Source organism: Ictidomys tridecemlineatus, chromosome 5 (genome assembly GCF_052094955.1).
Source record: "Ictidomys tridecemlineatus isolate mIctTri1 chromosome 5, mIctTri1.hap1, whole genome shotgun sequence".
Taxonomy (NCBI): Eukaryota; Metazoa; Chordata; class Mammalia; order Rodentia; family Sciuridae; genus Ictidomys; species Ictidomys tridecemlineatus.
The window spans coordinates 199,797,704-199,865,312 of record NC_135481.1 but is presented as its reverse complement, the minus strand read 5'-3'; the positions used below and the strand labels follow the sequence as shown (position 1 = coordinate 199,865,312).

General features: G+C 61.3%; 2 protein-coding genes across 19 annotated transcripts in view; both read left to right on the top strand.

The window, feature by feature from the left end:
• The window catches only part of Eef1a2 (eukaryotic translation elongation factor 1 alpha 2), an 8,956-nt gene extending 5,990 nt beyond the window's left edge, over nt 1-2,966 (top strand). For both annotated transcript variants that reach the window (XM_078052186.1, XM_078052188.1), the window contains exons 6-8: nt 1,086-1,342; nt 1,958-2,192; nt 2,582-2,966. In XM_078052186.1, the coding sequence (XP_077908312.1) occupies nt 1,086-1,342; nt 1,958-2,192; nt 2,582-2,709 (620 nt within the window). In that variant the 3' untranslated portion in view covers nt 2,710-2,966. The remainder of the gene's footprint in view (nt 1-1,085; nt 1,343-1,957; nt 2,193-2,581) is intronic.
• Nucleotides 2,967-13,559: 10,593 nt separating this feature from the next.
• Nucleotides 13,560-66,189, top strand: Kcnq2 (potassium voltage-gated channel subfamily Q member 2). Of its 17 annotated transcripts, none has more exons than XM_040275134.2 (18): nt 13,560-14,038; nt 28,536-28,626; nt 31,137-31,263; nt 31,748-31,923; nt 32,897-33,022; nt 34,961-35,071; nt 35,651-35,746; nt 38,655-38,749; nt 39,790-39,819; nt 42,472-42,540; nt 45,722-45,751; nt 50,245-50,298; nt 53,930-54,153; nt 54,704-54,809; nt 55,143-55,274; nt 56,915-57,022; nt 59,916-60,039; nt 60,615-66,189. In XM_040275134.2, exons 1-18 carry the CDS (start codon nt 13,743-13,745, stop codon nt 61,326-61,328), a joined length of 2,709 nt encoding a protein of 902 aa, XP_040131068.1. In that variant the 5' UTR covers nt 13,560-13,742; the 3' UTR covers nt 61,329-66,189. The 17 variants fall into 17 exon arrangements, with proteins under 17 accessions (XP_040131068.1, XP_021582074.1, XP_040131076.1 ...); XM_078052182.1 differs by having other exon boundaries at nt 13,561-14,038; nt 53,966-54,153; nt 54,701-54,809; XM_040275133.2 differs by having other exon boundaries at nt 13,561-14,038; nt 54,701-54,809.
• Nucleotides 66,190-67,609: the final 1,420 nt, after the last annotated feature.

Below are 67,609 nucleotides of genomic sequence, written 5' to 3'. Positions count from 1 at the left end.
TCTCCTCCCACACACCCCACCCAGACACCCATCTGCCCAGCGCTTGCCAGGGTCTCCCTCCCTCCAGGGAAGTGCTCAGCACTGTGCCAGGAGCTGGTAGCATAAGTAGGAACACAGAGGTGACCCCCTCTTCACCCAGGATGACTGTCTCATGGGACACAGTCCTCCTCTAGGATTGAGAAACACAGGCCACGGAGTGCAATGGAAAACAGGGTGCACACCTGCAGTCCTGCCTCTCGGGAGGTCGAGGCAAGAGGATCGAGGGCTCCAGGCCAGCCTGGGCAACTCAGCCTAACCTTGAGACCCTGTCTCAAAACTAAAACCAAAAAGCCTGGGATGTGGCTCTTGCCCAGCATCCATGAGGCTCTGGGTTCCATCCCAGCCCTGCAAAAGCAAACCAGCAAACAAAAAGACGAGAGCCCCAGAAGGGAGAATGGCGGGTCCTCCTGGCTAGGGCCTGTGGCCGAGGTGGTGTGGGTGCCACCTCTTCACACAGAGGGAAGCCACCAGCCTCAGGCCCCACCATATGGAGGCCACAGAGCCTCTGTCCATCACAGCCCAGGGAGGGTGGAGAGTCTCCAGCCCTGGAGAAGACAAGAAAGTCTCAGCAGCCATGCAGGTGTTAGCGGCCTGTGAGAAATGCTGGGGTACAGATGCCCCTTAGTGACAGAGACCAGCAGCAGCACAGTGGAGCCCACGCAGGGCCATGGGTCGATGGTTAGAGCAGTCCCAGAGCTGGTCCATGCCTTGCTCTGGTGCTGTAATCTGGGGCCACAAGGAGGGGTCCTCAGAAAGAGGAGGCTCCTGTGTTGCCGCCGAAGGAATCCCTTCCTTTCCTCCTCTTTGCCCCTCCCTGTCTTTGAGTCCTTGGGACCTTTTTCTCCAGTCTCGCGTTTCCCTAATGGGCTCAGGCAGCCGCTGCTTCTGCTGAACATCAGTGTTAGCCTTGCCTTGGGTCTGCTCCCCAGATCCCTCCACATGGCCCGAGCACGCAGCCCAAGCTGTGACTCCAGGGTCTCTGCCCACAAGTCTCACCTTCCCAACTCCTCCCTGCTGCCCCTCACAGCCCCCTCCTCTTGGCCCAGGCATTGGCACTGTGCCCGTGGGCCGAGTGGAGACGGGCATCCTTCGGCCGGGCATGGTGGTGACCTTCGCACCAGTGAACATCACCACGGAGGTGAAGTCGGTGGAGATGCACCATGAGGCGCTTAGCGAGGCCCTGCCTGGTGACAATGTCGGCTTCAATGTGAAGAATGTGTCTGTCAAGGACATCCGCCGTGGCAATGTGTGCGGGGACAGCAAGTCTGACCCCCCTCAGGAGGCTGCACAGTTCACCTCTCAGGTCAGCAGCTTTGCTGGGGTCTGGGGCCAGCAGCAGGGCTGACCTGGGGGAGGTGGCTGGCAGCACTCAACCTGAGGCCTGGGAGAAGACAGCCCCTCCTTCAGCTGCAGGCCACCCAGGCCGGACTCCTGTCACTCAGTGCAGTCCTCATCTGCTGGCCACAGCAGCTGGGAGGTCCAGCCAGTGAGACACTTTTATCAACTCACTGCCGCCAATGTCCCCATAACGCTCCGTTCTCCACAGTGTCCTGGCATTCTTTGACGGCCTCTTCATGTGGGTCACCTTTACTAGGAGTAGTGGAAACACAGTAGTCAGGGCCAATTTTGCCACGACGTCCAGGCTGTGGCTGGGGTTCGCAGCATTGGTGTTGGCTGGCCCCTCCAAAAATCTAGTCATCAGTTCACTTCAGGGTTTGCCCCTGTTCAGTGAGGATGCTGGTGTCCAGGTCTGGAAGTGGGAGTCCTGTGCCATGGGCTTCCTTCACGGTTAGCAACCCTGGCCTAGAACCTGGGACATGGGCTCTGTGATGGAGCCCCCACCCAGCGCTGCCCTCCCCAGTGGTCCCTGGGAGCCAGGCTCCAGACATGCTTCATGCTGGTTGCAACTTTGCCTCAGGTCATCATCCTGAACCATCCAGGGCAGATCAGCGCCGGCTACTCGCCGGTCATTGACTGCCACACAGCGCATATCGCCTGCAAGTTTGCCGAGCTGAAGGAAAAGATTGACCGTCGTTCTGGCAAAAAGCTGGAGGACAATCCCAAGTCCCTCAAGTCCGGCGATGCAGCCATTGTGGAGATGGTGCCTGGGAAGCCCATGTGTGTGGAGAGCTTCTCGCAGTACCCACCTCTAGGTGAGAAGGATGTTTGAGGAAGGTGCAGCCATCAGGTGACCCCTATCCCCACTGAGGGCAGAGGACGGCTGGGGTGGGGTACAGTGGGCCTACTTCTTTACCAGAGTCCTTTGCTGAGGTTAAGCGGGTCTCTGTGTCACCAGGCAGGCCTGATGGTAATTCTGATGAAGGCAGCTTGCCCGAGGCCCACAGTCCGACTTAGTGACCGCAAAACAGTGTGACCTGGCCGTCCCCAGGGCCAGCGGCCCTAGGCAGGGATGCCAGGCTGAGGCCGCTCGTTTACTAAGAGGCTGCGGTCCTCGCTCCGACGGGGCCTCGCGCGCCCAGTGCGCCTGCGCGCTGCATCCCAGCCTGGGGCGGAGCCGCCGCTCACGCGCTCCTTTCCGCAGGCCGCTTCGCGGTGCGCGACATGCGGCAGACGGTGGCCGTGGGCGTCATCAAGAACGTGGAGAAGAAGAGCGGCGGCGCCGGCAAGGTCACCAAGTCGGCGCAGAAGGCGCAGAAGGCGGGCAAGTGAAGCGCGGGCGCCCGCGGCGCGGCCCTCCCCGGCGGCGCCGCGCCCCGCCCCCGGCCCCGGCCCCGCCCCCGGCGCGGGCCCGCCGCCCCGCCCCCCCGCCAGGCGCACGTCTGCACCTCCGCTTGTCAGAGGCTCTGCGTCAGCGACTGGATGCTCGCCATCAAGGTCCAGTGGAAGTTCTTCAAGAGGAAAGGCCCCCGGCTTCCTCCAGCGTCGCCGCGCTCAGTGCCCGTTCCCCAATAAACGGAGCGACCCGAGCCGTGTGCGCCTGCTGCTGGGGCCCTGCGCTCGCCGTCGCGCCCGGTCGTCCTGCCGGCCCCCTCCCCCGCCGCCAGGTGACCTGGCCAGCTGTCCTGAGCTATGCAGGGTGGCTGGTGGGGCCTGGCCGCGGCGGGCAGCTGGCCTGGGTAGTCCAGGGTTTGGAGGTTGCTCACCATACAGGGCCTCAGTGCTTGGGGTCTGAGGATGGATGAGAGCGAGACTCCGTCACTCTAGTCCAGGGCTCCCCTTCCTCCTGGCACCCACGGCTGGAGCCAGCGCCATGTCCATGCTGTCTCTGGGACTGGGAGTGCAGGAACTGCCCTGGCAGCCAGGAAGACAGTGACCTGTCAGTGGGATTAGGGGCTTTGAGTCCTCACCAGTGTCCCTGCTCCATCTGAGCAAAATGTGCCCTGACTTTGGTCAGCAAGGACAGGGAAGTGGCAGGACAGCTTTGTCCATCCATCCCTGATCCAGGACCTGTTTTGACAGTGTGGATGGACACCAGATGGGGAGTGAGCAGATTCCTTTAGCTGGGCTCATAGTGCCCAGGGCTGGAGTCTCCCCAGGGTCCCAGGCTGTCCTGCTCACGGTAGTCCTGAACTGTGCGGGTTTCCTGAGGGTGAGTGGGCAGGCCACCCCTAAGGACCCAGAGTTTTAGTCTCCCAGGGCCACTGTGCAAATGACTGGTCACATGGTGTGCCTCCTGGAGGTCAGCCAGAGGCAGCACTGGGGAGCAGAGGTGTGGCCCGTGGCTGTGCCCCTTGCCCCTCGCCTCTCCCAGCTTCCATGGCTGCAGTCACACCTGGTTATGGCTGAGTCACTGTCTCTGGGGTCATGTGAATTCCTCTGTTGGTGTCAAGTCTCCTCATAAGGGACCTATGACTGCACTTGGGGCACCCCTGGACAACCCAGGCTGACCTCCCATCCCCAGATCCTCACCTGAATCACATTTGCAAAGTTCTTTTTTGCACAGTTGTGATCACCAGGTCCCAGAGTCAGGTCCATGGTACCTTGGGCAGGGGTGGAAACGGCTCAAGAGAGGAACAGCCCAGTGGACGGTGAGGAGCCCAGTCCAGGGGCACCCTCCATGGGTGAGCCCCTCAACACCTGATGGAGGAAGAGCAAGAGGATGACCCAGAAGCTAGGCAGCAGTGTGATTTGGGAGCCAGGTCCCCAGGACTGTGCTGGCCACCTCCGAGGGAAAGGGCCAGGCTAGTGGGTACAGGATGCTCAGTCAAAGCTGAACTGCAGATGAGCCCCAAATCATTTTTTAGTAGAGTCTTTGGGGCCTATTTAAACTAAAAGGTTTTTGTTGTGTATCAGAAATTCTTATTTGGCCGAGTGTCCTGTATTTTTTCTGGGGACCCTACTCAAGGACCCCAGGGGTTTTCCAAGGAACCCCAACCTATCTTGGGGCTTTCCTGGACCACCACTGTTGGTGGGTGGGACTGAGTGTGACCCCGCAGAGCCTGTTGGCCCCAGAAGTTGTCCTTACACACTTTACACACTTGGCCCTGTGAGAACTGGGGTGCCCCTGGGGAAACTTGTCGGCCTGATGACAGCCAGAATGAGGGTGAGAAAGAGCCCCTGCCTGGAGGTGAAGGAAGCCCCTAGGTAGAGACCCTGAGGGGCTGTGAGGTCCCCTCATCCTCCTGTTCCTGGTTGTTGTTGCAAATTCATGTCCTCTGGGAACCCTTCTCACTCAGATGCTATAGGTCAGCCAGGGTTATGTCCTCTGCCCTGTTATGTCCATTCTGCTGGCCAGCAGGCTGGGCTGGGGCTGCATTGTCCCCCACCAGGAATGCTGGGCATATTCTTTGGGTGGGGAAGGGCATACCCTGATGGTCCAGAAGGCCTGAGGACAGAGGTGGGGACACATCTCATTATTCCCATCAGAGTTCTTGAGAGGGATCATCTTGGCTGGGGTGGGGTCTCTGGGGGGGGGTCTCTAAGCCCTGGGCCCCCTTTTGGGGTGGGTGATGGAGGCAGACCCAGGAAGGGCCTAGAAGGCTCTGGGCCTTTCTGCAGTCCTGGTGCCAGGTCAGAAGGGACCTCCGAGGTGGGGGTGGGCAGAGCTGAAGGAAACAGAAGTCTGGGCTGAGCTCCTGGCATCTCTCAGGTGCCAAGCCCATTATCAACTCTGTGGAGGGCAGGGACTTGGCCTGCACTGGGCAGGAGCCCTGGCCTCTGGGGAGTTGCTGGAACTGCCACACTTCAGCAGAAGTACTTCTGAGAGGGCAGGGGACACTGGCCACATATCAGGTCTGAGAGGCAAGATGGCTGAGATGTGCTTGCTGGTTACAGGGAAGGCATGGTGCTGGCATGAAGTGACCACACAGTGACCAGCATCCTTCTGATGCCTCTGCTGCTGCCTAAGCTGGGGATGAGATGGAGGCAAATTGGGGTGGGACCTAGGAGACAGGCACCTCATTGAGCCAGTGGGGGGGAGCAGGGAGAGGAGAGAGCCCACAGGGGCTCAGACGGCCCCCTAGACATCATTTTGGGGAGCCCAATGGGCAGCCAGGTAGGTGGTGGTGAGGTGAGGCAGGTCACCAGAGCTCAGTGCCCTGGGTTGAGTTTGGCTGAGGGACCCCCAAGCCAGAGGAGGCCCAGCTGGCAGCCACTGGGGTCCTGCCTCAAATCTAAGGCAGCTGACCTCAGAGTAGCACCTAAGGTCAGGGATTGGGGTGGAACAGAGGCCAGAGGGGCTCCACCTTGTGCTAGGTTAGTGGAGACAAGGACTTACTCCGGCCACCTGCACTTTGGACACTTCTGAAAACCCGCACAGTGGTGGCCAGCAGTCCTGCAGGATCTGTCTCCTGGCCTGTCCCCTGGGGGCTTCCAGCTGCCTTCTGGAATCTGGGCAGGAGAGGCCTCCCTGTCCTCCCCAGGCTCCTGGGGTACCCCTGGCAGTGACAGTGCTGTGCCCAAACACAGCTTCTGGGCCCCCTCCAGGGGGCTGAGCCTCATGGCCGCTGTGACCCAGCCTTGGGACCTGGGCTTCTCATGTGCTGAGACTATGGGAATGACTGTCCTCCCGACGGTTGTGTCCCTGGCCTTGTAGTGGCTCTCGGAGAGGGACTATAGGCATGTAGGATTAGCGCCTGACCCACGTGTGTTGTGTGGACCTGGGTGTCTGTGTGAGAGTGGCCAGGTGAAGAGCAGTGCACACCTGTGAGGACTGGGGGGCTAGGGGAGTACTGGGGGGGTGTCTCAGAGCCCTTGGAAGCCAGGACAGGGCCTCTGTGCACATGTGTATATGCATGCGTGTGTGTCCCTGTGCACATGTGTCTCTGTGTGCTCTAGCTCTGCTGAAGTCAGACTGAGTCGCTGGGTGGCTGGACCTGGGCAGCACTGGGCAGTTCCTATCCTGTAGCCATGCAGGGAGAACTAGCAGGGTAGTGGGTGGGACTGGTAGGCACACGAGCCTCAAAGCTGCTCCCAACTCTGGTGGTTGGGTGTCCTCTTGTGAGATGGTCAGTGAGGGACCAGGACTGGTTCCTGAGAGCTGTGAGGTGTTGCTCACTTCTGGCTTCATTTGCCAGTCCTGCCCTCTGGCTCTGGGGGTCAGGTGGGGAGGAGAAAGGAGAGGGCCATGGTATCAGTGAGGCCAGATGTGGCATGTGACTGACAGCCACTGGTGTGGAGTCAGCCAGTGTGGCAGCTCAGCATCCCTGCTTGGGCCAGGGTTGGCCCATGGGGACCCTAAGGCATGGAAAGCAGAAGGAAATGAGAGAGGGTCACTTTCTCCTTGTCCCCTGTGCACTGCCCCCCAAGTCGAGCAGCAGGAGGAAGGAGAAAGAAGGAACCCTTGGCTCCTGGCTGCAGTTATGGAGAAGCTGACATGGTGCCAGGAGTCGGGCTCCTCTCCCCGCTCTGGGCCCTGGACTCAGCTCACTGGTACTGAGGACTGAGGAGGGCAGCAGCTCCCAAGGTCTGCATCTCCGACAGGGTACGGGCTGCAGCCAGAACTGGGGTGCAGTGGGGCAGAGCTCTGGGGATGGAGGTAGAGGGGCCGGTGGGTCAGGGAGCAGCCTTGGGCTGGGCTTGTGCCAACTTTGAATCCTTGTCCAAGGATTCCTGTCCCAGATGCCCCCCGCCCCCGGCTCTGGTTGAGGTTCACCGCCACCTGCTTTTGGAAGTTGGGCCAAGCCAGTCAGCTGGGTTCAGGGTTCAGTGTCTAGAAGGTGGGGGTGCTGCATGTAGCACAGGAGGGAGTCTAGAAGGTGGGGGTGGTGTGCATGGCCCTGGGTGGGGCTGTGAAGTTTCTCTTCCATCTCCTGGTCCTGAGTACACCTTTTACTCTTGGGGCTGAGGAAAGGCCGAATGGGGTTCCACAGGCCTTCAGGGCTGGGCCCTGGGTTTGGTGGCTCTCTCCTGTGGCCCTGCCACTAGGGTGCCTCCACCTGACACCATGGCTGCCCTGGGACCTCTTGCCTCTCCTCTTTGCCCCGTGTGTCCCCCAAAGCCCAGGGTCTGCATTTCGAGGAGGAGGCAGGTGGAGCACGGTGGCGGTGGCAGTGGGTTCGTTCATTTTTACTTCCAGGCTTATGTGATGCCTCTTCCTGCAAGGCCCGCTCTAGTGCTGCATGAGCCCTGCCCCACGCCTCCGTCACAGGGATTCATTTCTCAGGTAGAGGAACTGAGGTACAGAGAAATCCGCCTCAGCCAAGGTCACGTGTGGATTAAACTCAACATTATGAAACACAGGAACAGCTCCACTGCCCTGAGGTGGCCTGAGGCAGCACCCCCACGAGGCCAACAACTCGGGAGCCACACTCTCTAGGTTGACCTCTCACTCAGCCCTCTTCACACTGGTGGCAGATGCCTGCCTGCCCTGCGCCCCTCCTGGGCACCTTACCCGTCTGCCTCCAGCTTCTTTCCCATGAAGACTCCTACCCCTTGGCTTGGGTGTTCTCAGGAGTTATGGGAGGAAATCTGTTTACTTATGCCATTTACTTCTAAGCTGTGAATGCTACGACAGGTGTGTGCATCTTAAGAAAGGGCATGGTTAGCTTACACATCTTGACATCTCAGCTGGATAACTCTGTAGGTGGGGAGGGCGTCCTGTCACGCAGGATGTTGAGCAGCACCCCGTCCGCTACCCACTGGATGCCCACAGGACCTACCCCCCAAGTCTTGACAACCAAGTATATTTCTAGCCATTGCCAGATGTCCCCTGGAGTAGAACTGGCCTGGTAGGGACGACTAGCCTACATGGACATCATCTCCAGGGGGTCGGCAGCAGGAGTGATCAGGTGGAGACTAGTAGGGGTCGAGGCAGGCCATCGGGCATAGGGATAGGCACAGTTCTCTCTTCGAGTGGGACCTTGGGAAGGCCTAAGAGGAGGAGGGTGTGTGGCTGCAGGGAGGGAGGTCTGCTGTGTCCTGCTTCCTGCTGCTGAGAGCTGGGTGTGGCTGGGCTACTTCCCCAGCTGGTCCAGGAGGCATAGGTGAATCTGCTGCTCAGAGGGGTACCGTGAGGTTCCCTCAGAGGTGCCGAGGAGGAACACTGGGATGCATCCCCCCAGTTCTGGAGGCACAAGTCTGAGGGCGAGGTCCCGAGGCTGGATGGGGTGAGGTTGGCCTCCAGGCTTGCCAACCCTTCTTGTGGCCTTGAGTGGCAGACAGCAGAGAGAGAGGGCGCAGACCCCTTCCTGGGGCTCTACCTCATGAGCCACTCCCCCACAGGGGCCCACCTCCTGCCATCACTTGGGTCAGGACTTCAACAGATGACACATGGAGTCCAGTGCAGGATCTGGACAGTGACCCAGACCAGCCCGTGGCATCTGCCCCCAGGCTGTACTTTGTGACTTGGAAGACAAGCTGCTGGAGGCTGGAACGGAATCCTGGAGTTGGCTGGGGAAGCTGCCAGCAAGGCCCTGGGCTCCTGACGTGTCCCTGTCTTGCTGGTCAGCCTATCTGAATTATTTGCCTGTTGTAGCATGTGGTGACCTTGTCCAGGGTGAGGGCCTGGGTGGGGCAGGAACTCTGACAGCCCCTGGGCCCTGCCTCAGGCTGGCTGGCTTTCTGCCCAAGGCCTGCAGGACGTTTGGCCAAGCAAGGAGCTCCAGTGAGCTGGGCGGGCAGCCAGGGCATAGGTGCCCACAGCCTGTGCGTGGGCAGGCAGCTGACCACTCTTCCAGCAGGAGACTGTCTCCACGGCCCTGAGTTCTAGCTGCCCACATCCTCCCAGGGTCTACCCAGCAGCCCCTGAGCCACACCAGTGCTGGGCCTCTCATCATCCGTGGTGACAGAGGCTCTGGGTGACATCGGCCCAGGTCAAAGTGGCAGTTCATGTGAGTTGCCTGCTGAGCCCCTCTTGTGGGCTGGGCTGCACTTCAAGGGCTCCTCTGTGGCGGAGGCTAGCTCTACACAACCACATACCCGGAACATGGAGCTGGGTGGGGGGTGCCCACACTGTCCACCCCAGACCAGGAGAGGCAGCAGCATTCTGGGCAGAGGGATGCGTCCATGAAAGCTTGCCCCCTGGCGAGAGGGGCACCAGGTGAGTGGGAGCCAGGGCCAGAGGTCGGAAGGCTCCAGAGCCGTGCGGGTTGCATCTTGCAGGCAAGTGGCTGGGGTCTGGAAAGCGATCAGGTAGTGTCAGAGTGCCAGGGAACTGCACAAGGGTCTGGGTCACACCTGCAGAGCCACAGGCCTCTGTGTCCTCACATTTTATCTGCAGCAAAACGGGGACAGTTTTACAGCTGCTTCTGTCTGGAGGTGAGGGAAAGGCAGGCACATGGGTGCCAGGTGCGAAACTCTGGATCACCACCAACAAGATGGGTTTCAGGATGAGGGCCACTGTGGGGAGACACAGGACACTCCCAGGACACTCCCAGGGCCATCCTAACCCTATGCCGTCTCCAGCTGCCACCGACAATAGGTCTCTGACAGTCAGGTATTGGCAGGTCCATTCCCTTGCTCTACCACATTAGCTGGTTTGCCGGGGGCTGCGGAGCTTGTTTAGAGCTCTAGTCCTTTTAAAAAAACTATAAATTAAATTTCTATTGATTTTAGTCAATAAGCATTAGTGTGAGATGTTTACCCCCCCCCCCCCGCCCGTCCCCAGACACACAGCCCTTCCTCCTCCTGGGAGGAAAACTCTTGTCCGGATGGGGAGCTGGCCCTCTCTGCCCAGGAGGGCACTTCCTGTGGTCCAAGCTGTAGGACTGCAACAATAGCAGCCCTGGCCAGGCTCAGCCGTGAGAACCTGTCCCTTCAGAGTGAGTCTTGTTTCTGGGCTGGTGAGTCTGCTCCAGCTGCTCCTCTGACACGCAGGGCCGTGGCTCTCCTTTTCTTCTGGGAGGAGACGGAGTGGGGACTGAAGTGAAGAGGGAAACTACTTCTCAGTGTTGAGTGTGCTGTTGTCTGTGCAGGTCACTGGCCCACAGGATCAGGTGGCCGGACACCTGGTGTGGCTGCCATCCCTGTGACAGTGAGGGCTTCCTGGTGGGGTGGTGCTCAGGCACTTTCTCCTGCACACAGTCTATGGAAACTCCCTGGGTTCTCTCCCTTGCTGTGCTGCAGCTAGGCTACTGGGAGAGCTGACCCACCGACTTCCTCTGTGCTCCGTGTCTGCCAGGCCAGAGTCCTGACTTCCAGGGTTGCATATCAGCCTGAGCAGCAGCAGAGCAGTGGGTTTGGGGGAGGTAGCAGGCCTGCCCCTACCTGCACCATGAGGAGAGGGAGGCTCACCACGCAGCCTCTCCAAGGAGGAATGATCCAGATGCGCTTCAGTTTGACTTCCACCATAAGCAGCCACAGTATCAACCCATCACAGGTCCCTGTCTGTGCCAGGCTGTGGGGGACACTGGGCAAGACAGGCACAAGCCAGGGATAGCTCGGCTGGGTGGCAGGTGGTCATAGCCTCTACTGGTACATTTTATGATGGGGAAAGAATGTACAGGAAGGATCCATGGCAGCAGCCACGTCCATGGTCCACCTTCTCTGGCTGCTGAGGGCAGTTCAGTGAGGTGAGGACAGGAGGAGGCCCACCGCTGCCTGCCCAGAGGCATGGGCTGGGCTGGAAGGTTCTGGGAGACTGGGCAGCATCCGAGGTGCTGAAAGGACAGCGCCTGGCCTGTCTGCAGGGCCTCCGCCTGCTGCTGGCAAGCGCTCTCCCCCAGCGGGAGTGGGGCGTCCTGAATTGGAATCTCTGAACTCTTCTGCTCTGGAATTCTGTCGATGCAGTCTTGGCAAAGATGGCTTCAGCCTGAAAGCTTTTCCCATCTTTTTTTTTTTTAATTTAAGTTTCATCATAAGACAAAACATCTTATTATTATTATTTTAAAAAATCTGTGTTTTATTTTTATGTGGTGCTGAGGATAAAATCCAGTGCCTCACACGTGCCAGGCATAACCCAGCCCCCCATCTATTTTTGAATGAAGTGGAATTCCTGTTGCATGCATGAAATTTTCCCTAACTGGGAGCTTCTGTGACCCTGTTCGCTGGGTACAGGTTGGGGGGCATGGTGGTGGGCACTGTCAAGAATGTAAGGCACAGCATTGAAGACATAAATGATCAATGAGCCAGTGTGTTGAAGGACACCCTAAATGGAGGAGACAAAGGATTCCAAGTCTTGCTACAGGGTTCACTTTCTGGAACCTTCTGAGATGCAGCAAAGCTGTTGGAGCAGACACCATTGGTGGAGAAGACCACAGACAGCCGTGGAGGCAAAGATATGTTGCACGCCGAGAAGGTCCCTCCAGCCTCCCTGTGAGAGGAACCCCACTTTCAGCCCCCCATAAGACAGGGGGGGCAGTTGATGTCTCCTTAACTTCAAGGTTGTGTTCTCCCTTTCTGCTAAAGCTGAGATGAGCAGGTGTCCCTTCCAATGTCCCGGGACCCCAGAGAGCCTTTAGGTTTGCTCTCATCTAAGGGCTATGCATCTGCTAAAATGACACCTGAGACGCCTCTCTCCTCTGTGAAGCAGCCCCAACTGTGGGTCCCACTTTGGTCTGACTTCAAGCCTGAGAGTTGCTCCCAGGAGAATCAAGCATGGGGCTTCCCCCAGAAGGAGGGGGCAGCCCAGGCCTCCCTTGGTTTTCACATTTGTTTGGTCTTTTGCAGAGGGAGAATGAGGGTGACCCAAGGGCAAATGGCAAGGCCAGCTAGCATGTGCAGGGGGATGGGGTGGCACCTGCTTCATCTGGGACTCGAAGTCCCCTCCTTACCCTGAGCCAACTGGGCTGGGCCTCTTCCCTTAACCTTTCCTGGGTGGCTTTGTAGGCTTGGAGGGGGGCAAGCCACTTACTGATCATGGCTGATGCTTGGGCCTGGAGGCAGGGAGGCAGGGCTTGTGCCCTGGCTTGTCCTATGCATGGTATGCACACCTGCCTGCAGAAGCTCCAATCCACCCCAACATTCTAGATAATTGACAAGTTAGCACTGTGCCCACCATGTATTTTCAACCTAATTGAAAACAAACAAACAACAACAACAATAACAACAACAACAACAAAAAAAAAAAAACCAGGCTCTATAGCCATGAGCTCTGGAAACTAAAGGACTGACTCAGTATGGGGTCTACTGCCATTTTATAAGCAAGGTACTTAAGTACTGCTACTCAAGAGGAGCTTTCTCTGGCCCCACACGTGGTGCTGGGGTGGGATGGAGATGGGAAGAGGCTTGGTGGAGCCAGACCCCCAGGTGCAGAGGAAGGCTCCAATGGGCACTTGGTGAGGAGCTGGCACGATGTGCAGGAGCTTCAGGGTCTGAGAAATGGGTCCCTTGGCATCCCTGCTGCAGGTTCCAGAGGGCCCTCTCCTGGGACACCCCCTGACCCGTGGAAAGGGAAGTACTTCTGCCCACTCCTCCCTGAAAGGGGGCATCCTCCTGCCTCTGACCAGAGCCTACCCTCTTTTATCCTGCACTAGACACTAGTGTCCCCCTCTGGCCTGTGTTGGCTTGGGCCTCAAGGCACCAGCTCCCTACCCTGTGGCAGGACCCTCTGAGTCTGCAAAGTCCAGGTCCCCTGGGGACTTCCAGGCCCTCCAGGGGTGATTCTCTAAGGCCTGGATACTCTGACTGCTCCTCTCACTCCTTTTCCTAGAGGGCCTCCCTTCCTGGACCCTTCTCCAGGTCCCACCCAGGGGACCTCTCAGGAAGAGTCCCCCGATTCTCCTTGCACATCCCAGTGAGGGGTTGGCTTCCAAGTGCCCCATCCACCCTGAAGCTGGCTGAGATCGATTCAGCCCAGGGAGCAGATCAAATCAGAATTTGGCAAGAGCCAGTACCCGCCTCCACCGGAGGTGTCCACCCTGGAACCCAGCTGGCGGGAGTCCAACCAGGGTCAGGCGCTTGGCACCACTTTGGGATCCCAGGGAGAGCTCAGGCCTGGTCAGATGGCCAGCTTACATGGCCCCGTTTGCCTCAAGAGTGACCGCAGGGGCTGGAATCCCTATCAATGCGCACATGGCGGGTTGATAGGGAGAGAAGAGTCCTTGAGACCCAGAGTGGCCCTTCCCTTCCTTTCCTCCCTTCCGGGGCGCTGCCGCGCGGTGTCGCAGGAGTTAACGGGGGCGGGGCGAGGCAGCAGGCGGAGCCGGCGCGGCCGCGGGCCGGGCACCAAGGCGCGCGCGGAGCGAGGTGGCCGCAGCGTCCCCGCGCGCGGCCGGGACCGGCAGGAGCGCGGAGCCGCTGCCGCCGCTTCTGCCGCCTCGGCCATGCGGCTCCAAGGCCGAGGGCCTGGCCTGGGGCCTGCGCCTCCCCCAGCACGCCGCCCCCGCTGAGCCCACGCCCGGCCGGCCGGGGCGCCACCCGGCACCATGGTGCAGAAGTCGCGCAACGGTGGCGTGTACCCCGGCCCTAGCGGGGAGAAAAAGCTCAAAGTGGGCTTCGTGGGGCTGGACCCCGGCGCGCCCGACTCCACTAGGGACGGCGCTCTGCTCATCGCCGGCTCTGAGGCCCCCAAGCGCGGCAGCATTCTTAGTAAGCCGCGCGCGGGCGGCGCAGGTGCCGGGAAGCCCCCCAAGCGCAACGCCTTCTACCGCAAGCTGCAGAATTTCCTCTACAACGTGCTGGAGCGGCCCCGTGGCTGGGCATTCATCTACCACGCCTACGTGTGAGTGTCCGGCGGGGCGCTGCGCACAGCAGGCTGGGGGCGACCCAGGCTCGGCCGCGGGTGGACTGCGGGCGTGGAGCTGCCGTGGATGGAGAGTCCCCTGTGTGTGTGTCCGCATGCCCGCGCGAGTCTCGCGTGTGCCAGGGGTCTGGGTCTGGGCACTGCGTCCCTTGGTTAAGCGAAGGGCAGAGATCAGAGAGTGGTTTTGGAAAGCAGTCTGGAAGAAATTCGGGGTCAGGGCGGTTCAGGTGGGGCGGAGGCGCCCAGCTGAATTGCACCAGCCCCTCCCCCGCAGGACGAGCTGCGCTGGCGCCCCAGCCCCCCTTAGCGGGAGGCCCCTCCCCACAGCCCCGCTCGCTCGCGGAACAAAGGGCCGGCGGGGAAGGAGGGCTGCGTGGTCCTGGGTCCAGAAGACTCTGGGGGGGCTCTGCAGCGGGGCCCCCACGCAACCAAGCGGTGCGGCGGGGCTGGCCTCTCCTTGGCCATCCTTCCAACTTCTCACTCTCCATGGGAGCTTCTGGGTTGCTGAAATGGGGAGGGGTCTAACTTCACCAGCCCAAGTCCTGGGCCAGTGCCCCACTGGTGCCAGCCCTCATCCCTGATCCTCAACTGAGCACAGTCTTTACACAGCAGCCGGTGCCCCCCTGCACATCCAGAGCCTGGGAGGAGGCCCGCCCAGGACCTGGCTATGCCCCTCTTGTGGGGCCTGGCGCAGGCTGGCGGGGGGCTGCCTGTTCTGAGTGTGGTTTTGTGGGAGTTGCTGGGTGTGCAAGTGCGTGTGGGAGTGTGTGTAGGTAGTGAGCAGAGCCTCCAGTGTGAGGGCGCTTGCTCTCCCCTTCCAGCCAAGCCAGGGACAGGAAAGAGCCCCGAGACTCGGCCATTTTGTGTGGAAGAGGCATTTTGGGTCTGGAGTGAGGAGCGGATTCTGGGAAGTCTTGGGCCAGCTGCCTGCTTGGGCTGCGAAGGGTGTGTGTGCCTGTGTGGGTGCTAGAATGTGGTTCTGGGACGGAGGAAGGCCCCTCGAGGGAACCCCGCTGCCTTCAGGCCCCCAGTAGGCAGGGCTGGTGCTGCCAGTGTGGCCTCCACTTCCCTCAGTGAGAGGGATCTGCTTCTTCAGCCTAGAGTCCAGGCAGGGTCCAGGCCGGGTCCAGCGCCTGTCCTTATTAGTCCAGCAGCACCCTGCTCCCTGCCTGTCTGGGGTTCAAAGGCTTCTGTGGGACCGTCTCTGGCCATCCAGGTCGTGGCCAGAGAAGACTTCTGGGGTGTGGACGGGACAGAGTCCCCCATGCAGTATCAGCATTTCCTCAGGGTCCCCTTTGGGTCAGGAGCCCTGTGTGGGTCCCACCCCTGGGTCCTTCCTTAGAGCTGCAGCATCCTGGGTGAGTGGCAGGCTGTGAGGTCTGTGGGTCGTCTCCTCTGGAAAGCCCCGAGTCAGGACCATCCCCTTCAGAGAGCAGCCTCTGCCATGCAGCTGGGGGCGCTGGGGGTGAGACCTTCCCCAGGCAGCGGCTCTAGCCTGCTTCAGGCCTCTGCTGGGCTCCTTCACTGAGGCATGGGGCTTCCGGGGCTCCCTGGCAGGGGAGGCTGATGGGAAGCGGTGCCTTTCTGGCAGGGAGATCTCCTCTGGCAGGGGGTAGGCAGGAGGGAGAGTGTCTGAGAACAGGGCCTCTGGGAGGTGCCAGGCCACACACTAGGGTCTGCTTTCAACCTCTGCAGGCTTCCATCTTCTTGTTGGTAAAGGGGGTGCCGCCTCTCCCTGTCTCTTGGGCCTTGTGAAGACCCACTGAGAGGGGTTGTCCACCCTCTGCAGGTGCCTTCGGACCCATTGTGCCAGGTGGGACATCTTGTATGGCTGTTGTGGCTCATCACCCATGCCCAGGTCTCCAGGGTGGGACCCTCCATGCCCAGCATGCCCCTTCCCGACTCAGGAGGACTGGTGGTCTGAGCTTCCTGACCAGGTGGCCAGTCCTCATGTCCCCTGCTGGCCTTGCACAACTGGCCCGTGTTCTGTATCAGACGCCATTCGGTTTGTCCATTAACTCATAATGAAGATCGAGTCCTTCCTTGGCCCTGGATGGCCCGTGGAGGACAGGGCTGTGGCTCACAGTGGAAGCTAGTCCCACATCTGGCAGTGTCGGGCCCCCTTGGGCCAACTTCCTTCTGTCTTCGGCCACCAAAGCCTGGTTTCTAAGGGGTGGAGCTCTGTCAGTCTCTTGGCCATCCTTGCTGGGCCCCTGAAGGACAGCTGCTGTCCAGGGTGGGCAGAGGCGGCTGCTCTCTGGCCCCAGGGCTTGGTGGGTCAGGTCAGCCAGACTCACCAGCCACAGGACTCTGACAGGCCCCTGGAAGAGGCATCGCACGCCACCTGTGTGTCTCCAGAGCCACTTCCAAGCTGGTGGACACCAGCCCCCAGCCCTTTCCCGAAGGGCTCCCGTCTGCGCAGCACTGTAGGGCCCCTTGGAGCCTGAGTGCAAAGGGTGGTCCTTCCTGGGCTGCCTGCCAGGCATGCTGCTCCTGAGGGGCAGTCACTGGTCCCCCAGCCCGCCCCCCAGAGGGGTGTGTGGGAAACAGGCTGAGAGAGCCTGTCCTGCCCAAGGCTGGGGCCTCCACCTCAGAGACGAGGACACCTGTGCCATGGGTGGCCTGGGAGAGTGGCACTCAGAACAGGCCAGATGGAGCATCTGGAGTGGGGAGGTACTGTGCCTGGGGGCTGGACCCAATGCACCAGCTCAGCGCTTGGGCTGGTCACGAATTCCTCCATCCACAGTGTCCCGATTCCCTGTGGAGGCCTCTGGGGTCCCAGGCCTGTGGCTGTGGACGCCCCACCAGCTTCATCTCCCATTCACAACAGCAAGAGCAGATCCCAGGGTCAGGGCTTTGCTTGACGCTCCTAGGGCACCCAGCTGGGGCTCCTTCCTCTGCCTGGCCCAGGATAACAGTGGGGCTGAGTCCAGGCTGCCCTTGGGCCGCCTCCCTCAGCCCTGCTTGCCTTTAGCTCTGAGGCCTGTGGCGGTGGGCAAGCCCCGCACAGCAGGAGGTACAGCCTCAGCCCCACATGCAGGCCCTCATGTCTGCATGTCCTCCATCTGGCTGCCTGCGAGGGGCAACTGCAGGCCAGGCCGCACGCAGCACACGCAGGAGAGGTGGCCGCTTACAGGAGCAGGCTCTCTGGTCTCTGCTGACCCAGCACCCCATGTGCTGGGAAGAGACCGAGTCACTGAGTGGCGTGTTGTCAACTTCTCCAGGCCCCAGGCCTTGCTTGCTGCGGCTCTCCTGGGAGGAAGTGTCTATCGACTGAGGAGTTGAGAATCTTATGGAAATTTCCCCAAAGGCAAAAATGCCTCAGAGTTGTGGTTTCCAGGGAACCTGCATTTCTGGGGGGCCTGAGCTTGTCCGACTGCGTGGCCTCGTCACAGGATTTCCAGTCCTCGCCAGTGCTTTGAAGTGGAATTACTCCGGAACGGTGGGATATGGTTAACCTCTCTGCTCACTTGTGGAGGGAGCCTGTGAACGTTCTTGAGTTTGCACAGGATTGGAACACACAGCTGACCGCAGGTAGGAAGCTCTCTGGCAGGTTCACAAGTCAGAGTGGGGACAACGTGTGTGTGTGGGTCAGGGTGGGTCAGACTTTCCAGCCAGGTTCTGGAGACTCAGGAGGTCACACAGCGCAGCCAGCACACCTGGAGGCCTTTGATGTGGACCCTGCGTGGCCCCCGTGAGGCCCCCGTATGCCGGCCACGTGGACGGGGGGCCTGTCTCTACTTCTGAATGTTCTTGAACCCAGGATGGTCCTGAAGCGCCCATGATCCTGGGCAGAGTCCCACAGTGGACACGGCGTCTTCAGTGTTTTCCCACTTTGTGTTAGCCAAGAATGAAACAGTGGACCTCTGCTGGCCTGAGTGCTCCTGGCTGACCACTGTCTGGGCTGAGAGTGTCCATTTGATGAGAGACCCCAAGCACCTGCTGGTGGGAGTGATGGGCTGGCCCCCAGCAGAATGAGGACCTGGTCCTGGTTGCTTGTGGAGGGCCAGGAGGGATGATGGCTGGCCCTGTTCTGAGCAGCCTCCCACAGCCTTCCACCCCTCAGCCTGACCTTTGGAGAGTTCTGGTCCCACTGGGTGATGGTGAGCATTGAGGGGTTGGTTGGTTTGGGCTGCTGTTTGCTCAGAGACACATTTGGACCTGACCCAGCTGCTTGTTTGTCCAGCAGGGCTGGCCTCAGGTTCTGGCCATTTCCCTGGGATGGGTGTTGGGATACGTCTTCCTGCTAGGCTCCAAGTGGTCCGTGTTCCTGCATCCTCTGGGTTGGGGCATGGAGAAGCATGTTTTGGCCTGAAAAGTGCCATTGTGGTTAGGTTTTGCAGGGAGCCCCTCAGACCTCGTAGGACCAGCCTGTGGACTTTTGGTTCCTGTGCAGACTGTGTCCCCACAGCCCTGTAGCTGGCTGGCAGGGCTGAGCCCACCTTAGGACGAGCCTGCCCCCAAGTGCAGGCGCCTGCCAAGCAGGGCTGCTTCCTGCGTGGCGGGAGCTCAGCTGTGGTGACAATGCTTTGCTGACAGCTCCGGGAGCTTCTTAAGACAGCGTTGGCTTGTGGTGACGTGTGGCGCCGGGTGGAGGAGGAGGCCTGCCCCGGTGGCAGCTGAAGCAGTTGGCTGGACCTGGGGAAGGGGTGGAAGGCCAGGGCTGCAGGAGACTTATGCTCTGTGTGCTGCGGCCTGCCCTTTGCCAGCCAGGCCCTCCTGCTGTCCCTGTTGTGCCCAGGAGCCCTGCTTCTCTGAGTACCGGGACATGTGCTCCTGTCAAGAGTAGGCAGATGGGGGCTGGCGTGGTGACTCAGTGTAGAGCACTTGCCTTGCATTGGGAGGCCCTGGGTTTAATTCTCGGCACTGCATATAAGTAATAAAATAAAGGTCCATCAACAACTAAAATATAAATAAAATAATTAAAATAAAAGAGTGGGCAGGTGTGAGCATCGCCAGTGGGGCCCGGGGCCAGGACATGCCAGCGTCCAAGGTTGTGGCCTTGTGTAGTATATCCTCTGGGAGCTTTGCATTCCCTTCATCATCCCATCCCCAGGTGCCTCTTGCTGTGAGGGAGCCAGGGTGCCCAAGGTGAAGGAGTGGGCCCCCTGGGACAGCAGGCCCTCCTCAGCCGGGGTGGCGAGACCTGCCCACTAGGGGGCGCTCTGAGCCTCCCCATCCTCCAGCAGAGCTGCAGCTTCTTGCAGAAGAGTGAGGCCTGAGGACAGCAGCTCCCAAACAGGAGGGGGATGTGCTCCCTTGGGCACTGCTGGTTACCCCACTGGAACAAAACCAGGTCTTCCGTCTCTTGTAGGATGACTGGGAATTTTTTGAATGTCCAAAAGAGAAGTTGTTCCAGAATATTCTAACAGGAGTTGCTTAGAAACAGCGTCTGCAGAGATGCTTCGACTGCCTCATGCGTGGTCTGTTGCATGAGCTCTGAGCTGCCCGGAATGCAGGCAGGGTCCTTTCTGGGCACCCTGCTGTCTGTGGAGGGGCTGTGTTCTCTCCTGGCCCACCCTGGCCTAGGGCCTGCTGGTTCGTCCCACCCCTGAGCCCTTACCCTGAGTCTTCACAGCTGCTTTTCTATTTAGGAAGAAAATGTATGGGGTGAGTAGGAGGAAAAGACCCAGTTCCTCCTGGGGCCCCAGGTTGAGGAGGAAGAGCCCAGGAGCAAGGTCAGGACTGAGAACTGCCGAGAACCCCTCAGAGGGGCTGTGGAATGGGGGGCTTCCACTTGCAGCCCTGCTCCTGCTGGTGGCTCTGAGCCTCGCTGCAGACACCCCGAGCTGGGCGGAGAGAGGGACACGCTGGAGACTGGGCAGCCCATCCGCCCACCCTGAGCAGCAGACCAGGGCAGGGGCAGGACTCAGCCCGCCTGTGCTTGTGTCCCTGGAGGAGACTGACCAGGGCAGAGGGGCTCCAGGGTGGGGTGGGAGGCAGTCTGGGGTTCTCTTTGTAGACCAGGTGGGTTATTAGGGCCAGTAGTGGGGAAGGCTATCCTCTTCTTGTCCCCTCCTTTCAGAGTACATCAAATCCTCATGAACCCCTCACCACACACACACCACACAGGGAGAACTCTGGAGTACGTGAAACCATCTTCAGTGAGCCCAGTACCCCTCCTGTCTTCTGCCCAGGTCCACTGTGGCTCCTGGTTTCTTCTTTCTTCCAGAGAAGTTCTTTGCCTCTGCTCTGCGGTGCCTTGTGCTGGTCCTCATGCTGCACACAGCTCTGTGCTGGCCACAGCCTCTTGTCTGTCCTTCCCTGAGCTTGGGGAGCCACCTGCGCCCCTCCAAGGTCCCTGCACCCCTGCTCCAGGGTACATCCAGGGTCCCCTGTTGGCAGACACAGAGGCTGTCTCTGGGATTCCGCCAGTGAAGAGAGTGCTGCCGTGAGACCCCCACAGACCTCTTCACGCGTGTCCAGGCCTGGGGCCCGTTCCTAGGAGCTGCCTGCCTACTGCAGAATGTTCTTGTCCCAAAATGCTTTTCTGGGTCCAGATGTGGAGAGTTGCAGATGCCTGTTATGTGTTTGTGGAGAAGTGTCCGAGAGGAGACGGCCAAGGGCTCTGGACCCCGCCGCCTCTCCTCCTGCTCAGGTGGCTGGTATGGGCAGGCCTGCCAGGTAGGAGGTAGGGCTGGGCGTAGTGGAGGGAGGGCGCTCTCCGTGGTCCTCGTCCCGAGCCCAGGTGGCCCTCCTTGTGGGTGGAAGGCCCCACTCCAACCCCAGTGTGTGTGGCTCACCTGCCTGGTGGAGGCCCTGGGGACCTTGGGGCCATGACAGGGGCCTGGGTGGGGGCAGCTCTCTGACGAGTGCTGCTTGTGGGCACCGCTGGGGGCAGGCGGCACTGCGTTCCCGGGGGCCAGCCTTGCTTGTTTCTCCCAGCAGCTCCTGGCTGGGCTGTTTCTTCTGGTTACAGAAGTCGCGCTGGCCCCTTACAGGAGAAGGAAATGCTGGGGAGTCTGGGAAGGAGCACTTGGGCCCCCCTGACGGGTTTCCTGGCCGCAGCCCTCTGCACATCTGGACAAGGAGGCATCAGGCCCTGACTTTTTCCTGTGCTCAGGGCACATTGTAGGCTTTCCTCCTGGACTGGCTGTGCCATGGCTTGGCCTGAGACACTGGGGCAGGTGGGGTGTGAGTCAGGGTGCCGTGCCAGGACCCTGCATGTGTGCCTGTCCTCGGGCGTCCTGTTCAGTTAGGGCGCCATTCCTGCACCCCCCAGTGACACCTGTAGTGGGTGTTGCCTGGGCACAGAGCATCCAGAGCCGCTGGCACGCGGGCAGTGGCCCAGCTGTGGGTGGCCTTTATGGCTTTGACTGTTTTTAAAAATGGAGGAGAAAGTCTCCTGACAGCCTCTGGGAAGTGAATGGCTCCATAGCCTGGGGCCACCCGCTCATCCCTCAGGGAACTTTGTCATTGCCCCATCCAGACACCTGTCCCCACCGGCGGTCACTGCGCAGCTCCTACCTGGTCCCAGCACTGTGCTCTCCTTCCTGCCTCTTGGATGGGCCTGTACTGGACGTTCCAACCAGTCAGTCCTGTGTGTCCAGCTCATCTCCCTGTGTGGGGCCCCTCCAGAGTGTCCCCACTGTGGTGCATTGGAGCCTGGCTCCCCTGTGCCCAGGGACATGGGTTGTCCCTGTCCTGGGCTGCGGTGGACAGCGCTGCCGTGGGTGGTGAGCTGGTGCTCTGATTGAACGCTGCTTCTCTGGGGATGTGCCCTGTTTTCAGTGAGAAGCTTCTGCCCATTGCAGGCTTGGGCTGGCCAGGCTCCCGGGCCTTGCCCACCTTCCTCCACTTCCTGTTCACGGGGCCTGGCTGCAGCTGGGCTTGGGCTGCACCCTGTAGTCACCTGGGCAGGGCAGGGTCTTGCTGTTCAGGTGCTCAGGTGGAGAGGCAGAGGGCTGAGGCCCTGCCCACGGTGAGTGAGCACATACCTGCACTGGGCAGTGCTGGGTGGGGTCAGTCTGGAAGGAAGGCGGCCGCCAGGAGGAGGCCTTCCTGTGCCCACGTAGAGGGGCACTCCAGGCAGCAGCCAGAGGCAAGGAAAGGCCCTGGGCGGGGAGTCGGCTTGGTGAGGTTCAGAGCAGGAGGGGAGTGAGGGGCAGAGGTGGGCATGTGGGGAGGCCAGGCCAGGGAAAGGGTGTGAGCAGGGCTGCCTCCTTGTGCTTCTGGGATTGAAGTGTGGTCCAGTGGCGGATGCAGGTGGCCTGACGGGGCCGTGGAGCAGACACAGGAACAGCATGTTGGAGGCAAGAGCCCGAGAAACTCTGGGAGGGTCCAGACCACCTGTGTTGGGTGGAGAGGGTGGTGGACCTGGGGAGAGCATCCAGGCCAGCCCTGCCCTGTGCACCCTGGTCTCCGTCCAGCACCTGTGGTGAATAGGGAGCAGCTTAAGTGCATGGAGCTGCTATCTCCAGGGACCCAGGCGCCAAACCTGGAGGCCGTCCCTACCTGCTGAGCTGGCGCGTGTCCTGCCAGCCCCGGCCCCGTCTGCACCAGATACCCACCCTGTCTGGGGAGGGCACAGGTTGCTGTAGCAGCACAGTGGCCCCTGTGAGCCTTGAGTTTCTGCTAGGATGCGTAGTTAGGGAGCCGAGGCCAGGGAAGTACCTCTGAACCCCTCTCCTGGAGACAGCTGTTGCTGGCCACCCGAGGCCACTGGGAGGAGGGCTGCATGGGGGCTGGTGGGCCAGGGGTGTTTGTGGGGCCTGAGGGTTCCTGAGCTGCACCTGCGGGGCCCAGGCACTCACTGAGCACCTCTGTGTGAGGTGTGCCCCAGGCCTCAGGCCCACGCAGCCTGTGGGCAGGACAGCTGCATTGTGTGCTTGGGAGAGGCCACAGCGGAGTGTGGCTGCTGCCCTTCCCTGGCCGCAGACCCAGCAGCCATTCTTCATGTCCGGTTTGTGCCCGGAGCGGCCGTCAGCACTCCGCCCTCCCCACTCCTGAGGCCAGAGAGGCAGAGGTCCTGCAAGCCGGGCAGTTTATTAGGGGAAATTAGATTCCAGGCGGCAGTGCCGGCTGCGACTTAGTGGATAAGGCGGGAGGATGTCCCTGGGGAGCCTCCCTGAGTGTGGGCCAGAGGGAGGGACTTTGGCTGCTCATCCCCACCTCGCCCGGCGGTGCTCCCAGCCCCCAGCCCAGGGGGTACAACTTTATTGGAATGAGCCCTGTTCTAAGGGGCAATTTCTGCAAGGGACCCCGTGAGAACACAGCATCTGTTGGAAGAGGGGTGCCAGAACAGGGCCATGCCATTGGCTCAGACCCCCCATTTCCTTCTGAAAAGTGGGGATGGAGCACCTTCCTCCTGTGGGGACACTGTGTGCCCTGCGGAGTGGACAGTGCTGAGGATCCTAGCCCTCCGGCCAGCCCCTCCCGCCCATTCCACTGCAGCTGAGGGCACTCCCCGGGCTGGGGAGTAGAGCAGGGTGCTGGGTTGGGCCTGTCCTGCTGTTCCTGCGGTCAGTCTGACCACATTACATATGTCAGATGGGAGTGGAGCCCCGGCCATCTGGAGTTGGTCTTTGGGAAGGTGCCTGGCGGGAGCACAGTTTTCACAGTGGGGGTCTGGGCAGTGTCTGCGGGCCACTGGAACAGCCTCGGGCTCTGTCCCCCAGCCAAGCCCTGCCAAGGAAAGGGGTCGGAATGAGGCGGCAGCGGCTTTGTTGGGTTTTCCAGAAACATCAGCTGCAGCAGACCAGTGGGGGGAGGTGAGGGGACAAAAGAGGGGCTGTCCCTCACCAGGTGGGGCCCACTTGCCCTCACGCCTGAGTCCTGCACTGTTGGTCCCTGCTGCAAGCTGCCCACACGGCTGTCATCTGGCTGGGGTGGGCGTCCCCTGCTCTGTGCTGGGGCCTCCTTGCACTCAGGCCACGTCAAGAGGGGACCCCCCACCCTGAGCTCAGACTGTGTCCGGAGCCCTCCGTCTCCTCTGGGAACGATGGTCCATGTGCTCTGGAGCTCTGGATCCCAAAGGGCTGTGGCCAAGCCTCCCTCGTGGCCTCTTGTGCCTGGTTTTGGGGGTCCTGGGTGGCCTGATCCCCAGGGGTCAGTGGGGCTGCCCAGGGCCATCTGGGGCCAGGGACCAGTTGCTTGGAGTGCTGGTCTCCTTGGGGCTGCTACCAGGGAGGCATTGAGTTGGACCTATTGACCATAACGGGTCGGGAAGCCCCTGGTGCTTCCGGTCTGGGCGCGGGAACCCCACCATTCTCTGTTGGAGGCGGCTCCTCTCTGTCCCCTCAGGCTTGGCTGGACTGTGGGCCTTGCTGGCTCCTGTCCTGCTGCCTGGCCACACCTGGGTGAGCGGAGCACCAACTCCCAAGTCTGATGTCCCCTCAGAGGTGGCTTCTGTGGGGTTCTGGAAGGCTCTGGTCCCCGTACCTCCTGAGGTCTCTGTGCTCTCCCGGGGAAGGGAAGGTGCTGCCCTGGCAGCAGCCCTGCACGTGAGCCAGCACGGGCCTTGTCCCCTGGCTGTCCTTGTGCTGTGGGGCTGGGTCTCAGGGTGGTCACCCCACCCTGTCCTGCTGGGCCAGTCCTCCCCAACCGGGGGGGCTCCAGGGATGGACCCTGTCAGGTGCCGTATCCCTGAGGCCTCTGTCCCAGGGACCTAGGGCCATAGGACAGGGAGCCCATTCTTACCCCTCCCGGGGACAGAGGCAGGAGGTGGCAGAGTCTGGCACCTCGGAGCTTCAGCCTCCGTCTCTGAAAAGCAGGGGAGTGTGGGGCGAGGCCTCTGCTGGCTGGCACTGGTCACCCAGGCACCTTTAGGTGGGAAGGGGCCCGGAGAGCTTCTCCCACATTCAGCTGGACATGGGGCTGATGTGGGGTGGGACGAGCCGTAGTCTAGGGAAGGGCCCTGGCGGCACCTGGGATGATCTCCCCGCTCACCTGGGCCTGGAGCCCCGGGCAGCCAGGGCCTCTCCTGGGGAGCCTCAAGCTGGGGAGGAGGCCCTGCAAGCACAGTGGATGCTCCTTCCTCTTCCGGGCCTCCAGGAGTGCGTGGGAGCACTTCCCTGTGTGCCCGCCGCCAGCCACCCCTGCACCAGCTCCCCCGCGGAGCCATCTGTGCCGTCTGTTCAGAAAACGTAAAAACAAAGCGTGAAGCACGGTGGGCACTTCTGGGCAGGCTGCTCGAGGCTCCCAGCACCGCCTCCGTGGGGTGGCCAGGTGCTCCCTGCTCTCCTCCTGGGCGACTGGAACAGGGGCCTTCCAGGGGCTGATCTGCTGCGCCCCGGCTCTGTGCTGGCTCCACGCTGGCTCCATGCGTCCCAGGCTGCTTGGAAGGGCTCTGATCCACAAGTCACGGCAGTGTCAAAGGTGCCCCGTGTCTCTGGGGTCTCCTGAAGGTTCTGAGATGCCCAGCCAGAGCCCCCTAAGAGCAGGCCCGAGGCCCCCCCTGTGCTTTAACTTAGAGGACTCTTTCCGTGTGAGGAGCTGGACTCTGTGATGCAGTTCTGAGACACTGTGGACTCAGGATCCGGTCTGTGTGCTGTCCTGGGCCCTGTCCTGTTTCCAGGCCTGGCCAGATCCCCCTCTGCTGGATGCTGGACATACCTGTCCTCCCCATCCTCTGGGCATTGCTCTTCTCTCTCCTCCCCTGCTGCTTCTGGCCCAGGGCACATGTCTCCCTGGGTTCCCTGTGCTGTCTGCAGGGCTGAGCTGGTCCCAGAGCCCTTTCTGTGATGGGGTGGGTGCTTCAGGGCCCCAGCCTTGGGGACCTGGCTCAGGCCCAGGAGCCCCTGTCCTCCCTCAGGAGGTCACACCATCAGGCGGGCACAGTGGCCAGAGAAGGCACACGAGATGTCTGCACTTTCTTTTCAGGGCTCAGTTAATTGAATCAATTGACTAATGAGCAGAGGAAATTAATTGCAGTTTTGAAATGTGCCGTTTCTTTGCGTGTGTTGTCTGTGCCAGAGGGCCCCGCCTGTGCTTCTGCTGCACGCTGCCCGCTCCTCTGCCAGGAGCTGTCCTTGGGGCCACGCCCTGGGGGAGGGGACTGCCTCGGTGGCTGTGCTTCAGGGCCAGTGCGTGTGACAGGGTTAGCCCAGGGGACAGGTGCTGGCTTCAGGAGCAGGCTGGTCTCAGAGTGCTTGGTGATGGTGTGCTCCCCCTGCCCTGGAACCAGCGGGCAGGGCTGGACCCGGGCCCAAGCCCAGGTCCCTGTGGCCAAGCTCAGGCCGGGCCATATGGGGGGTCCTCAGCGGCCCACTGGGAGACTGGTGGCCCCCACTCTGAGCAGGCAGTGGAGCTGGCAACGGGCAGTTCCCCTGTGGCCCTCAGGGCCCCTCCAGCTTCTGCATGCGGCTCTGGAGCTTGGCGCGTCCTGTGCAGCCCTGGCCCCTCGGCCTCGGCTGCAGGGACTGTGCCCGAGTGCCCCATCCCCACTCTTCACCTTGGGTACACGCACTGCTGGCCTGGCAGAGGCTCCTGCCCCCCAGTCAGCTGTGCTGTTCCTCTTGGGAGTCTGTGCAGGTTGAACAGCAGTGTGCCGGTGGGTGTTGGTGAAGGCCGGTGTGCCTGGAGACCTGGGCTGGACGCTCCTGGCCAGAGGCCTCCGTGCCCGCAACTGTCCTAGAGCATGACTGGGGTGTTCCCTCCCGAGCTGCTGAGTCAGCGGCAGGCCCTGGCCCTGGCTGCGGCCGTGTTCTCTCATGGTGGCTGGGGTGTCGTGTCAACATGGCCTAGGAGTTGCTGTACTTTCCAGTGTGATTGACACTTCAGCCGTGACTCTGAGCAGAGCTGAGGACCCTCCACATGGTGCAGGCCCTGGGGTGAGGGAACGGCGAGGGACCAGCATGGGCAACCAGCCTGGACACAGTGGGCTTGCACAGAGGGCAGTGGGCTTGTGAGAGCAAGTGGGCAGAGGGCCCCAGGGCTGCCTGCTGGGTTGTGGGCAGTCAGGTGGCACAGTGCAGGAGGGCGGGCCCGGACACCTACTGTGTGTGGCACTGTCCAGTGGCATCCTTGAGTTGCCTTCCCTGTGGACCAGGCTGGGCTGGGGATGCAGAGGCTGGGCTGAGGGCCGGGCTGCATGGCTGACACCCCTGGGTCTGTACTGCCCGTCCACCTCTGCTGCATCAGGCCCCAGCAGTCTCCTGGGCAGGGAGCCCAGCTTTGGGGTTTGGGCCGACACCAGGTCTCCCGAGACACCCATGGGCTAGCTCCCATGGTGCTTCAAGGGCTTTCTTTTCTTTATGGGTGGTCCCGGGATAAAGCCAGGGCCCCTCGTGTGCTAGGTGAGCATGGCACTGGGCGCCTCCTTCCCAGAGAAGGAAAAGAGCCAGTCAGGTCAGGTAACCAAACACTGGCCTCCAGCCTGTGTGCCCAAAGGCTCCGCACACCCAGGACTTGTTCCCACTGACCCAAGGCTGCTGGGCCACCTGCAGCGTGGCTTGCCTACAGGGATGAAGAGAGCTCAGCAGCACGGTGGCGTGGGACGAGGTCAGCAGGACCCTCCATGCCTTGGCCTTCACAGCCCGGAGAGCTCTGGTCTTCTGTCTGCCAGGGGCAGAAACCATGTCCAAGGGCATGAAGTTGCAGGCTTCCCTAGTCTGAAGTCCAGGCTCAGGCACAGCCGGATGCTGTCTAAAGGCAGGAGTGTGGAGGCCCTTCTCTGTCCTCCACTGCCACCTCCCTGTGGCTTCATCCTCAGGGAGGCCTGTGCCTGGGGCCTTACACCAGGCCCCAGGCTGCAACCTAGGGTCATGGGGCCTCTTCATGTGGCTTGACTTGAGCAGAGGTCCTGGGGCTGATGATGCCAGTGCTGGCTGGCAGCCTTGGTACCAGGAGCACCCTGCACCCTGGCTGGAGAGGCTGGTTGAGGGGCTGGTGGTGGGTGCTGCACAGGGTGATGTCTAGTGGCATGTTCCGCCTCTCTGGCACCAGTGGCTTGAATGATGGGGTGTGTGGGGCTGGGAGAGACTCCCTGCAGCCAAGGGAGCTTATGGCCAGTCCCCGGATCCACAGGTGGAGGGTGCCAGAGGTTTCTTCTGTCCAGTGGGCAAAGGAGTGTGGCCAGAGCTTCAGGCAGGCCTGGGAAAGGGACGCTGTGTGGAGGGAATCCGACCCAGACACGCTGACATGCAGCTGTGACTGCAGCTCTGTGCCCTGGGCTCTGGTCCCTCCACGTCACTGTTAGCAAGGGTCACTGTGGCCAAGGGGAGCCTCAAGACCCTCTCTCTGCCATGTGACCAGAGCACGTTCATGGTGAGGATACCCCCCGGATGTGGACACGTCCCTTTCTGATTGCGAGTGGCCACCGCAGCGGCCTCAGGGCAGCAGGAGCTGCCTCCTTGGGAGGAGCTTCTGACCGTGCCTCTGGTTGCTGCCTGTGCCCCAGCGGAGCAGCCTGTGGCTCCCAGGAAGAGGAGCCGGTGTGGCGGCCTCCGGCAGGGGCCCAGGAGGCAGAGGGGCTGTGGGTTGCGCCCCTCACTCTTCCCGCTGTGGGCTCTGGCCCGCGGCTCTCCGTGTCCTCCAGGTTCTTGCTGGTCTTCTCCTGCCTGGTGCTGTCCGTTTTCTCCACCATCAAGGAGTACGAGAAGAGCTCGGAGGGCGCCCTCTACATCCTGGTGAGCCTGGGCCCGGGGACAGGGTGGCTGAGCCCAGAAGACAGGCCCCCGGCTGGAGAACCTGCGGGCTCTCTGGCCTCAGCCCTGCTGCCCGTGTGCGCCTGGCCTCCCTGGCCCAGGGGCACCCAAATATGTGGCCTTGCTCCTTCCAGGTGGGTTCTATGAGGCGGCCCCCGAGGCCCTTCCCAGGCTCTCAGTCCCCAGCACTGGTGACGCCACCTTGGATGACAGCGCCCCCTCCACCACCCACCTCTCCTCTCTACCCTCTTGGCTGGGCTGGAGGTGTGGGGTGCTCCACTGGAGGTGTGGGGTGCTCCCCAGCAGATGTGGCACCTGGGTGGGGCGTGATGCTCACAGCAGCCCTGTGCCGGGGCAGGGTGGGCACCAAGGCAACGGGAGTGTGATTCCTGTTGCCGTTGGTAACGGGGGTGGCTCTCAAGGAAAGTGGGCCCACCAGGAGGCCCCCTCCCACACCCAACCTCTGTCCCAGGGCTGCCTGAGTTTCACGGAAGCTGTTTCCTCACTGTCACCTGGGACTCTCCCTCAGCCCTGCCACCACCCCACATTGTCACCAGCTTTGGCCAGGCAGAGCCTAGTCCAGCCCAGACAGGGAGGACCCCCTAGCCTAGACAGGGAGGACCCCCCCATCCCAGACAGGGAGGAGGCTCCAGCCCACACAGGGAGGACCCCCCCAGCCCAGACAGGGAGGAGGCCCCATCCCAGACAGGGAGGACCCCCCATCCCAGACAGGGAGGAGGCCCCAGCCCAGACAGGGAGGAGGCCCCAGCCCAGACAGGGAGGACCCCCCATCCCAGACAGGGAGGACCCCCCATCCCAGACAGGGAGGAGGCCCCAGCCCAGACAGGGAGGAGGCTCCAGCCCAGCCAGGAGGACCCCCCAGCCCAGTGAGGACCCCCAGCCCAGTGAGGACCCCCAGCCCAGTCAGGGAGGAGGCCCCAGCCCAGTGAGGACTCCCCAGCCCAGACAGGGAGGAGGCCCCAGCCCAGACAGGGAGGATACCCCATCCCAGACAGGGAGGATACCCCATCCCAGACAGGGAGGATACCCCCATCCCAGACAGGGAGGATCCCCCCATCCCAGACAGGGAGGAGGCCCCATCCCAGACAGGGAGGACCCCCCAGCCCAGACAGGGAGGATACCCCCATCCCAGACAGGGAGGATAACCCATCCCAGACAGGGAGGACCCCCCAGCCCAGACAGGGAGGAGGTCCCATCCCAGACAGGGAGGAGGCCCCAGCCCAGACAGGGAGGAGGCCCCAGCCCAGACAGGGAGGACCCCCCATCCCAGACAGGGAGGATCCCCCAGCACAGACAGGGAGGACCCCCCAGCCCAGACAGGGAGGATCCCCCAGCCCATACAGGGAGGACCCCCCAGCCCAGACAGGGAGGATCCCCCAGCCCAGACAGGGAGGAGGCCCCAGCCCAGACAGGGAGGAGGCCCCATCCCAGACAGGGAGGACCCCCCAGCCCAGACAGGGAGGATACCCCCATCCCAGACAGGGAGGATAACCCATCCCAGACAGGGAGGATCCCCCCATCCCAGACAGGGAGGAGGTCCCATCCCAGACAGGGAGGAGGCCCCAGCCCAGACAGGGAGGAGGCCCCAGCCCAGACAGGGAGGACCCCCCATCCCAGACAGGGAGGATCCCCCAGCCCAGACAGGGAGGACCCCCCAGCCCAGACAGGGAGGATCCCCCAGCCCAGACAGGGTGGACCCCCCAGCCCAGACAGGGAGGATCCCCCAGCCCAGACAGGGAGGAGGCCCCAGCCCAGACAGGGAGGAGGCCCCAGCCCAGACAGGGAGGAGGCTCCAGCCCAGACAGGGAGGAGGCCCCAGCCCAGACAGGGAGGAGGCCCCAGCCCAGACAGGGAGGATCCCCCAGCCCAGACAGGGAGGAGGCCCCAGCCCAGACAGGGAGGATCCCCCAGCCCAGACAGGGAGGACCCCCCAGCCCAGACAGGGAGGATCCCCCAGCCCAGACAGGGAGGACCCCCCAGCCCAGACAGGGAGGATCCCCCAGCCCAGACAGGGAGGATCCCCCATCCCAGACAGGGAGGAGGCCCCAGCCCAGACAGGGAGGACCCCCAGCCCAGACAGGGAGGATCCCCCAGCCCAGACAGGGAGGATCCCCCAGCCCAGACAGGGAGGATCCCCCAGCCCAGACAGGGAGGATCCCCCAGCCCAGTGAGGACCCCCCATCCCAGACAGGGAGGAGGCCCCAGCCCAGACAGGGAGGAGGCCCCAGCCCAGACAGGGAGGACCCCCCATCCCAGACAGGGAGGACCCCCCAGCCCAACAGGGCAGATGAAGACCTCTGTGGTTTTCAGGCCCCCACGTGCTCATGGCTGTGGCCCCATGGGGCCCTGTGTCCTGTCCAGGGGTTGACCTTGCTGCTGGGCCCTGGGGGCCTCCCGCCTAGGCTCCTCCCTAGACACAGCTGCCTGTGGGTGTCCATCAGGCTGGGGCCTCAACTGTGGGCTCCCTGCAGGAAATTGTGACCATCGTGGTGTTTGGAGTGGAGTACTTCGTGCGCATCTGGGCCGCCGGCTGCTGCTGCCGGTACCGCGGCTGGCGGGGGCGACTCAAGTTCGCCCGGAAGCCTTTCTGTGTGATTGGTGAGGCTCATGGGGTGGGGTCGGTGGGGTGGGGCACAGGGGTTGGCCTGGAAGGAGCTGGTGTCCATGCTGGCTGCAGCAGGCTGGCCAGAGGCCAGGACCAGCCTCTTCTGGCAGCTTCTTCTCCCCATGGGTAGAGCCCATGATTGGCGTGGGCAGGGTGTCAGGGGAGGGACGGGAGCCAGGCAGCCTGCCCCAGACCCCACAGGCAGGGTGCACAGTGGTAACTGCCCATCCCAGGGCCTGGCGCTTCCCAGATTCTTGCGAGGCTCAGCATGCACCGCCATGTCCATCTGTCCCTTCAGGGTGGGGGCGGTGGCTCTGAGGGAGGCCGTGTCCACCTGTCCCTTCAGGGTGGGGGCGGTGGCTCTGAGGGAGGCCGTGTCCACTTGTCCCTTCGGTGTGGGGGCAGTGGCTCTGAGGGAGGCCGTGTCCACCTGCCCCTTCGGGGTCAGGCGAGGCCGTGACCCTGCCGTCTCTGCAGACATCATGGTGCTCATCGCCTCCATTGCCGTCCTGGCCGCGGGCTCGCAGGGCAATGTCTTCGCCACGTCTGCGCTCCGGAGCCTGCGCTTCCTGCAGATCCTGCGCATGATCCGCATGGACCGGAGGGGGGGCACCTGGAAACTGCTGGGCTCTGTGGTCTACGCCCACAGCAAGGTGAGTGACCCGGGCTGCAGGGCCCAGCCAGCCCCAAGGCCGCTGCCACCTGAGTCCTTCCTGGTCCCTCTGCCCTGGGCCCGCTGCAGGGCTCCTGGCCTGGGAGGAAGGGCCAAGGGCGGGGCTGCTCAGGTGTGGAGCAGCCCCCTCCCCTTCCATCTTGGGGTTTCTCTCTGTGACTCTACCTGATTTTGTCATCTGCCCCCGGAAAGCTGCTTTCCTGCATGGCCAGTCGGCTGGGCCCCTCCTGGAGCCGCTGGCTCTGTGGTGGTGTCTCATTTCCTGGTTTTGAGCGCCTGGATCGATACACGGCTGGAGTCACCTGCCGGCTGGCTGTTTCAGCTGTGGCTTGCGTGGCTGCTGTCTCGGGGACCTGTGGGGTGGCTGCAGCCACGTGCCTGTGTTTCTGGGGCCTGAGGCCCCTAGTGGCCAAGACCCCGTCCTGCCAGATTGTGCTGTAATGTAAACTTGTGTGGCTGGGTTATTTGCCTAAGTGGTCCCTTCCTGTCTTCCTACCTGCCAGAGCCCTGCGGGGCCGTGACAGCTGAGGGGCAGGAGTCAGGCCCTGGGGGAGGTGGGCTCCCTATTGCCTGGCCCCTGCTTCCTCCCTGAGTGTTGGGTGGGGAGATGCAGCTGGGTGGGCCAGCCTCCCCTGTGGAGCTGTCTGGAGGGCTTTCTCCAGGCCTGCCTGTGTTGGCAGACACCCAAGACCTGGGTGAGTGCTAGCCCCCTGGCCAGGGCTGCTGTTCTTCCAGGTCTCCCTGTGCAGATGGAGGGCCCAGCTCAACAGCATTGCACAACCATGTCCCCTCCCATCTGGGTCGTAACCCTCCGGCCAACCCCTGCAGGGGCAGTGTGGTCTGCCTTGGGGGTCAACCCCAAACTCTGGAGATGCAGAGACTAGTAGGCTTCTGGGCTGGACCCTGGCCAGGCTAGCTGAGCACTGCAGTGATGTGGCCCGTCTTCCCTGCAGGAGCTGGTGACTGCCTGGTACATTGGCTTTCTCTGCCTTATCCTGGCCTCATTCCTGGTATACCTGGCAGAGAAGGGTGAGAATGACCACTTCGACACCTACGCAGACGCACTCTGGTGGGGCCTGGTGAGTCCCAGCCTGTGGACCTTGGGTCAGCATTGCTTCCCTGAGGGAGCACTACTACCTCCTCACATCCTCCTGCCCAGTCCAGAGGCTGCGCCTACCCTCAGGGTCTGCAGGGGAGACCCACCTACCCTTGAAGAGTAGGCTGGCCACATCTCTTGGGGGCCACCTGTGGCTGCCCATGGACAGCCTGTGGAGGTGGTGGCAAAGGTTGGGGGTGGCTGTGGATGTGCTGGCGTGTGCACTTGCACACACGCGTATGTGTGCGTATGTGCACATGTGTATGCACATGTGCACATATGTGTGTGGTGTGTATGTATGTGTGTGGGGGGGTGCACGTGTGTATGTACATTCATATGTGAGCATGTGCATGTGTATAACATACATGTTTACACTGAGTGTGCACAGGTGTATAATGAGTGTGTAATGAGTGTGTTTGTGTGCATGTGCAGTGTGTGTTGTGTGTGTGCAGATATACATGTGTAGCATATGTGTGCAGCATATATGTAAGTGATGTGTATGTGTGCACGTATATGAGTGTAATGTGTGTATGTGTGCAGTGTGTATGTGTTTGTATGTGTGTATACATGTGCATGCATTCACCTGTGTAATGTGTGTGCATGTGTGTGCTTGTGTATGCACATGTGCTTGTGTAATGTGTGTATGTATGTGCATGAGTCGTGTGTGTGTGTGTGTGTGTGTGTGTGTGTGTGTGCATGCACCAGCACTGGGAGGAGCTGGGCTCTCTGCCCACTGACAGCTCACCTGCTCTTTACCTGTGTGCTGGGGTGCGTGGGAGGAGAGAGGATGGGGGTTCTGAGAGCCCTGCACAGGTGGGGCTGTCTTGAGGCTCCCAGATCGGGGGCCAAACCCATGACCTTTCATCCATTTGGGGTAGGGCTGGAGGCTTGCCTCCCAGGGTCAGGTGCACTGTCCCAGGACACCCCTTTCTGGACTCCCAACCTGGCCCTGCCCGCCATGGTGAAAGGGACGCTGCTCTCTGTGGCCTCCCTGGCTCAGCCTTCCAGGCTGCCCTGTGCAGGGTGGTGTGACCCTGGGGATGGTGGTCCTGCTTGCATGGCCACCCCTCCCCAGGGCCACCGTCCTGGTCCCACGGCTGCTCTGGTGCCCAGACTGCTGTTCCGCACTGTCCACAGCCCCCGGCCTCTCTCCGTCTGTCCCTCCACTCGTGCTTTTCTGTCACCTTTCACTGCCACGTAGCCACGTTTTTGGGGAGGGGCAATAAATTAGTGTTTTGTGTCTTCCAAAATAAGTCTTGGTATGTTAAAAAGCTGCACGCGAGGCCCAAGTCTGTGGCAAAGCCTCAACTGGGCAGGTTTGTGGTGGACAGTGTCCCCCTGGCCCACCTGTTCCCTGCACCAGTTTCCCAGTGCCCTTGGTGTCCAGAACCTTCTCTGCAGGTCCTACAGCTGGCTGTGAGGTGCGCTTGCTCTCACTGCTCTGCACCCTCACCAGGGCCACAGCCTCCTTGGCCACCTGGGCTGCTGTCCCTGACCTCAGACTGCCCAGTTTGCTCTTTTGCCTGGGGCAGATGCCTGGAGTCTGGGCCCCTGGGCCCCGTGAAGGCGCCACCCTCTTAGGGTGGGAGGGGCCACCCCTGGTTCCAGATAGGGATGTCCTCTGTTGGCCCCTGTGGTCCTGGTGGCGGGGTTGTCAGGTTACCTGCAAGCACCTCCTGCACTGGCCTTGGTCACCAGGCTTCCCTCAGGGTGTGTCATGAGGGGCCACTCCCGCTGCCCGGGCCTTACTGGGTGGGTGCCGAGGCAGCAAAGGCCCCTTGTTGGTCCAGCTGGTTCTGAGTAGTCCCCCAGGGGTGTAAAGGAGCCTTTGGGTGAGTCCCCAAGTGCTCAGTAGCCCAGGGTGGGGGCCTCCATGGCAGCCACTGCCTGCCTGGTGGACTGACCCAGCCCCTGCCCGCAGATCACCCTGACCACCATTGGCTACGGGGACAAGTACCCCCAGACCTGGAACGGGAGGCTCCTGGCAGCAACCTTCACCCTCATCGGGGTCTCCTTCTTCGCCCTTCCTGCGGTAAACCTCCCGTCTTCCTGTGGGGAGGGGCCAGGTCCCCAGGACCTTGACAACAGGCCACCCTGTGGGGACCTCACCCGGGCTGCAGTGGAGGCTGCCCTGGACCCCGTGACCCTGAGCTGGCAGCCTCCCTGCCGTGCGCTCCGGGGTCCCAAGCTGTGACTTTGACCAGCTCTTATGGTCACTGTGACTTCTGTGCAGACACCTGGATAGAGAGGCCCTTGGGACCCACAGCACGGCAGCATGGTGACAGCTCCCCTGTCAGGGCTCCCTGGGCTCCAGGCCCACCCCAGGCAGAGGGGTGGGCGCTCTGCTGAGCCTTCACAGCACCAGGGTGGGCAGTGGCCAGTGGCAGGGGCTGACCTTTGGCTTTGGTGTGGGCATGCTGTGCCTCCTGTCGGCCAGCGTGTTCCTTGGCCCCAAATCAGAAGGCTGGCCCGGCCTGGCCTCCAGCTGGTTTGGGGTTGGGAGATGGAGGGTGGGACTCTGTGGGCAGGCGGGAGCAGCGGGGTCCCTGGGTGTCGGCCGTGGGTTGGGGCTGTAGGCCCACAGGCCTGTTCTGACCCTGGTGACTTGCAGGGCATTCTGGGGTCTGGCTTTGCCCTGAAAGTGCAAGAACAGCATCGGCAGAAGCACTTTGAGAAGAGGCGGAACCCGGCCGCGGGCTTGATCCAGGTGGGTCTCAGCCTCCCACCTTGGGGACTAGGGACAGCCCCTGTTCTGGCCCTACTGGTGCCGAGTGGAGCCTGCTCAGGGCGAGCCTGGGGGTGGCTGTCCCCAGGACAGGACCACAGTCCCTGTCTCTGCAGGAACCTGCGGGGCAACAAGGTGGCCTGGGCCAGTGTGAAACGGGTCAGTGCCTGAGGCTGCACAGCCCAAGGCCCTGTCCTGGGGGTGCTCTGCCAGGCCAGGCTGTCCCAGGCACTGTTCTGCAGCTGTGGGGCCCATGCTTGGTGGGTCGTGACTCAGGTGGCAGATGGTGTCCCGGCGGTGTCTGTGCACCTCTGAGCCTGAGCTGTGCGCGGCGTGTCCCGTCCCACCACGCAGGGGCAGGTGGGTGTGGCGGCCACCTGGATGTGTGGGCAGAAGGGCAGAGGTTCCTGCTGGACCCTTGGGGTGACGGGAGCTTATGGCCGGCCAGGCGTGGCCTGCCTCTGCTGCTTCCTTCTGTAGATGTGGCTCTCTTGGTCCAGTCTGCTTTTACGTGTGTGTGTGTGCGCGTGCGTGCGTGCGCCCAACTTTTACCTTGAAAACTCCACATGGCCATTTTGTTTGTAATTGCAAAAGAAGAACAGACACCCGGAGTCAGCCGCTGCCTGTGACACTTGGCACAGCGGATGTGCACAGGGGCTCAGAGGTCGCTCAGGGCAGAGTAAGCAGCCCCCACCTGCTGCTCCTGGAGGTCACTTTAGCAGCTAGAGAACCCCGTGCCAGCACAGGGCAGTGCCATGCACTGTACCCCCGGGTGTGAGAGGTGAGAGGGCACTCACCTCTCAGGCTTGGCTATCAGGGCTCCCCACGACGCCGGGCTGTTCCCAGGGTCTGATGAGTGGGCCAGGATGGAGGCCCTGGCAGAGCAGCGGGTCAGAGGGTTCTTCCTCTGGGGGAAGCTGACCAGTTGTGGGGACAGGGAGCACAGCCCTCTGAGAGGTGCGTGACCTGGTGACTCCAGCTCCCAGGGAGGAGACACCCTGGGGAAGCTCTGGAGGAGACCAGGCACTTTGTGCCCGAGGCACAGGGGCTGCTCCTCCGGAAGCCAGCCCGCTGGGCCGCTGTCCCGGTGTCTTCGCCCACGGTGCTGGTTCGCTGGGCAGTGTCAAGTGCTAAGTGAAGGGCGCACCACGTCGGTGGCTGGAGACAGTCCCGTGGGTTGGTCTTGGTGAGACTGGTCACGGACTCAGTGGCATCCCTGCCCTGAGCCCAGGGCCCTGTCTGGAGCTGGAGAGGCTGGTCTTGAGGCTCAGGTGGAATTGCTGTGGATGCCAGCCCCATCAGGCTGGAAGCAGGACAGCCAGACTCGCTGCTGCGGCGGGAAGCACTCTGCCCTGGTGGGGACACACAGGTCAGCGGAGCAGTCCGTCGCCGACCCTCTGTCTGAGGGGCTGATCTCCAGCCAGAGCCCCATGTCCACCTGGGCAGGAAGAGTCCTGGCACATGCCACCAGGACAGCTGGTATCCTGGGGCTGGGCCTTGCTTTTGCAGTGCTGGGCTTGAGCCTGGGCCTTGCATGTGCTGGCCGAGTGCTCCGCCACTTAGCTGTATCCCCGGCTGATTTTTCAAAAATCCATTTTAAAAGAATGGAACTTGTCACTTACCTCACACTATGTACAAAGATCAGTGGAACGGTCATCAGAAACCTGAACGCAGGAGCCAAGGCCACCGCAAGTCTGTGGGACAGTCACACCCCCTGGCCTGTGCTTCCTGCAACACAGCGGCAAAGCAGGGAAGGGCCAGAGGCCCCTGGAAGCTGTGTGCTGGGTAGGGAGAGCGGGAGACCGCAGCCCAGGGCCCAGCATCCACTGGACACAGCAGGTTCGAAGCCCAGAGGGTCACGAGCAGAGGATTTCCAAGAGGATGAGTGGACGGCCAGCAAGCCAGGTTGCTGGTGGCCAGGAAGGTGCAGGCCTTGCCCGTACGGGGCCACTCCCCGCCCACAGGGGAGGCTGAGTGCGGGTGGGAGGAGGCGGCCCTTGCCCTCTGCTGGCGGGATGCACAGAGCCACTCCAGGCTGCCTGGAAGCTTGGCAGAAAGCTGTGGCTCACCCTGCAAGCTACTTCTAGCCACTGGCCAGGAGAACTGAGTCAGCAGGTGGCGTGCCTAAAGCAAGTGCACAGATGTGCACAGAAGCAGTTTACAGTAGCCCCGGGGGCAGACAAACCTGTCAGTGGACAAGCGGGTGGTCAGGAAGTGGTGCTTCCACACAGTAGAATACTGTTCAGCCATCAAAAAGGAACAGTACTCAGGGGCTGGGGCTGGGGCTCAGCGGTAGAGCACTTGCTTGGCACGTGTGAGGCCCTGGGTTCGAACCTCAGCACCGCATAAAAATAAATAAATAAAATAAAGGTATTGTGTCCAACTAGAACTAAAAAATAAATATTAAAGAATAAAGAAAGAAAGAAAAGGAGCAGAGCCTGGGCCTCAACAGAGGCCACCTGAGGACGTTTCACTCAGCAACCGAAACCATACGGGGAAGGCCAGAGTGTGGTTCTCACACGAGGCAATGTCCAGAAGGAGTGGGAATCGGTGGCTGTGGGTCCTGGGGAGGGGACAGGAGCAGGCATGTACTGTGGCCCCCGGAAGGTGAAGCAGCTGCGGGGACCAGCAGGTCACACTGGGTGCCACCATAGGAGGAAGTGCAGGGAGCACACCCCTAGGCAGAGGTCAGCCTGGAGGACAGGCCCAGCCTAGCGCTCAGTGCGCCTTCCTGGTCCCTGGGGTGAGACACTGCAGGTCACGCCCATCGGCTCAGGAGGGCAGGACAGCCTGGGCCCGCACCGTCCCCCTGTCTAGGAGGGCGGATGGAGGCGGGTGGGGCGGGCGGCCTGGCCAGAGCGGAGCCGCTGAGCTGGCCTTGCCCCCGCAGTCGGCTTGGAGGTTCTACGCCACCAACCTGTCCCGCACGGACCTGCACTCCACCTGGCAGTACTACGAGCGCACCGTCACCGTGCCCATGTACAGGTACCCGCGCCAGCCCTGCCCCGCGTGCTGGGCTGGTTTTGATTTCTGTCTGTTCTTAAGCCCCATTTTCTGTTGCTCATTATTTTGACGGATTTTTATTTCTCTTTTTCTTTAAAATGTATGCATTTTTCAAAAAAGAACCGTGTGTGGTTTATTTCAAAGCATTTATTTGGTTCCTTGTTTCCACGTCTCGGCTTTTGTTTTGCACCTCACCCGCCCCTTTGCTTTCTGTCCTCTGCTATGTGTCCCCAGTACCACCAGCTGAGTGTTGACCACAGTGCTGGGTGCAGAGTCTTCCATGGCCAGTAGGCCCCAGCTGCAAGATCTGGAGGGTGATGGTGACCCCCAGCAAGGAGCAGGGGTCCTGTGTGGGGGAGGGGAGAGACCCCCAGACCACAGGAGGGCACTTGGGCTAGGAGACCACACTCTCCAGGGGTCCCAGGTGCCCCCAACGGGGCAGAGCACAGGACACCCAGGCCTGGGAAGGAGGCAGATGGGCCCCTTGGCCTGCTGGTCAGCTGTCAGGGTAGGATCTGTCTGTGCTGGGCTCTTGCTGGGGTTGAGGTCTGGGTGAGAGGTTCTGGGAGCGTACAGCGTCTGTGCAGCTGGGTGCTGCTGGCTAAGTCCCTCTGCCCCGAGGGCCATCCGGCGGGACGGGGTCCTTCCAGCTTTCTCACCTGCTCCGAGGTGTTTCTGCCCACCCTGCCCACCGGGGTGGGTGCAGAGAGCCTGGTGGGGATCTGAAGCGAGGCTTACCTGAGGGCCCTGCTGCCATGGGTGGCCCGGCCCTGCCCTCACATCCACCCGCTGGTGCCTCTGGAGCTGAGCCCGGGAGCCTGCGCCCTGGACCGCACGCATGCAGCGACAGTGCGCCGTGCCTGGGCCGGGCATCGGCGGGGCTGGGCCTTGTGCTAATTCTCTCTGTTCTGTTGTCCCCCCTCTTCCCCGACTATTTTTTTTTTTGTTTTTATTTTCTTTTTCTTACCCCGTTCTCTCCCACGTTTCGGTTCCTTTCCCCTGTGTGTGTGGAAACTTGAAAGCTCACAAACTCAAACCTACGGGGCCTCCAGGTAGGAACTGCATGGCGGAGCTGTGTGTGTGATGCCTCCCTCCAGTCTGCCCGGCCAGCCCCGGGCGGGGTCCTCACGCAGACACCCTCAGGTCTTGCTCTCTGTGGCCCTCCCTGCCTGGAGCCCAGCCCACCCCTCACCCCTCGCCCTGCCCCCTTGGAGCTGCTTCCTGTTGCTGGCCCCTGTGTCCCTGGCCATCTTTCGTTCTTGTTCTGCTTTGTGCCTTGTCTCATAGCTGTGGTCCCCCGTCCCTGCCCCCACCTGCACCCCACAGCCCTGCTGGTGAACAGAGTTGTGGATGTGGGGCCACCGTGTGGCTTGGGGACTGTGTCAGGGCCAAGAGCGTATCCCAGACAGAACCCCAGGCAGGGGAGGCCACGCACACCAGGGCACTTGCCCTGGCAGCCTGCCTCTGGGCTCTCCCCGCCTCCCGGAGCCTCTCAGTTGCAGGGTGGAGTCCAAGGCCTGGGAGCCTCCCTACTGGATCGGTGTGCCCACACCTGATGACCCTGGCTGAGTCTTGGCCCCTGTGGGGTGCTGTGGAGTGACCACAGGAAGCTCCTCCTCACATACGGTGCCAGTGCAAGGGCCCTCCCCTGACAAGTGTGTGGGCCTGGGCTGGATGAAACCACGTCCCTGTCCAGCCCCTCTCCAGAGGCCAGCAGGGGCCTGGTCAGTGGGCCCAAATCCCCTCTGTGGAAAGAGGCCTGCCCAGGCGTGGGGTTGGGTGAGGAGGTCAAGCTTAAAGAGTGGGGCTGCTGTGCTGGGCAGAGGTGGGTCAGGCCCCATGGGCATTACCCCCAGTGTCCTCTTCCTGGACCCCTGGGCTCCTTGTTCCCTGGAGTGACAGTGTTATGTCTCCCTCGGCCCTTGTCTAGCCAGAACTGCACCCAGAAGTAAAATGCACCAGCGTCTGCAGAGCCCTGGCCTGGCTGGATGGGGTGTCCCCGAAGGCTGGAGGCCCTTGGCCAGCCCATGTTCTCTCCGGGGCGCCCCCACCCCTCCCTAGCCCGCAGTGCCCTCATCCTTCATGACTGCTCCCAGCCGCCCTGGGCGCTGCCTGGCTCCACCTGCCTACCTGGTGCCCTGCCCCTGGTGTCCCAGGCAAGACACCTCGGGCTCCAAGATGGTGTCTCCTCTCTTATCTGAGCCTGCATGTGTGGGGGCCAGGGCACAGTGGTCCCGGCTCCCTGCTCCAGGCATCAGCGGGGTAGTCAGGGAGGGGTGGGGAGGCCAGCTGGGTCCCTGTGGACAGACTCTGCACCCTGCCGCCTCACCTGGTTGGTGGCCCCAGGTTTGGGCTGAGCCACTGGGCATTGGTAGCCTGGGGGGGGGCAGGCAGGGGAAGAGCTCGCAGGACCACCCCTCCAGGGCCTGGCTCTGTTGGGGGTACAGGGGTTGTAGGGATGGCAGTGTCTGTTGAAGGTTGAGCAGGGGAGGATCTCTGCGTGGAGGAGCCGGGCAGATGTGAAATGAGGGGGTGACTGGTTGGGCCAGTAGGATCAATTGTCCTTTGGCTTTGGGGCCAGGGGAGTCACTTAGTGAGAGAGGCAAGGATGTGGGCCCATCTGGAGGACACACTCGGGTGGGGCTGGGCAGAGCAGGTGGCAGTGGTGGGAGGGTCTGGGTGGGGGTTGGCAGAGCCACCAGGAGGTGCTGGAAGGGTGTCCCCAGCAGACACTGAGGCCAGGTGGGTGTCAGACTGGGTGAGGGCTGGGCAAGGGAGGTTAGTCCTGCTCTGCCACTGAGGACCAGGAGGACAGAGGTGAGAAGGGGGTGAGGGTTCGGGGCCGGGGTCTCGGAGCTTTGTCGGGGCTCCATGGAACTGGGGGCTGAGGGGGCAGCGAAGGCTCTGCAGAGTGAGGGTGTCAAGATCAGGGTGGAGCTGAGTTAGGCCAGGAGTGAGGGGTGTCGGAGGCCAAGAGCCAGGCAGCTGAGGTGGGTGCAGAGGGAGAGGGTCACCCAGATGCGGGGAGGAGCCCCGCTTCCCAGGCCTGAGTGCATTTTCCCCGGTCAGTCTGCAGGACCTCCCCTGGTTGTTGCAGGGCTCAGGAGTGGCTGGATGTAGGGCTGGCGCGAGGCTGTTGGGCTGTGTGTGGCCAGATCTGGGGAGAGGGGAGCAGAACCGGGTCACTTGCAAAAGTTCCCAGGGCTTGTCCTCCGGCTGTCCAGGCCACTCATCTTCAGACCTGGAGATGAGCTTCTCTGACCAGGAAAGCCCTGCAGTGGCCTTGGCTCCTGCCCTGCCCCAGCTTCCACAGGGAACGTCTCTGCAGCAGGACTTGAGGGCCCGAATGTGCTGGGGTGCAGACTTGCAGCCGGCTGCCCCTGGTGGGAGGGTGAGCAGGAGGACTCTCGCCTGGGCCTGTTCTCTTGACCCCTCCACGCTGCAGTGCTGGACTCTCACAGACAGCCTGGCACCTTCCCCTCTGCTGTTCATGTTGGGCACTGCCCATCTCCAGGTCACGAGGCCGCAGGGACAGCTACAGAGTGGAGGTAGTACTGGGGCCTAGAGAGGTGGAGACACAGAGCCCTTGGAGATCTGGCCACACCCCACATCTCTGGCATTTGCACCTGTTCGGGGTGCAGGGTTGAGCCTTCCTGGAGGCCAGTGTGGACAGGAAACTCACTCCCATCTCCTCTCCTGCTCAGACTCATCCCACCTCTCAACCAGCTGGAGCTGCTGAGGAACCTCAAAAGCAAATCGGGACTCACCTTCAGGTCAGCTGCAGGTCTCCCAGGCAGGGGCTGGAGCTGTGGGGCAGGACGGGCAGCTTAGGCCTCCTGAGGGTCCCAGCTGCCCTGGCGAGTGGCAGGAAGCCTCCTGGGATGTGCTTGGCCATGGGTCTTGTGATATTGGTGCTTTCTGCTTCTGCTGACCTACTCAGCTCCTGTCCCGGAGAAGATGGGTGGGCATAATGGGAGGGATACAGGGTGAAGTGTGGAGCGTGCATGACTCTGTTCATGGCTGTGCTCGGCACCCAGGTGGTGGCACCTTTAATCACAAGTTCTGCTGCTCACTTCTTGCAGTGCTCTGGCACATCACTGGTGTGCTGAGGGCCTGTGTGCAGGCCAGCGCCGTCTGTCCTCAGCAGGGCAGTGGGGTGGTGGTGTGTCTGTGGCAGCCTCTGCTGTGCAGAGGTGGGTTCATGCTTTTGGTCCTGTAAATACGATCCTTAGCATCTGCATCACACCTGGGTTGGCCAAGGGGGCCCAGACTCCAGTGGTATGTCCTGATCACAAGGGGGATATTTGAGGACACAGAGAGGGGCAGACGTGGGCAGAGGCTGAGGTGATGCTGCCATAAGACAAGAATACCCAGAGCCACCGGAGCTGGAGAGGCAGCAGGGACCCCCGTAGAGCCTTCCTTGGAGAGTACAGCTGCCAACCTCAGCGTCAGGCTTCTAACCTCGCAGGCATGAGAGGGTGACTTCCAATATTCAGCCACCATTGTGCATTCTGTTATGGCAGCTCCACAAACCTGGGGGGCTCTGCTGTGCACCAGAGCAGGCAGGTGAGGGGCAGGGGGCTCTGAGGTACAGTGCAGGGGACAGGTGAGGGGCAGGGGGCTCTGAGGTTTAGCAGAGAGTGTAGGTGACGGGGAAGAGGTCCTAGGTGCAGTAGAGCAGGCCCTGCTCCCTGAAGGTGGTGGGTGGAAGCTGTGCTGAAGGTGGTTCTGGTGAGCAACTTAGGAGAAACTTTGTGTCATTGAGCAATTACTTGTAGATTGTTACATACAAATGGATGTTGCCAGAATTCTGACTGCCTGCAGTGCTTCTGGTGCTGCTCAGAAGGAAGGGAGCAAAGGATGAGTTCCTGCAAACCAAGGAAAGCTGGTTCTCACTGCAGGGTGGCAGAGGCGTGGCTGGGTCTTCTTTTCTGTGGAAGCAGAATCAGTGATGAACTTGGGGACTTGGCCAAAGAGGGTTCCTAGCCAAATGTGGAAGTGCCGCCTGGCTGCTCTGTACTAACAACAGTGAGGCTGGAGAAGAGACGTCCAGGGGGTGCTGCTAAGAGAAGCCAGAACCTGAAGATTTGGGAGTTCCCAGCTATCCAGGGAGCAAGCCTCATAAATCAGGAGGCACTCTGGGCAAGCTTTCCCAGAGCAAAGCCCGCAGGTGAGGCTGGACAACCTGTAAGGAGAGTGGGCGTGTGGCTCGTGGACCCACAGGAAGCCAGGAAGGAGCCCTGTCTTTCAGCCCTGAGAGGAGCCAGAAGAGCACTGCCAGCACCCATGAAAGGAACAGAGGCTGTGGCTGCTGGATCGTCCGGCAGGAGTGCGGCTGCTGCAGTTGCCCAGCTGCAAACCCCAGCTGCCCTTCAGAACAGGGACCTCCCAGAGCTGGGGGAGACGATGGTTTTCAGAGCTCGAAGGCCGGACATTACCAGTCACACTTTCACCTTGGGTGCAGGGACCTCTGTTACTTCTCCTTCTGGAACCGAGATGTCTGCTCTTGCTGTCTCTCCACTGTGTCTTTTAAGCAGGAGCCTCATTCGGCCATCAGATGGCTCACAGGAGCCTTGCCTACGTGGCTTAAGTGGTTTTAGTTGAGACTTGGGACTTCCTATGCTAGTGGCATTTAGATGACATTTTAGATGGGAGTTGGCACTGCACTGAGCAGAGACCTCAAGGTGGGGATGGGGCGAGTGCACTGAGGACCTAGGTGGATGGGGACTTCTGGGAGCACCCCCAGTAGGATCCTGGCCCAGAGCCTGTGAGTGTGACTCCTCTTGGAGGAGGTTCTTTGTGGAGGTCATCAGTTAAGGGTCCTGAGGTGAGGTTGTCCAGTGAGCCTCAGCTCAAGCATAGCTATCCTTCAGAAAGACAGGAGACACAGGGCACAGAAGAGAGCTCTGGGGGAGCCAGAGGCAGGGGTGGAGAGATAAGCCAGGAGCCGAGGGACAAAGGGCCCGGAGCTGGAAGAGGCAGCAAGGTTTCTCGCCTGCACACAGGGAAGGTGCCCTGCCCCTGGCACCTTGGCCTTGAGTCTGTGGCCTCCAGGACCAAGAGAGGAAATGTCTATTGTTTAAAGTCAGGTTTGAGGCAATTTGTTGCAGTATCCTCAGGAAGTGCAGGGGTGACTTGAGCTCCTGGCCGGGGGCTGGGGCCTGCCTGTGGAGCCCAGCACCTTCAGCCTGCTCCAGGTACCTGAGCTTTAGCGTGCCCCAGGACTGGGCCTCCTGTGAGGCACGTTGTTCCTGGGGTACAAAGGCCCCCAAGGTGCTCTCCCTGGCCAGGCAGGAGCCTGGCCACACCCTCTTCCTTTGCAGCTGCTCGCCAGGCCCACGTTGTGGCATCTGCACCAGCTGTGCAGGCTGCTTGGAAGTGCACAGAGGAGCCCCTATACTGCAGGAGACTGGCCTGAGTGCTCTGGGGGGTCACCCCCGAGCCTCTGAGCTCAGTGGGGGGACACCAGAGCCACTGGTCTAATGTTCTGTTTACAACTAACATTACCAGCAGACACATCCAGCCCAGATTGAACCACCATGAGCCAGAGGGCCTTGGGAGCAGGACCTGGGGTCAACTGGCCACATCTCTGGCCAGTTCAACCCACCGCTAGAAAACTACATGAAAGAAAAATGGCATTAGGAGCTTTCTTCCCAAAGATTTTCTTTTGGAGCTCTGTGAATGCCCAATGGAAGTGCACTCTGGGTGGGAAGGTGGCGGGCCCCTTGGGGTCCCTGCTCCCTCTGACCCTCCCCTGGTCCCCAGGCACTGCTCTCTCGCAGGGCAGGTACTCTCAGGAGGGCAGCATCTCTGTGCCTCCAACCTGTGGGAGGATGGGGCCTGGGCCATGGGGGAGGCCCTTGGGTGGGTGCAGGTCCCCACCCTGGGCCACAGGTGCTCTGTGGGGGCCAGTCCGAGGGGGCAACTGCTAACTCTCTTGTTCTCTGTTTGAAGGAAGGAGCCCCAGCCTGAGCCCTCTCCAAGGTCAGTGCCTTCCTGCCTCCAGCTGCCTGGCGTGTCTGCTGCGCGCACCGTCTGGCCTTGCTCCCTCTGTGTGCACCGCGTGTCCTGGGGCAAGGGCTGCTGGGGGACCCTGTGTGTGCTTTTGTGTGCGACCACGTGACTGCGTGTCCTGGCCCACCCTGAGTCACCCCTTGTTCACAGCCCTCTCCCAGGATTTCAGATGTGCTCTGCAGCACTGTGGGCCTGAAGGGCTTCTCTGGTGGGCCTCCAGCCTACCAGTCCTCCTGGGGACCCTGAGGCAGGGTTTTCTAATAGATTATTCCCTCCAAGCACTCGGCCCAGATTTGCAGCTGGTCTGAGCTGAGCCCCAGGTGAAAACTCAGAGTGGGTGGCCCCTCCTGCCACTCTAGACCAGGCACGGAGGAGAAGCCAGGCCAGAAGCTGGGGGAGGGCCTTCAAGTCCAGCCTTGCGGAGGACCTTTCTCCATGGACAGTCTGGAGCAAGTGGGAGTCAGTTCCTCCTGTCCTGCAGAGGCTGGGCTGGGCTGCTCTCTCCCCATCTCTCACCTCCTCGCTGGAGACCCTGACCTCACTGGGTTTTCTTTGCTGAGGTCAAGGTAGCCAAGGGGCATCCAGGTGCTCAGCCTGGCTCCCTCCCTTTGGACTTCTGCTGGCCACTATGGGGCTATTTGGCCAGGAAGTTAGGGCTCATGGGGCCAGTGCTGCAGAGGTAGAGAGAGGCCAGAACTGGCTGCTGTTTCCTAGTACTTCACAGAACACCACGGGAGCCACCATGCCTCCCTGTGACGTCCCCAGCTCCTCTGAGCCGGGTTGTATCCCCACCCAGTGCCCTGTCCACCCGTTCCTGAGCTCCTCTGAGCTGGAGTGTGTCCCCACCCAGTGGCCCTTCCACACCAGTGCCCTATCCCCACCCAGTGTCCCATCCACACTCAGTGTCCTGTCCACACATTGTAGAATAAACCCGACACCCAGCCCCCGTGACTAGGATGGATACCTGCCTGGCCCCTTCATGCCCTCCTGGACCACAGGGTGATCCAGCTGGCCGGATGACCAGGAGCTGCTCTAGTGGGGGAAAGGCAGGACTGGGCCAAACCCCTCCTCTCTGTCCCCTGGAAAAGGAGCTGACCCTTCACCCTCTAAGCCCCACAAGAGGGAGGAATCAGTGGTGCCCTGAATTGGAAAGACGGGCAACGCTGACAACAACCCCTAACAGCCCCCAAAGAGGCCGAGAAAGCTGCCCTTGGAGCCAGAGGGGAGGAGGGTCGGCCCCCGGCGGTGCTGGCTGGTATGTGGCTGGCGCTGTTGACAGAACAGGGACGAGAAGGGGGTGAAACAGGAAGGGCACCCCGTTCACGTTGGGCTGCCGTCCAGAGGGCACCGTTCTCACTGTGGCTGTGGCTGGCCTCTCCCACACTGCCCTCCACTGCCCTGGGGCTGGGCATTGGCTGGAGGGGGAGCCCTGCGCAGCCGTGGAGGCTGAGGCTGACCCTGGCGGGGAGCGACTGGCCTGGGGCCTCCTGGGCACCCCACCTCCCGCTTGTTGCCGTGGCTTGGGCTCTCCCCGTCTCAGCCTGTCTCTCTTTCTCTCCCTCTCCCGCCCCATCTGGAAAATCTTGCTGTCCCCAAGTGCTTTTAATCACTGTCACTGCCCTTCTGGGCCCCTTTCTCGTCTGCTCTGTCTTTTGGGATGAGGTGCTGGCCCTGAAAGCAGGACTCCAGGTGAGGACCCACGGAGCCCCTGGCTCTCTGGTATGTTCCGTGGCTCCCTGCTCCCTGTCCCGCCACTCCTCTGTCTCCCCGCCTGTCGGTGGTCCCTGCCTGCCTGTGCCTCCCCACGCCCTTCCCCGAGGGCAGCGCCTGCTGAACAGCCCTCCTGGGACGCCCCTGGTAAGTGCTCCGTTGGGGCAGTTGACTTGGGGCTCCTCTATCGGGAAGCACCCCCAGGGTCTCAGCCGCTGCACCTGGCTCCCTGGGGTGGAGGCACCAGGAAGGCCCCTGGGCGCTGTGGGGATGAGGGCACCCTTCCCTGGGAGGCCCTCCTGCTGGACAGGTCATGGTGGGTGGTGTCCGTCCCCCTGCCTGGGGCAGCCACAGTCCCCTCTAGCGGCCACAGTAGGTGTTCAGGAAGCCTGTTACTTGGGTACAAGCAGGGGCGCCTGACCCACAAGATGCTCAGGGAGCTTGGCTCCCAACATCTCTGCTGCCCCAGGCTCAGCTCTGCCGTGGGAGTCCGTGCCCCTCTCCTCCTGCCTGCCAGGACCTGGGCCGCATCAGCCATGCTCTCCAGTCCTGGTCCAGGTAGCCCAGGGTGCTTAGCCTGGCGATGGTGGCACACCCTGATCTCTTGGGGTCCTCGGCTCCTGAGGAGACCCACGAGACTAGGCTGGTTGTTGGGGGTGGGGGTCGGGAGCCAGGGCAGGCGGGGGCTCTGGCCTGTGCTGCTCTGCCCCATTCTCTGTGGCCCTGTCCCCTTCCTTACTGCCTCCTGCCCCCATGCCTGTGGAGCCCTGTTCCCTAGCATTGCCCCTCGCCATGGGGGCCTCCCCTTCTTCCCAGGTGGAGGCATCTGTGTGTGGTGTCTGTCTGTCCTGTCTGGTCCTGGCCGGTGTCTGTGGGCATCTCTGCCCCCAGGGTGCCCCAGAACTCCCGTGGTCTTGCTTGCTGCTCCTGCCTATGGACTGGAGGTCTGATGGGCAAAGCCCCACTTGACTAATGGGGGCAGGGAAGGGCTAGTGCCATCCTCAGGCCCAGGGGAGTGCACAGCATCATTCTGGCCTGAGTCGGGATCCTCAGCACCCACCCAGCAGGGGTATTACTCAGGACAGCTAAGGCCCTGAGGGGGGGACCTCAGACCCTGCTGTCTATACAGGACTGTGTGTAAGACACTGGGCACAATTCCTGAGTCCCCAGTGTTCAGTGGCCACAACATCAGAGTGTGCAGCTGCTGAGCATACTCTCCACTCCCCAGCACTGGGCCTCAGGGCCTGGAGGTGCATCGTGGGCCAAGTGCCCAAGGGCTCAGAACTGGGGACTTACAAGGGTGCTGGGAGCCAGGAACCTCCTTCGCCGTCCTTCCCCATGGGGTGGGAAAGGCCTCCTGAGGATCCTGGGCAGCAGCCTTGTGTTATGGCCTGAAGACCACAGTGGGCAGAGGGGGTCAGGGCTTTGCTTGCTTGGCAGGCTTGGGTGCAACTGGGAATGAAGGCTGGCAGGGTTTCTGAGAGCGGTGGGGTACTGTGGGTACCACCTGGGGCCAGATAACTGGGTGCTCTGCTGACAATCCTCCTATAGCAGGTGGCCAGCACATGGAGTCCAGCCATGGCCCTCCATCCTCAGAGTGACTGGGGGGCCTCAGCCACCTCTCTACTTAGAAGCTAACCCATGTGAGGGCTTGGGTAGAAGCCCCTCCTGCTCAGAATCTTGCTGGGAGACGGTCCGGGGCTCCTGGCCTGTCTGGGCAGCAGGTGCCCTTTGAGCAAGCCCCCAGCCAATCACCTACGAGTTAGTGAATTGCATCCTTCATGCCTAAGTGGAGAGAGTTGTGTATGGGCAACACAGAGGGCCACCATCAGTGTTAAATAAATGTGCAAAGGGGAACAAGCCTGGGCGCTTTCCCCCTGGGGCTTGTGCGCTTCTGACTTGAGGCCGTCGTTAACACTGGGGTCCCCAGGTGCAAAGGTGCTGTCTCAGAGGGACCTGGATGTGAAGGGGAAGCAGTGGCCTGGAAGAAAGGGAAGGATTTCTGTAATGGTGGATAGTTTCCGTTTTTATTTAAACACCTGAACGTTTGTTGGTAGAAATCAATCCAAGGGCATGGGGGAGGTTGTTGGGAAAGTTGAACTGAGGACCCTCCGCAGGCTGGAAGAGCTCCGCCTGCAAAGGGCCTCCGCACAGAGGCGACTTGTGAGGTCCCAGATGAACTGACTCGGTGAAGAAAGTCCTTTTAAATCTAGGTGTCCCTGAGTCCCCTTTTCCTTGTCTTCCCTCCAGATAGGGGCAGCCACTGCCTCCTGGGTAAACTGAGGCCACTTCCAGCTGGGCGACAGACTGGCCTGTGGGAACCTCACGTTTTTCCTCCCTAGACTGCATGTTTCACTGGGGTCACTTCCAGGATCGTGTCCATCCAGAACCAGCTCTTTGAAAAATCTTAGCACGTGTATTATTTTTTATTGGCATGAATATAGCAAAAAATAATACATCTCTTAAGACATGAGCTCAAACTCTGGCTTTGGAAGGAAAAGGTATTTTTGGAGGAAAAAAAAAAAAACCACGAATTATTTTTCTCCAAAAATAGGGGACTATTCTCTTTTCCAGGCTGCGGGAGACTTTCGCCAGCAAATCCCTTTCGCTCTCCTTGCTCAGACGCAAACTCCCCCTGCAGCTGGGGGTCTGCGAGCCCAGAACCGCCCCAGGGTGCTCGGGGCGCCTCAGGGTACCTGCTCGCCGGGTCCTGTTGCCGCTCCCGGGACTAACTCTGCTCTCCTCATTTCCAGTAAAGGCAGACCGTGCAGAGGGTGCCTGTGTGGATGCTGCCCCGGACACTCTAGGTACCGCGCGATGCTGCACGGACTGGTGCCCCGCTGCACGCTCCTGCCCTCCCTGCTTATTAGAGGTTCGGACAAGCGGGCCGGCGCCGGCCCAATTCTGCCCGCTCCCTGGGGCCACAGACCCAGAGCGAGCGCAGGCGCCTCCTTCCGCCTTACTGACCCCGCCCTGCCCGAGGGCTGTTGCCTTGGAAACAGTTCCTGCCCTGGGCGAGTTTCCTCTGGCTGGTCAGTCTAGCACCTCTACTAGGCACTGAGGCCCATCCTTAGCGCCCTGCTGGGGGAGGCAGCTACTGTGTGACACCCCACCCCAGAGACAGAGGCCCTGGCTCCCCCTTCTGACTTACAGGTCTGGGTTAGGGCAGACTGGAAACAGGACCGTGAAAGGCCCCTCCCTGCACCTTGACCACACCTTTCCTGTCCCTGTCTGCTGTTGGGTGTGTGAAGGCATCTGTCCTGCTTGCTCTGGGGGCCCCTTGCCCCTGGTCTTCCTCTCCTACCCGTCCCCTTCCTGGCTGGTGCAGCCCAGCTACCAGCAGGCAGCTGTGAGGTGCCCACCGGTGGGAGTCCACCTTGTCCTGTGCATGAGGTCGGTCGGTGCCGGGCAGCATGCTTGTGCATCTGCATCCGTGCATGCTCCGGATCCTTCTCCACCGGGAGAGGCTGCAGGGTCGCCCCACCCTGCCCCACAGGGCCCCTCTGCTGCCTGTGTGTTCTGGAGGTGGGCGCTTGTGGGGGAGGCTGCCACAGCCCCAGGAAGGGCTGCTGAGGGAGGCGGCCTGCTCCGCCCTGGCTGAAGCACTCCTGCTTGCCCAGAGTGTCTGTGTCCAGAGCGCTTCTGGCCACAGGTGGACCCTTGGGGCAGGGGCTGAAGTCAGGCTGCTTGGGAACCAGGAGAGTTTGGAAGTGTGGGCAGCAGGAGCCCCTCCAAGCTCTGCTCTGCTGTGTGTGTTCTCACAGAATGCCACCTGCCCTCCCTGGGCATCCTCTGTCCAGATGCAGGCTGGGTAGTTCTCTGTGGATGCCCGCTAACTGCATTGCTGAGCTGGACCCCTGTGTGCTGACCAGACAAGGGCCATCTTGCCACTGGTTCCCACTTGAATCTCACCGAGAAGAGGGTGACAGGCAGGGACAGGCTGGCCTTGTTCTCTCTCCCAGGTTCTTCCTGCCCTGTAAATGCCAAAGCACCAAGCCTTGACACAAGAGGGGGCCCTGGCCGTGGGCAGTCTTGCAGGGCAGGTGGAGGGAGCTCTTCCTTTGTCCTGGCTTGGGAGGGGAGGCAGAGTCTCAAGATTCTTGGCTACCCTCCTGCCCAAGTTGAGGGAAGCTGGGTGGGGACCAAGTGTCCCCCAAGTGTCAAACCCACTGTCCCTTCCTCCAGCACCTCGCCCACAGGCCTCAGGTGGAAGCAAGGCTGAGAGCTGGGGAGGGAGACTCCTTCCTTCCCTGAGCTCTGCCTTCGTGGGTCTGGAGAGCCTGCTGGCTCTGACTTGGCGGGGAGGAAGGGACTGTGGGAAGGAGGTCGCGCTGGGGTTCTTGCCTAGAGAGGCCTGCAGCAATCCCCCCCAGCCCCGCTTCCCGCAGCTCCGCGCAGCCCCTCTCTGGGCAAGGCGTGGCCTGGGTGGCGGAGGGATCTGTGTGTTGCGTCGCGGAGGAAGCAGAAACTCGATGCGCACCCTTGACACATTCCTGACTCTTCAAGACCCAGGAACCCAGGAGGGTGTGGGGCACCGCGCTTCACTGGTGACTGAAGAGGAAGGGCCAGTTCCTTCCCCTCCCATCACTGCTGAGGCTGGAGTGGGAGGAGGGGAAGGGAGACCTGGGCTTCCCACGTGCCCTGGAGCCTGCCCAGAGGGGGCCTGGAGGGCCTGTTTTCCTGAGCTTGAAGTGGCTTGTTGAATGTGGAGGATGAGCCCATAGGAGGCAGAAGAACATTCCAGAAGCCAGAATCCTCCTGAGGACAAGTCTGGGTGCCCAATGGGCTTTGGTGCTCCTGTGGCCCCTCAGCCCGGGGTGGTCATTTATAAATGGCTCCAGCATCTGGCTCTCCCTGGACCAGTGGGGGTCTCTCTTGGGCTGGAGACCAGAAGGTCATCTGGGTCCTGGGCCCTTCCCTTCTGTGTTGGCCTCAGGGAAACAGAGGCAGACTCAGGGCCAGTGTCTGAGCACCCAGATGCCAGTGGTTCCTGATATCGGACACAGGATGCCTCAAGACCACCCGGCCCTCTGCCCTTAGTGGGCTCTCTGTCCAGGGCACAGGCCCAGGGATTTCTTTCTCTGCCTCTTACTTAGAGACTCTTGAGCAGGCACAGGTGTTCTCTGAGGTTGTCTGCTGTCCAGGGATGGGTTGGGGAGGGGACATGGGCTCTATCTGTGGTCTCCCTGCTGGGTGGACTGGGCTCTGGGACTGTCTTTCCTCCAAGGTGGTTACCTCTGCTGCCTGCCTCATGTGTCTCTCTGGCCATGTGTAGCAGTGGGGCCGCTGTGGTGGGGGTGGAGTCAGAGACACTAGCAAGTGACATGGGCATTGGGGCTTCCTCTTGGAGGCCTCTGAATTTCGTCAGGCCTCCTTGATTGCTGTGCTCAGCAAGGGCCCTGCTGTAAGCCATCCTGGGAACCTGTGGCTCCCCATAGCTGGCACGAGCAGGTCCTATTCACCAGGACCTGCGCTCCTCTGGGCGATGCGGAGTCACAGCAGAAGGAGGGAGGGCCTGTCCTGGACCCAGGGCCCAATGGTTCCCCGAAGGAAGAGTGGAGGCCATGTCTGCCTGGAGCAGCCCTATCATGGACATCCATGTCTCCTGCTGCCTGGGGGACGCGGGAGCCCGTGAACACGGGTGTCTGCCATGTGTCCATGGTTACCAAGAAATGCAAAGTCTAGGGAGGCCCAAAGACCTTCAAGTCTGGAGACAGCAGCCTGACTGGAAGGACTTTCTGGGAGTGGCCACTTCCTCATACCTTGCAGCTGCCTCTGCCCGCCCTGGGGCTGGGGCTTGGGGGAGCAGGCCTGGGAATACCAAGGCCAGCTGGGGCACCTGGTCCCAGCTGTCTTCCCAGAGCAGATGTATAGTTGTCCAGGTGTGAGCTGGGGAAGATAGGGCAGGCACTCAGAGGAGGCCAGGTGTGCCAGGGTCCATCAGGAAGGCTGGTGACTGGACAAGCATCTGCAGGAGCCTGGCCCCTGGCCCCAGCAAGCTGTATAGAGAGGGAGGGCTGCTCCTGGGAGCGTTGGGAGGGCCTGCGGGAAAGCTGCAGGCAGGGCTCGTGCAGACTGAAGGTCCCAGGGACGAGCCCCTCCCTGGGCGCCTGGCCACTCTCTGGGTGTCACCTTGAGGGGATGGCAGGACAGTGTGCAGAAGGCTCTGGCACTTGGCGGTGGTTGCTGAGTGATGTGAGCCGGGGGGGGGACACCTCCCCCCTCCCTGGCACGGCGCTCTGGCCATACCTGTGCGGCCCCTCCCTGCGCGCCCTGGCTTCGCCACGGTGTGGTTGGTTGTTCTTTGGACCTGAGTCTTCTCTGGTCTTGTGGGACAGCACTGGTCGCGAGCACACATGGCCCTTGTTCTTTCCGGAGTGACTTCTCTTGCTGTTTTTCTGTGTCTGTCTGTCTGTCTGTCGGTTCTCATGGGAGCAGCCAGAAGGTCAGTTTGAAAGACCGTGTCTTCTCCAGCCCCCGAGGCGTGGCCGCCAAGGGGAAAGGGTCTCCCCAGGCCCAGACGGTCCGACGGTCACCCAGCGCTGACCAGAGCCTCGAGGACAGTCCAAGCAAGGTGCCCAAGAGCTGGAGCTTCGGCGATCGCAGCAGGGCACGCCAGGCTTTCCGCATCAGGGGCGCTGCGTCCCGGCAGAATTCGGAAGGTGGGTCTGCAGGCTGGGAGCCTGCTAGGAGCGCCTTGAGCACGGCAGGCCGTAGGGCAGCGATGCAGCTCTGCCGCAGGGAGGTTCCCACCCCAGCCCAGGGGAAGTTCACGTAAAATGAGCTGTTTTAACCACACTGCTCAGTGGCATTTCAAACCCCGGGGTTCACCACCATCATCCCTGCAAAGGGCCCCATGCCCACCCGCAGTCTCCTTCCACTTCCCCAGCCCTGGCACCACTGCCTGCTCTGTTTGGTTTCTCTCCTGTGGGATCGTGCAGCTCCTGACCCACGGTGGCTGCTGCTCTCCTGAGCGAGGTTCCCAGGTGCAGCCATGCTGTCTCTGTCAGAGCCGTGTTCCCCTAGTGGCTAGGCAACGTGCTGCATGTGGAAGGACCACTGTGGTCAACTGCCTCTGTACCAGGGAGGCCCTCTTAAGCCCTCACACCTGTGGGAGAGGAAGTGCTGCAGAGAGGCGTGATGGGCAGGTCTGCAGTGTGAGGGGCCTGGTGGCCATGACCACTCACATCTGCACATCCTTCCACCTAGAAGCAAGTCTCCCTGGGGAGGACGCAGTGGAGGACAACAAGAGCTGTACCTGTGAGTTCGTGACCGAGGACTTGACCCCTGGCCTCAAAGTCAGCATCCGAGCTGTGTGGTGAGGGACCTGCATGACCTCCCCTTGGTGCCCATGCAAAGCCCCTCTGCTGGGCCTCCCCTTTGGTGCTGGGCCCTGGCCACCGAGTTCACAAAGTGGGTGTTGCAGACACGGCCTAGGTGCAGTGGGGGGCTGAGGCAAGGAGGTCGGGAGCTGCTCGGCTGGCAGGTCCAGGTAGACGGAGGTTGTCTGTGATGCCGGGCACTGAAGTGGCTGGTGAGCGGCCCTCCAGCACCCACAGTTGCAGAGGTGCTGGGAGGGTGACAGGCTGGTGGACACTGGGGCCAGCATGTTCTCTGGCTCAGAGCTCATGGCTCTGCCTGGCCATTGCAGTGTCATGCGATTCCTGGTGTCCAAGCGGAAGTTCAAGGAGAGTCTGCGGCCCTACGACGTGATGGATGTCATCGAGCAGTACTCCGCTGGACACCTGGATATGCTGTCCCGCATCAAAAGCCTGCAGTCCAGGCAAGAGCCCCCACCTGCCTCCCAGCCCAGGACCTTCGAGGGCCTTCTGGGCCAAAGCCCAGGGCTGGCTAGAGGGCCCCTGGGGGCCGGCCCGGGAGGGTGCAGGGCAGGAGCAGGGCTAAGGTGGGCCTCCCACCACCGGCGTCTGCCAGCTTTCTGCCCTGTCTTCCAGTCTGTCTCTAATATTTTTCTGTCTTCCCTCTCTCCCCTGACTTCCCTGCACTGTGGTGGGCAAGTTTTCTGTGTGTGTGTGTGTGTGTGTGTGTGTGTGCGCACGTGCACATGCACACTCACATGCATATCTGTGCACATGCATGTGTGTGTGAATGTGCACATGTGAGGGTCTCTGGATGAGGGTGCACACGTGTATGTGTAGGTGCATGTGTGTGTGCATGTGTGTGCCCATGCATGTGTGTGTGATGTGCGGGTGTGTGCACGTGTGCCTGTGTGCTGTGCCGTGTATGCACACGGATGAATTGGTGCATACACGTGTGTACACATGTGCACGCGTTGGGAATGGAGTTCCCCTCGGAGAGAGGACTCTGCCAGGCAGCACACACTGCCACCCCTCTTCTTCAGAACGTGATTGTCCACCCATTGTAAAGGAGTCGCCCCACTTCCTGAGTGCGTCTAGGCTTGTGGTAGCTGGGCACCCACTGGTGTCCGTGTGGGGAAGAGGCTAGCTAATTCCTGGAATTCCATGTCCATGCCTCACAGCATGAATGGGGGCCTGAGCACACACATGCACAGGTCTCTGCACATGGGCACACAGGTCCCCATTCTGGCCTGTGCTCTAGCCTACACCCCCCAGGGTGCTCACAGCCAGTACATGCACACGTGTGTGGCCACACATGTGGTGGCACCTGTAGGGAGCCACATGCTGCAGGAGTTTCTCCTGAAGGAGGTCCCAGACTCTACTGGTGGGGTCCTCCCCATCCAAGGTTTCCAACAGAGGCTGTGGCTGCTTCCAGCCTGGAGGTGCAATGGGGTCCAGCTCACATGGAGAGGGTCTGGACAGTGAAGGGCAGCCTGGAGGCCACGGCAGCTCTGATGGGGAGGTTTGGCCTCTCCTGCTTCAGGTGACAGTGGGGCCTCTCAGGCCTTAAGCTACTCCCAAGATGGGGTTCAGGGAGGCATCTCCTCTGCTGGGCTTGGGCTGGGCCTCTCCTGGCCTTCCCAGAGCAGACTAACAGCTGGGACTCTGTGCCTCTCCTGCCCATGCTGGTCAGCTGCCTGCTCAGCTGCCTGCTCAGCAGGTCCTTCCAGCCACCTTTCCCCCTCTGCTTCCCTGTCTGTCTGAAAAACAGACCAGTCGGCCTGGGGAAGCCGGACGGCCCTCGTCCGTGATGCCCCATTCCTGCTGTGCAGCCTCGCACCTTCTCTGGGATTTGGCTCCCAGCACATGCACCCATTTCCATACCTACCTGAGCTCCCTGGTGAGGCTGGGCTGCCCACAGAGCAGCTCCTGGAGCGAGCCCTGTTCAGCATGCCCAAGGGCCATGCGTGCGGCCAGCCCCTTTCTGCTAGGAAAACCGCTGCGGTCTGAGTGGGGCTGTCCCATTGCTGAGCTTCCAGTGACCCCTCTTGAGCTGCGTGACGATGCGTTTTGCTGGTGTCTCTTTTCTTGTTTACGCTGCCAGGATAGATATGATTGTGGGCCCCCCACCCCCTTCAACTCCCCGGCACAAGAAGTACCCCACCAAAGGACCCACGGCCCCTCCGAGAGAGTCACCCCAGTACTCACCTAGGTTAGGACGCCTCATCTCTTCCCAACCTGTCTTGTGAACGGCCAGTGCCTTCGCTCCAGGCCACATGACGGCGGCACCGCAGACTGTCCTTTCCTCAGGACAGAGGGCATGTCCAAGCTCTCTGTTCCTGCAAGTGCCCTGCACAGGGGAAGGCTCTCTCACAAGGGCCCCAAGGGGCAGTGAAGGGAGTCATGACTATCCAGTGCCCTGCAGTCCTCTTGGGGCAGCCAGGGCTCCTCTCTGTGGGTGTCCTTGTGAGGTCCACCTGGGGCTGGGGGACTCCTGGGCAGAAGCAGAGGACATCAGTGGCCATACAGGTGTTTCCTTGCCTGGCTGCAGACCTGCCCTCCAGGCTGAGGCCCTCCTGGGTCTCCCTGGGCACTAACTGAGTCAAGCCCCCAAGACCTGCCTGTGACTGGGCCGACCCCGGACACACCTGGCTGACCCTGGGGCTGTGTGCTCTGAGCAGCTGGGGCTGCTTCCCAGGCACAGCAGCAGACTCTGCTGCCTGCCTCTCACAGTTAGGAGGAGAAAAAGAGGGGGCCTCTGCCAGGCACCACGGCGGGTGCTCCAAGTGAGCTCTGGAGTTACTTCAAGTTGTGGTCATGGTCATCAATAGTGATAAGGAAGACGGCAGGACTGCCCCGCCATCTGACAGGCAGAATGGAGGTCAGGGTACAGCCAGATGGCACACTCAGGCTCTTCAGGGGTCCAGTGAGACCTTCATGGCCTCTGGCTTCCTCTGACTCCAACAAGTCAGACAGGCCAGCGAGAGAGAAGCCCCTGGGGCAGGCCAAGAGGACAAACAGGGCGTTGGACAGAACTGACAGGCACAGCGTCTGTCTACCCCCTTGGCCAAGTGGCTGCCCAGGAGGCTGAGGTTCATTGTGCTGGGCTTCTTCTCAGCCCAGCAGCCATGATCATGAGAGAGTGAGTCCCAGGGAGCAGGCAAGGTGGTGTCTGCTGCATCCTGACTCCGGGTGGCCCCTGACAGTACCTGCTGAGTCCACTGCTTGGCTGCTCTCGAAGACTTAAGCCTTGTCCCTTGGGCATTGCTGCAGGAGATGGTGCCTGGGAGTCCAACCAGTGAGCCAGGAAGGCCCTGCTGGCCCTCAGACCTCTCAGACCATTGCAGCCAGGGACCTTCAGGTTCACCCCAGGAGCACTGAGCATGTGGGGCTGAGTCCAACTCCCCAGCTGAGCCCAAGAGGAGGAGGAGGCAAGGTGGTTCAGGGTCCTTGGAAGACCCTCTCCCAGATGCCGCTGCAGCAGTTCTAGGCTGAGCCCTGGGCTGAGGCTCCCGTTGGGACCCGCCAGGCAGGCAGCCCGTCATGTGGCCGGGGTGAAAGTGCTGTGCATCTGTGCCTGGACTATGTGACACGGGAACACCAGGGCCCGCCCCCTCCATTGCCATGGCGTCTGCTTGGAGCCAGAGGCCCCCTCCCCTCGTGCATGAGTCTAGCATGAAGCCCGTGGAGCATGAGGAGGCTGCATCTGGCTGCCGCAAGTCTGGCCCTGTTCTGTTTCATGTGACAGAAGGAATATGCCCGGCTCCAGAGGCAGGCAGGGCATTCCTGCCTGCAGAAAGCAGCTGGGTGTTCTTGTGCACAAGCTGCTGTCCAGAGCTAAGTGGGCTGGTGGCCTTGGCCTGGGTTGGTCCTGCTCAGTCACCCTGTCCTGAGCTGCCGTTAGCCCAGTGGGGTTTGTAGGCTCAGCCAGCATAGCATCTTGGTTTCTGAGTGGGTGTCCCACAGCTGCAGTTCTCGGCCCACACCTACTCCCCAGCCCCTGCCAGCCCTGCAGGACTCACTGTGGATCTGTTCAACAGGAGCTGGTCTCCAAGGGTGAAGGAGCCTCCTTCCCTTCTTATGGCATCAGTGACCTAGGGCCTCATTCAGAACCAGCTCGGCTGAATTCCATATCCTGCATATGAACACACAGATGCAACGCACTCTCACTTGCATACATGTCCATGTGCACACCCACTCACACACATGTGGACACAAGTATGATACATTCACATGCATACACACCCACATGCATAGCCTCTACACACATGCTTGTGAACACATGCCCAGGCACATAGTCATGAGCACATAGATGTATGAGCACGTGTACAATGCACTTATACCCATGCACACCCATGAATGTGCACACATGTACAATGCACTCACCTGCATGAGCACACCCATTCTCACACATACACACACTGGTTGGTGGCGGCTTGTCCCAGCCCTCCTCTGATTGTGTGGCTCTCTTCCCTTTATCCTTGTCCTGGTGCATGGAGCTGCAGCCCTCACCGCCTCCTGCTTTTGTTGTCCCTGCTGCAGACATCTAACTGTCCCTGTCAGACCCTGTTGGGGTCAAGGGCCTCCGTGGCACATTATGTAGGAGTAAAGCTCAGGGGTGGGATGGCTGTGGCTTCTGGAGCAAGGGCACATCACGCCATGCTCCCAACCTCTGGCTGGATGCCCACCAGCTTCCCTGACTTCTGGGCCTCAGTGTGCTGGGAGGCCAAAAAGCCACAGGCCAGGGAGGAGAGGGAGCTGGGTGGGCAGGTGGGATGGGGGCCCGAGGGAGGACGGGGACTCTGCTGCAGAGGAGCTGGGGGTGGACTGGCCCCAGGGGAAGCTCCTTTACTTTACTCCTCTTAATGTGCCAGACCCCACTGGAATGGAATGGATAGGAACAGGACCCTGATGGTGTCAGAAGGCAGGCAGGAACGTGAGGCACCAGTGTCCGTCTGTCCTGGCACCTACTGCCCCCTGGTCAGCTCTGGGTTGGGCCTGGAGCCCAGATCTGGGGGCTGTGGGCTGACCTGGGTGGAAGGGGCAGGGGCCAAGCCACATCCTCCTGAACTCATGCTTGGGGGCCGGGTCTCTGTTCCCGGTAGAGTGGACCAGATCGTGGGGCGTGGCCCGGCGATAACGGACAAGGACCGCACCAAGGGCCCTTCCGAGGCGGAGCTGCCAGAGGACCCCAGCATGATGGGACGCCTGGGCAAGGTGGAGAAGCAGGTGGGAGGGCCTGGACCAGGCCTCTGCTGTATGGGACCCTTGCTGGCTGGGCGGAGGGGAGGAGTGGGTGTGGTCCCTGCTGTCGGAGCCTCCGTGTTGGCCGAGGGGGCTCGGCTCTTCAAATCCACGTGTCCTGGTGTAGGGTATTTCTGGAGTCAGCACTTAAGTCAGAAGTACCCAGAGTTTATGTTCTTCCCTCCATGTCCTGGGTGGGGTAGCTGGGAGGCAGGATTTGCATTTGAGCATCGAGTAGGGGAAGGGATTAATCTGCTGTAGAACTTGTCAGAAGTCACACCTCTCTGGCTTTCCTCGCCTCTGGCCTTGCGACCCTACCCCCACAGCCCTCTTCCTGGGAGTGGTTCATCGGAAACCATCACACCAGACCCTTGGGTCTGCTGGGAGGTGGGCTTCAGCACAGGCCTCAAACTGACTGGTGGGGTCGGAGGCCCAGCTGCTGAGTCCGGGTTGAAGGAGGGGCAGCTCCTGCCCCCTCTCGCTCCTCCCGGCTCTCCTTCCATGTCCGGGAGCCGCCCTGGTCCCCGGAAGCCAGGTCCAGCGGCAGCACCCTCTTGCAGGTCTTGTCCATGGAGAAGAAGCTGGACTTCCTGGTGAGCATCTACACGCAGCGCATGGGCATCCCGCCCACAGAGACCGAGGCCTATTTCGGGGCGAAAGAGCCGGAGCCAGCGCCGCCATACCACAGCCCCGAGGACAGCCGGGAGCACGTGGAGAAGCAGGGCTGCATCGTCAAAGTCGTCCGCTCCAGCAGCTCCACTGGCCAGAGGAACTTCTGCGCGCCCCCCGCCCCATGCCCGCCGTCCACCTCGTGGCAGCAGCAGAGCCACCAGCGCCATGGCACCTCCCCCGTGGGGGACCACAGCTCGCTGGTGCGCATCCCGCCGCCGCCTGCCCACGAGCGGTCGCTGTCCGCCTACAGCGGGGGCAACAGGGCCAGCACCGAGTTCCTGAGGCTGGAGGACGCTGCGGTCTGTAGGCCCCACGAGGCCGCCCTGCGGGACAGCGACACGTCCATCTCCATCCCGTCCGTGGACCACGAGGAGCTGGAACGTTCTTTCAGTGGCTTCAGCATCTCCCAGTCCAGGGAGAACCTGGACGCCCTCAGTGGCGGTTACGCGGCTGCGGCGCCCTGCGCCAAGGTCAGGCCCTACATCGCCGAGGGCGAGTCCGACACAGACTCGGACCTCTGCACGCCCTGCGGACCTCCGCCGCGCTCTGCCACGGGGGAGGGCCCCTTTGGCGAGGTGGGCTGGGCCGGGCCCAGGAAGTGAGGGCGCAGGACCCGCCCACGCCGCTCTGCCTGTCCCTTTTGGGGGTGTGAGCTCTGCGGGGTCTCTTCTGGAGTGACGTGTGCTGTGGGGCACCTGTGGGGCTGTCAGGCCCACTTGCCGGTGCAGGCAGCAGGGCTCCTTGGCTGGTGCAGTGACATTTTGCAAAAGTTCTTTTCCAACCAGGGGCTGAAGGAGCACCCTGCAGCAACAAGCTGCTCAGCAGGGACAGACCTGGCCCGGCTAGTGAGGGGGGGCCAAGTGACCAAGGGGGCATGGCTATGGGGGTGTGGCCCGGGAGCAGGGCCCAGGAGGGTGTGGCTGGGGCAGACTTGCCCCTGACAGTGTGGCCTTGAGTTCTGGGGGGTGCCTAGCGAGGGCTTCAGTTCAGGAGGGTGTGACAGGCCACTGGGCATGGCCTGTCCTGGCACCTGACCACTTGTCCCCGGGTTCCTCTGTGTGTGAGGAGCTGGGCAAGACCCCCACCCCTGGGTGCCTGGCTGGAGAGTTGCCGGCCAGCATCCCCGACCCCTGCCAGCTCCGTGGGCCTTGCCAAGGGAGTGGGTTGGAGTTCAGGACCCCTTGCCTGGAGCTGAGAAAGGAGTGAGGCCTTGGGGACAAAACCCAAGCTCACAGTCACTCTGGACCCTCCTGAAAGGCCCACCCTGCAGCCTCCCCGGATAGGGAATTTCAAAGTTCCATCTGCCCTGACCCGGGGTCTCCCAAGCCCACAGGAGCCACAGCTTCCCAGCCACAGGAGTTCTGGGTGAGTCCCCATGATGTGTCCTTTCTCCTCACTGCCCTGGCTGGGTGCTGGTCACCAGGCTGTGGCTAGCCCTTTGAGCAACCCACACTGTCCTTAGCCAGGATTCACCCTGCTGGTCCCGCACCTGTGCTCCAGCAGACCAAGGCAGGGCTGGCTGGGGCCATCGCTGGGCAGGAAAGCCCTTTGGTCAGCTGGCTCACCCACTGCAGAGGGCTGCTGTGTGTTCTTCCCACTACAGCTGGCCACCCTGGTCATACTCTCCACTGGTGGGTCCCTGGCTATGGCCTCCCAGTGTTTTGGGAGTTGAGACATCCCTTCCCTGGGCCCTAGTGAGCAGGGACCTTGTTCCCTCCTGTCTGGGTGCCTTGGCCCACTGGGTATTCAGCTTTAGGGGCCTGTGTCCAGCCACCAGGATGCAGAGGGGGATGTTATGGTCCTGTGGCCTGGGGCCTAGCAGCCTCTGGCATTCTGGCGATGGCACCCCCAGCTTGTCTGGAAGGAGCCCTCTTGCCGGCTGGAAGAACTTTGAAGCAGGGTTAGGGGGTAACATGCCCCTGGCCATTGGAGGTCGTGGGCACTTGGGGACCTTGGGAAACTGTCATCAGCAGTGGGTTAGTGGCTGTTGCAGCCTCAGTGCCCCTGCCAGGGCACTCAGGAGCTACCTGGGGCACACGGATGGGCTGCCTGTCAGGAGCCACAGACACATTCTCCTGACAGATCCACATGGCATTGTGGTTTTCAAGGACGGTATCATGTGGCAGAGAGCCCTCCAGTGGGGAGAAATGTCCCTTCCAGTGTGGGTGGCCACCCAACACCAATTCCTCTGGCTACTTCAGGCCTCGGATCTGAGTCCTCCTTGGTGTGGCACAGGGAGGTTCCAGCTGGGCCCACTGGCAGGAGGACAAGGTCAGCCAGCTCCAACACACCGCCAGCCCTAGCCCACTCCCTGCTGGGGCCCAAGGTCCCAGGATGCTCTCAGCCTGTGCAGGCTCCAGGACCTGGGGGAGGGACTCTTTCCCTGAGGGAGGTTTGTTCCTGCCTTACCTGTGGCAGCATGTTGTGTGCCTCAGACACAGTGGGCACCTGAGGTACCAGGGCTGGGGCTCTGCAGGGTGAGTATGGCAGACAGTGGCCTCTCTAGGAGCCCCAGCCACTCTGCAGACAGCAGGATGACATTCCTTAGGTTGCAAGAGGAGGGGTAAAGGCTACACTGTTGGCCACTCTGCATCAGGAAGGAGGGTTGGTGTCCTGGCCATGCAGTCTGGCCCCTGGGGAAGGGAAGGTGTTGGACTCTGTGGGATGGTCTGGGGGCCCATTCTAGGCAATGAAAGGTAGAAGCTCCTTCTTGGGCCTGCAGACCCAGGCCTGAGCAGCACAGCTGTCCACTGCCCCTGGGCAGCTGTCTTACCCTTAGAGAAGGAAGCTGGAGGTTTGTGTGAGAAATGTGTGCACTTTCTTGGGGCCAGTGGCCACCCTGTGGCACACGTTTCCTGAGACAAGACATTGTTAGAGCATGCATACCCATGTGCCCACGTGCCCACTGACACATACAGGTCTGCATAAGACTCTCCTGCATGCTCACAGACCACGCACGCCAGGTGCACACTTTCACACACACAGGAGATGTGCACTCACATGAACACACAAAACTCACATATGCACACCAGTGCAAGCTCACAGCAGGTGCACTGTCACACATACTCACATATAAAGCACATTCACAGACAGTACATGTACATATACAACCACATGTGGCCAGTACACAATCATGCCCACACATGCTCACACACATGCACATGTAAGCGCACAGTCTGCGTGTGCAGACACATGCACACACCCACCACGACTCCGACTTGGGCTGCCCTTTGTCTCTGGCCTTTTTCTCTTTGACTTTTCCTGATTTAGGCTGCCCAGGGAGGGAGCCACAGGAATTAATGACTTTACACAGAAGGTTCTGGAATGCTGAACACTAGGTGGGGGTTCCCACTGTCCAAGGCTCCTGGACCAGTGCCAGAGGGGCAACCTTGAGCCCATTAAGGGCCCCATGCTGCCTTCTCCTGGGCTGGCTGGGCAGCTGTCCAGCACTTGTGGCCTGCTGAAGGCCTAGGGGAGCCAGGTGGGGACCGGGGGTTCCAGCACCCTCTGGTGTCCAGACCTGTTCCAGCTTAGCTGTGCTGGCCACCTGTGCCATTCTTAGACATGGCTTGGCCTCGTCACCCCAGGTCCTGTCTCAAACAGGTATTGCATGTCCACCATGACATTTCTGTCCCCCTGGTCACAGACTTCGAAGTCCACCCCATCTGCAGTGGCTGGGACACCTGGAGGGTAGGCCACCTTCTCCCACCTCCTGCTCTAGGCAGGGAAGGTGGCAGGGCCACGCCAGGTTCTCAGGAAACCTATTTAGGTGGGGATCGTCCCCGATGCTTCCTGAAGGCAAAATGGGCCGAGGGCTGGGAAGCCTTTTGGAAACACTGGGGTGCGTTTGGGCCACCCCGCCTGTAAGTGGTGTACAGAGTGGAGGCTGTGGATTTATGATGGATCTGGGCCTGCACAGCCAGCAGATAACACTTCAGCTGCCCTCCATGGTCACAACCCTGTAAAACAAACATGGTGGGGGTGGACAGCACAGCCCATTCAGAGTAGACTTAGAGGGTCTGGGTCATCTTGTGTCCCAGCGGGGCGGGTTGGCTTCTGAGTGAGAGGCTCTGCCCATGGCCCCTGTGGGGCCCCAGTGCACATGGCTGGGGCAGACCTGGCACGGCCCTCAGCACCCTCAGCCATGGTGCAGACTGCCTGTCCTGTGTCAACCTCCTGGGCTACCTGCTTATGTATGGGATGTGAGCTGTGAGGTACAGAGGGCTGGGCATGGCCTCAGGGTCCACAGGCCAGAACTGCTGCCCAGGCCAGCTGCTCTGGTTCTGCCTGGGCCCCAGCTGAGGCCCAGAACCACCACGGAGGGGAGGTGGGGGGGCTTCCCTACTCAAGGGCAAACCCCACTTTCTCTCCCCTCTCTGAGACTTGAGCTCCTCCAACTGCACACCAGTTCATTCTGTGTGCCCAGAGCCAGAATGAAGGGGGACGTGGTTTGCTGTCTAGTGAGTGGGGCTAAGAACCAGCTCAGGAAGAGGAGTGTGAGGGAGAGGGCAGCGGAGGGAAGGTGCTCCGTGGGAGGTGGAGCCCTTGCAGTTCTGCAACCTTGGTGCCCACAGCAGGGTTGAGTGAGCACTTGATGCTGGCCTTATACCCTGGCAGACCCAGGGTGCTGAGTCTCAGTGGCCCTGCCCCAGAGTTCTGCAGTGTCAAACCCTCTGTCTGGGGCCGAGAGGAGGGAATGGTTCCTGGGTCTCCTGGGCAGGAGGGCCCATGGCTGAACGCCGCACATCTAACTTGGACTGGGTTATACAAAGTCGTTGCCTTAAAAGCATTGTTGACAGAAACTCACTGAGGTCAGCCCAGACCCCTGGCCTCTGTCAGGCTTGGACACCTGGGCCCCGCCTCTGGGTCAGGCAGCATGGGGCAGTCGCGAGCAGCGGAGGTCTCTCGGTTGCTTCATGCAGAGGCGCTCGCGTTGGCTGTCCCTTTTGCTGCTGCCATCCGCCCAGGCCAGCCTGGTGCACCCCATGCCCGCACCCATGCGCTGCAGTCTGTCTGGCCAGGGTGGCTGCAGCTCCCCACGCACCCTCCCGCCATCGGCCGCCTTTGCACTTTTGTTCATGCTCCAAAGAATTCTTCATGATGCCTTTGTGCTGACGCGCACCTCTGCCCACTGCGTGCACCTACGGACCGCGGCCTCCACCCTGCTCGTTTGTGAATGTGCTGCCGCTACACACTCGGAACTAGAGCTTGTGCCCCATCTCCTAGGGACAGACACCAGGGGACAAGCACTGGTCTTCTAACGGATTAGCCGAGATGCCAACTCAGCACGGACAGGTTGATGCTTGTGTTACATGAATGGGCCAGCTCAGGCTTGCCCAGGGGACTCTGGGTGCAGAATCCCACGCCAGGGATGCACATAGACAGTTCTGGAAAGTTCTGCTGCCATGGGGCCAAGTCCAGATGCCCAGTGGGCCTGTGCACTTAATAAATGCAGTGATTCAACCTGGATTGAGTGGCCTCTTTGTTCTCCCGCCTGGTGCTGTTGGTTGGAGAGCTGGGGACATGGCTGGGAGGAAGGCCCTCTCCCCAGCCCTCGGCCCTAAGCCCTGGGGCTTCCTTCCAATGCCACAAACCAGGTTGCTATTATTCCCTGGCATTCTGGAGGCCAGAGGTCTGAGTCACCATGACATTCCCTGTTCCTGGCCTGCTTCTAAAAATCTTCCTGCCTGTGACCTGGACCCCACAGGGCCCTGGAGGAGCACAGGTGAATAACCTGGATCCCAGTGGTACTGCCTGTCTCCATCCAGTCTCACATGCAGTGGGAGGACAGTCTTGCCCACTCCCCTCTGCAGTTCTTGAGCTGTTTGCCTCACTTCTCTGTGTCCAGAAGTTTCTGTAGGTCGTGATTCTGCAGTGAGACTGCCCACTTTTACTTATATCCCACCGGCTGGAACTTGTCACATATTGTAAGACCAGGAAACATTCTTTACAACATGCACCGTGTGCCTGCAAAGCTGTAGTCTGTTACTAAGAGGCTAAGGAGCGTGGTGGGGCTTCCAGCAGCCTGTGACTCGGTGGTCCCCCAGCCAGGGTTCTGCACACAGCAGGGCTCACATGGCCTGGAGGTGGACGCTAGCCAGCCAGCTGGCAGCTCTCAGCAGAGCAGAATTGAAGGATTTCTTCCTCCAATTGGGGCCACATCTGCCCCCTGCTTGAGGTATGACCTCTGCTGACCTTGGTCTCCTGAGGTGCCCAGGCCTCCTGCTGCCCCAGGTCTGCACTTGGCCGCAAAGCCATGTGTCAGGCTGTAGGGTGCCTGCACAGAGTTCCCTGCTCCTTGCCACCATCGTCAGGTAGGACCAGAGCAGCCACCTCTGCCACTGAGCAGAACACAGAGGGCATAGGTGGTCAGTAGGGAAGGGCAGGAGCTGCATCCTGCAAGCCCCCTGGGGCTGACCATGCTTTGGCCCCCCTGTGGGTCTCTAGGTCTGTCCCTGGGTCCTCCTGACCCTGGTCCCCACCAGGCAGTCACACTTTGCTGTCCCCTGTCTCTTTTAGGCAGCCATAGGGAACAAAGGCCAGAGCTTGTTGTGTCAGAGCTGGACAACTGGGAACAAACAGGTGCCTCGCAGAGCCCAGGGCAGGGGTGATGTTGGGGGATCAAGGCCCAGAGACCCTCTTCTCAGGGCAGCAACGAGCCTGGACCACTGGGTGAGGCAACCATGCTCTGCTCAGGCACCTCCCGCCCCTCAGCCTGTCTGCACACCCTGTGTCCACACGGACACCTCCTGCCTGTTGGCCAGTCTTCCTGTGCTCTTGTCTGCCATGCCCTCCCTCCTGTGTGGCCCCTGTCAAGCCCTCTGGGTTTTGGTGGACCTAAGATGTGAGCTCCGTGGTAACATGGGTGCTCCTGGGTGCCCAA

Coding starts and splice junctions, on each gene's coding strand:
- Kcnq2 (XM_040275133.2), top strand. CDS start 13,743: ATGGTGCAGAAGTCGCGCAACGGTGGCGTGTACCCCGGCCCTAGCGGG. Junction 55,275..56,914: donor ATCAAAAGCCTGCAGTCCAG/GCAAGAGCCCCC, acceptor TTACGCTGCCAG/GATAGATATGATTGTGGGCC. Junction 60,040..60,614: donor TGGGCAAGGTGGAGAAGCAG/GTGGGAGGGCCT, acceptor ACCCTCTTGCAG/GTCTTGTCCATGGAGAAGAA.